Source organism: Tetrao urogallus (assembly GCF_951394365.1).
Source record: "Tetrao urogallus genome assembly, chromosome: 27".
NCBI classification, from domain to species: Eukaryota; Metazoa; Chordata; class Aves; order Galliformes; family Phasianidae; genus Tetrao; species Tetrao urogallus.
This window is the reverse complement of record NC_136840.1, coordinates 2,507,466-2,579,554: the sequence shown is the minus strand read 5'-3', so window position 1 is coordinate 2,579,554 and position 72,089 is coordinate 2,507,466. Positions and strand designations below refer to the sequence as shown.

Sequence of the window (72,089 nt, the reverse complement as noted above, 5' to 3'; positions counted from 1 at the left end):
ATACCAAACTGTGGCTTTATGGCTAGAAGAGTCGCTGTGATAGGCATTGTGAGGCACCTGCTTGAAAACCAGAGTGCTATAGACAATGTTTTTGTTATATGCTTTCTGCAAGGTTACATGTAGGCCTACTATAGTCCTCATGACTTTGATCTGGATGTTATCCTCACCTTCCACATCCTTCTTCTGTTCCTTTGTTTGCTATCTGTATTAATTTTTCTGTTGTGGATTCCTATGGACTTGACTTTGCCTAACAGAGCACTTTGGTTTCGAAGGGAATATTTGGTATTTCACAAGTTTCTCTACAACATCTACATAAAAATTCTTGTGTACTTTTTGTGTGGGAGGTATTACAAGCACAGAGCTGTGAAAGGGTTAATGAGCCCAGGCAAAGTTAACAAGGGATGGGCAATAAATGGCTCCAGCTGTGTATAATTAACTGTAATACTGTGAAGTAAATGACTTTTATTGGCAAGCATGTCATAACTTCATTAAAAGTCATATTTACAGCCCTCTCACATGGAATGAGTACTTGTGTAGTCTGCAATTTAATGAGCACTCATTTTCACCTTGTTCCAATTATCTCCCACCCACCCCTCCCTCTCAGTGTGGAGAACATGAAGATGAAATACAATGGGAGTGTAATTAAGGCTGGCACAGATCCTTTTAGGAAATGTTTTTCTATTCCAGCACAATCACTTCTATTGCTTACTACTAATAATACTTTAAGTGTTTAAAATACATAATTTTCTTTGGTCCCCAAAGCATCATTTAAATAACTGTTATTAAAGAATGTCTCTGTGGGAAAGGTTTCCCAGGCCCAGAACCCCTGGTAGTTGGGCACCTGAGATGCTGCATCTAATGAGGCATGGTGACCTAACCAAGGCAGTGTACACAATAGGAAATTAGTATCACTTAAAAGAGGAAATTTGCAATTTGGTTTAATTACAGCTCTATCTGCGTGTTGTGAGAGCTGGTGGAAAGCCCCTGTGCTAGGCAAAGAAAGGTCCTTTGTTCCTTCCACAGGGGGTTGTTCTGCACAGCCCTGTGCTGCCTCCTGGTACCCCATTGCTGCCTGATGTGCAGCAATATGTGCAGCAATTCACTTCTACATGCAGTGAAAGTTACGTGGGTTGAGATGTTCTTATAGCTGTTGCGTTTCCCTCTTACACCAGGGAGGTACCAATGTTCCCAGTAAAGCAGCTGCTGTGGCAGCAGGTCCAGATCAAAATTCTTTCGTGAGGCTTGCATGGAAGTCAGACATATGGGACCTCAGTGTCTGCTGTGCAGTCTTTCTCCTAGCATTTAAAAGATGATGTGCAACAGGGTATCTCAGCTTAGGATGTGACTCAAGTTCTTGCTTGCCTTAGCAATTTACAGTTCAGTCCCATTTCACAGCTGTGAGCAGAATTGTATTTTCTGGGTCTGATTCTAGCTGTCATCTAGGCCTTTCTAATGGGCTGTACAAGATATAACAAGATTTTTTCCACCTCCAGCCATACTGTGTTGTAGTTCATGACTGAGCTCATACATAACAGCACAGTGCAGTGGAAGCTTGCACAGTTGGCTTCCCTGTGTGCTCTACAACAGCAGAAATTGCAGGACACCTTTGGGTCTCAGGTCTCAAGGCGGATGGTGCTGCCTGTTGTGGTAGCTGAGCAGCTTTGGAAAGAAGGGGATGCATTCCTCTGATGGATATGCTAGCAATTAGTATCCCTTGGGACCTCCTCAGGAGTTCAGAATGAAATAAGGGTTACAGGAGATTAATTATTGGCCGCTGAAGGTGACATGATTAGAAACACATGATAAATGACTTATCTCAGGGCACAGTACAAAAGCAGTGCAAGCCTGTTATTCTTACCAAACACACATGTTAGACTCACCACTAAGAAAATTAATTAGAAGTTAAAGATCAAGGTTCTTTGCAGCTATAAATCAACTGAGAAATTACAATTCATAGTAGCTAAGAATTTGCAGCAGATATTTATGAGTGCCCCTTTTTGCAGAAAAGTCTCAATAGAGGCTTTGCTGTGGTTTCTGTGCTAGCAGTTCTGCTTGGGCTGGCTGCCTGTTTAGCAGGATGCTCCAGTTTGAGTGATGTTACAGTGAGGTGATAAAGCAGTGCTGCTTGTCTGTTTGGGCAGCATTGATGGAATGCCTTATAAAAAATAAAACTACCTTGATGTTGTACTCATTTCCTACCACCTAGGGGGAAGATGAGGGCAATTATTTTTGTAGGAAATGCCTAATAATCAAGCAAACTGGCTATTTGTAGGCTGACAACACTTGATCAACAAAGACTGGAAGAGCATAGTAAAGTAGAGCACCTGGAGGAAGAATAACCTGGTTTGATTACTCTTTTGTCAGGAGCTGAGCTCCTAACCCTCACCTTTTCTCAGGTTACAAGCTATTAGCTGCTAATGTGACTTCTTTCTGGCAGTAACAAAAGGCTGCTCATTATTCTGAGGCAAAAAGATCAGATGAGTCATGTTTGTATTTTAACAGCTGATCTGAATATGCTATAGCTCTTCAAGCTCTGTAAGGATGTGTTGTCTTAAGAGGACTGTCAGTGTAGATTCCCATTTGTGTCAGTGATGCCTGAATGCCTCTAACAAAGCATCCCTGTGCAGAACCAAGTGGTGGCAACCCTCTGATCTGTGAATGTTGTTGTCCAAATAGCAGAGGGACCTTCTTACCCCATGTTGGCAGTGGGTGGCACTGCTAAGAGCAGTGGCAGGGAGCTGTACAGTGGGTGGACAACGTTTGCTCACCAGTGGCTGTGTATCCAGCTGCCAACGTATTTATCAAGTATGATAATAACCCACACTTTTCTAAGGAGTTAAGAATGAAATCTGATTTTGGAAAGATCACTGATGTTTCTCAAGTGGTTTTTGGTCAGGTTATCTTCCAACAGCACAAACACAATGCTGTAAAGAATGAAAGAGTGCAGTTCCAATGTTGTGTCAAGAAGCACCTGCAGCAGCTTCCCAGGGGCTCTTGGCTTGGCAGAACATGCACACCTCTATGCTGTATCCTCAGGAATGTTTTCTCATCCACTTGCTGTCCTAAAGCATGGTATAGTTACTATACAGCCTTGTTTTGCAATTAAGATACCCCCCTGCATACATTACATCATGAATATCATTGATAATTGTATGATACAGTAATTGAAGAGAGCAGTGATTAATCCCTGCAATAAAACCTGTCCTTGGAACAATTGATTTTACTGCCAGAAATGTACAAACATCCTGATGGAAATACTTTCACATAATTATCGTTATTAGTTGAAGCTTGTTGGAGGAGGGAGAAATGAAAAAATCAATTACTTTGGATTTGTCATCACTAGTCTGTTATGATCACTTTAATGCAGAGGCATTGTAACTCAAGGTATGTTTTACCCATTTCATGAGCTGTTAGGGAAGTTTACAGGAGCTGTAGAAGCTGAAGAAGCTGAATGTCATGAGGGAGATTGCTGCTGTTGAGCTGTAGGGTGCTTTTCTTTCTAATGCACCTGTCTTATTGAAAGCAGAGAGGAGTGAAGAGGAGCCTAATTGAGTCCAAAGTTTGTCCAAAACGGAGCTCTAATGATGATTGCATATGAATGGGTTTAAAAGCACTTTCTTGAGGCATTATGAGGGAGCAGTTTTCTGAAGCCCTTTAAGTGTGAATAACCAACGACTCCAGAATATGGGGGAATGGTGGTGGTCAAAATGGTTATCCCTGCATTCACTTATGATTTAGAAGATCAGCAAGAGTGTAAAAAGCAGCTCAGCTCTGCATTCTAATCAGGGAAACAAACTGTAGCAACCAAAGCTCTAGCAGTGCATGAGCTCCAGATCGTAGCAAGAAGCGGTGGTGTGCTGCTGGGGCAGGAATTAAGCTGATAAATCATCAGTGCATATTCTGTAAGAAGGCTTTTAAAGAAAGTCCTGGGAGCAAGAAGCACGCTGGTAGAGAAAAGGATTTTTTCCTTCTAATGGCCACTGGAGGAGGTATTCATTAGGAGCTGTAATCAGAGCTGGGAAGGCTATAGCACAGGAGTGCCTTTGTGAAGCTGATGCTGTGTTGCAGCACAGGATGGATTGCAGCTGAAATAAAGACCTGGCAAATGACCCATTCATCTTTTAGGTAGTGGAGAACAGGAGCTATGTCTGAGTTCTGCTCTTACAAAACGAAGTTTTCCACAGGCTGAAACCAAAGTGAGGTTTCCATCATATTCCCTGCAGAAAACCTTTGTGCATGTGGGGTGTTGAGTTGGGGTTGGGGTGCATTGCTCTGTATGCCTCTGAGCTGCACAGAATCTGATCCACTGAAGCTCCAGATGTGCTCTGGTCTGAACCATACATAAGACCTGTGTGTGTTTGTAGATGTACCTGAGGCTGGTACTGCTTCTTTTCCTGTATGAATCTTGTTAGAAATCCTTTTAACTACAAGAACGTTAAGCTGAAACCAATTATTTACTGAGGTGGTAAAATGAACCCTCTGTCTACTTGGTAACGAGAGCCCACGAGGTGTTAAGGTTGTTATTGGCCCTGTCAGAACTTCTTTCCTGGATGTAAATTATGGCTGGTTTTACAGTGCTGGCAAAGGAGTTTCTGTGGTTAATCAATATTTAGTGGGCAGTGAGCCACTGATAAGGCCAAAGAGTTGAGCAATGAGAAAAGCAATGAACATGAACTCAGTGCCTTGAAGTTCCACTGTCAGCATTAAGATTTAGGATGTTGTAACTGACTTGCAAATACTTCTGATATCTGTAGCATTCGTGTCTGGGGGAACAAAAAAACTCAGTGAGAGCATGATAACAAATTATATGTATATATTTCTGAGCATTGAAATGAGCTGCTGTGGTACTGTTATGGACATTGTTATGGATGATGAAAATTGATGCTCTGTTAAATTACTGGATAGTGGGTTCTTGCACATGGTTAGTCCATCCAAGACTGGGGGATGACTTAATAAGACCTTGGATATTCTTAACAGGAAGCCCTGTCTGGGACTGTCAGCCCCAAGGTTGACAAACTGAAGCTGAGTTGATGACTGTGGGGAGCAGGGTAACAACTCTGATGGTTGAGGATGGGCTGTGTGGCTGCACAGGCATCCTGCACGTCCTCTCCCAGTTGGTTTCCTACGTTTTAAAATCTTCATGACAAAGTTTCATGGCCTGGTATTGATCACAGGTGTCAAAATGCCAAAGTAGGCCAAACTGCACTGTGAAGCACATGCTTTGTGGTCTCCAGGTGACGATTTCCCATGTTGGGCTTTGTGATAGAGCCTAAATGATGGTTTCTACTTTGTAGTATATTAGTAAGTGTCACAACTGAGGCTCCTCTTTTCAGTATGCTGTTGTACTCCTTTGTTGCTGATATTTTCATAGGCTCATCACATCACTGCATACAGTCACCCCAACAAGTCTGTTCAGCTGTAAGTCACCCTAATATCTTGCTTGCTGAACCTGCCGTGGCTGTATGAATATACTGCCCTGAATGATGGATTTGTATTATCATAATGTGCAAAACTGAAATGCTCTTATTAGGGCTTAATGAATGTATCTCAGTTAAAAATAATTAATTCTGCTCTCGGGGATTGATTTGGACCACAGGATCAGTAGCATAGCTAAGGCTGCTACCCTGCGCCCTGAAAATAATTTTCCCAGCAATGAAGATTAATCCCTTTTTATTGTGTTGATGAAATAACAACACGATCATAAAGCATAAGAGAACAAGGGGAACCTGACAAAGTATGTCTTTGATTAATTGCCATAACAGATTGCAAATTGCTGACTGAGGAAATTTTTTCCACTGTTCATTTTTCGGTGTTTAAAACCTCAATGTGAAAGGGGAAGGCAAAGAAGAAACAGCTTTTTAAGTGCCATGAACAGTTCTGGGCACGTGAGCCACTGAGTAAAGCAGTCTGAAGGACAGCTGCTGTTGCCTTGGTTGAAGTTCTGAGGCAAGGATAGAAGGATGGCATGGTGCTTAGCATGGTAAACTGGGGCTTCAGACCTTGCTGCACATCCTACTTGGGTATCCACTACACCTAAACTGTGAGCCGAGGGCTCTGAATGGTATTGAAATGGTTGTTTTCTTTGTCTGTAGTGTGCATGCGGTCATCTTCAAATTGGAAAGGGGCCTTGGTTCACTGGGGAGCTCCTGGCATGCTCAGGGTGATGCTGTGCTGAAGGATGTCGTCAGTACCCAAGTGAGAGAATTTACTGCTGTGTGCTGAAGGTAGCATTGGTTTGTTAAAAACTTTTTGGAAAAAATAGAACCTGGTTTTTAACTCGTTATTCAGTCTGTTCGGTCATCACTGGGAAATTATTGGCAGTCTATAGAAGATGAGACTGAAGCATGGGGAAATGTAGGATTGTAATGAACTTAACAAATTCCAAGCACAGCTTTCCAATGAGCTTTTTCACTTCTGGCTCCAGCAGTGGCTGTGACAGCTCAGAATCTGAGATCACACCTCTGAGTACCACTTCTGAAAGCATTAACGAAAGTGGCTTGTTTAACTTATCAGAGAATCAGTGGTGCAGACAGGTCTAAACCTGGGGTATCTTGACTCTCCCAATTAGTGTGGGTAATTAGGGGAAACAGTGATAGTCATTAATTAAGAGTGAATTGTTGCTCAGTTAGACAGGATGTGGTACGTTTCCAAAAGAACGGTGGATGGGTCCCCAGGAGGGACAGATACTTCAGTACTGATTCCAGCAGCTGTTCCAAATGATGCACCATGGACCTGTAAATTTAGTGGATTTTGTTTTCTTTTCTCATTTTGAAGCTCTTTAAAGTGCTGTCACATTAGAGTTAGCTCAACAATTTAAAATCTTCCCCAGAGAGACTGGTAATTAAAGTACATTTCTCCCTTTCAGTTGCCAATCATACAATTCTAAAGTGGGTCATCACCTGTCTTGTGATACAGAAATCTTCGTGTTCAATAAGCAATGCAATTCATCTCTGGGGGAGAGGAATTAAGATCAAAACCAGTAGACTGAGGTGTCAAAGAAAATGCCTCCTCTTGACTTGGTGGACCTCCAATCTCTAGAAGCAAGCAAATCTGCCATACCATGTAGTGCTTCCGTGAGCTCAATTTGTGCCTCTACAAAATGCAAGGAGATGCGGCCTATTTTGACCAGTGAGAATTGAATTTCAGCATCTCTTTATCTGGATAGAAAGCATACAGATAGTATTGCATCACAGCCAAGCCAACGTGGAGAGCTGCTGAAACTCACCGTGTAGACAAGCATCTTCTAGGTTCCTTGGGAAAGCAATTGAGAATGGAAGAGCCTGCACTAATAACCAGGATAAAGCTGAGTGTCAGTGGTGCTGATGGTGTATATTGATGCACTGCATGGGGGTGGGCTCCAGTTCTTGGGGACTGAGAGCATCTCCCAGCCAAGAGGAAGCTTGTGGTTGCCCTTACTCCCCTCGCCTGTGTGGCAGTAGGAAATGGCTCTGTCAGGAGCACAGATGATGCTTTTCTCTGCCCATTCAGATTACTGTGACAACTCATTCCTTCAGCTCCCTGAAAAGTTGACTTTCTGCTGCTATCTCCTTGGTATAATGAGCTGCCTGTCTGCTGACATCAGAACTCAGGGAGAGAGCAGGCAGAGCTCTGCCATGGCTCAGGCCCCACAGCTTGACATACAGCAAGCTGACAGCAGCTGCAGTATGGCAGCCTGCAGTACCATCTGCTGGCTGACACCACCTCTGCTCTGAGGTTTCATTTTGCTTGATACTGTTAGGAATGCAGACCGTGCTAAATTACTCCCAAACCACAAGAGAGAGAGCTCTTTAGCTATGGAGAAATCAGAACTCTGACATGCTGCTTTTATTGCACTGTGGGATGGAATTGTGTCTAGTCACCAGACCTTGGATGGTGCAAGTTATCAGGTACTGCTTACTTCCTCCAAGTATAAAGCATGCCTGAACGCTTTAATTCCTCCCAATTTTCTTTTTTTGTTTTTGAAACCGCTTCTTTCTTTCACCTTCAGCTCTGGTTACTTTAAATATGCTTGCAGATTGTCTCTATGATGGCTGAAAGTTGTATTAAAACTTGTCCATATGCTACAGATCTCTCATGACCTTCAGCCGGATGAAACGGGTCTCCATTATTAGTGCTACTGTAGCATTGCCTGCTTTTTTAAAACACGAAGACTCCACAAGTATTCAAGCTTCACAAGTCCTGTTGGTGGAGCTCCATAACAACAAAAATGTGATTTTTATGTCCATGGTAAATCTTCCATGGATCCTATTGTGGGGCTGATGTCCATACCATGCAGCAATAGCCTTGTCTGCTGGTGGCAGGTGCTGAGTTGCACTGGAGGTGAGATATCAGCCCTGCAGACAAGGAGCACCAATAGGACCCTTGATGCATGAGGTTCCATGCACGTGATGGTAACTGGGCACTTCTTGAGGTGCTCACAGGCTGAAGCTGCACTGCTTCAGCAGTAAGCACAGAGCTGAGGCTTTTGTGCAACTCAACTTCACGTTTAGATGCACAAAAGGATTTCTGATTTGATTTTTTTTTCTGATAAAAAGACAGTATTCAAATTGCCAGTGCCATCCCAATACTTCCCTGGCACGCCATTAGACATCCTACCATTATTCTTCATTTAAAATATCACTCTTGTTCTGACAAACTGTGTGCTTGGTTTGAATAGCTTCTCAGGTGTCAGGCCGGAGTTGTCAGATAATGATGAAGGCTGCATGTTTTCTCTCCTAAGAAAGCAAGCATAATATTCTTGTGTGGAAAGAGTGGATTGAAGTGGTACTGCACATCACAGGCTTTCCTACACACTGGGATTTCTCCACAGCAAAATCCAGGGAAGACCATCTTGCCTAAATATAAAATTTGCTTTTAAGCAAGATAGTGTTCTTCCCATCTGGATAGATCTCATCTGGGAATGCTTTCAGTTGATTTACCATCTATTTTCTACCTTACTGAGCAAGCAGGTAGTATATTTACAAGGGGCCATAAGAGAAAAATGCACTTTGACTGCTCTATTCCTATCAGGTGCCCATATCAAGCCTTGTCACTCTTCGATAAGAGCAAAATCCTGCTAGGGAAGGAGTTCTGGGTCATGGGATCTCAGTGTGGAAACATGAATCATCTTCCATTCCTATTTCTTACACCCTTCCAAAATGAGCACAGAGGGTGGGGATGGGCCAGGAGGAAATTCTCATGCTACAGAATTGAGCACAGTTGTTTAAATTTGAAAGTTTAGCTTCTCCAGATGCTGGCTGGAGTCATCATAACGTCTCGACGGGCAAATGAGCTGATGTCGTTTGCCAAAGTATGGTCTTCTTTCATTCCCCCCTTGGTAATAATATTTGGATGTCCAAGTTGGTTACCCCAGCATATGGGAAATGGAGGTTGGAGATCTGCTACAAGGCTAAGGAGAAAAGTCAAGGAATGTCATTTCTTGAGATGAGAGAAGTGTTAGCTGTTGTCCCTATGGGGAACCGCACATCATCTGTATGCAAGGGTGAGGCTGTGATTTTCCTTCAGTCACCAGGAAATGCTTCTTATTGCCTTGTATTCCCACAGAAACCCCCAGCGCTGTAAGAGGGACCTTCATGGCTCCCAATTAAGAGCTGTGAGGAGTATCAGTGAGAGGCATGTGAGTTCTGAAGTCCATCCATTAATCAAACACTCCCAGTGTGTGGATCCAAGTAACGTTGTGCTAAAATTGTGGTAGCTTGAAGAATTTTTTTCAAATGTAAAGTCTCTTTGCTTGTTCTCCCTGCTGAATTGCATTTAGAGCAGATGAGCTGATATAGGCAGTAAGAGCTTACTAAGGAAAAACAATTCGGAACAAAAGACAATTTGAAAATCTGCATCGTTTCCTTAATTTTTTGCACATGTCCTATTTGCCGATCCTCAAAGGACAGCAGCTGTGCTGTCTGATCAGTGCTAATCCAAAATTCGTATTTGTCAGGGCTGTTATGTGAGGAGCAATGTGCAGTCCCTCAGGTTGGAGTGAAAGCAAGTCACCTTTCCATTTTGAGCAGCCTCAGAAATACGCACAGCACAAATATGTAGAAGGGATGCAATGATATGGAAACTGTTACTGCAGCCTCCTCCTTAGAAAGCACAATTAGAATGCATACAAGATTGCTTTTGGATTGCTTGGATTAAGCATTGCATTCAAAGGTTTCCTTCAGTTTTCTGCATCTGTGAGTTTTAAACCCCAGTTGTGTGGGGCTTGCAGGTCTCTGCCACGTGCTGAGCTGCATCTGCACAGCCCTCGAGTGCCCCTCATCCTTTGAGTGGGTGCTGCAGTGGTAAAATGTGGTTTCTGGTGATAAGGAAATGGTTAATGTAACTCTAACAGATTATATAGTACTCATCTTGCTGAGTAACCTGAAAGTTAATTAAAAGACCCTCATAGATATAAAGAAATACAGAATTAAAGGCTGTCCCTTTCTGATAAAGTACTGAAATCACTTTAACTCTGTCCTAGGGGGAGATATGCCTGATTTCTTTGCATGCAGAGTCTCTCTCAATATGGAGTCCCAGGATGAGAAAGTGACTCAGATAGTCCTGACAGAAGGCTGGACTCTCTAAACTACCTTAATTATTTTCTAGTCAGAGTTAACCTCAGTTAAAGGAAACTGCTGAGGAAGAGATGACAAGGAAAGTCTGCTATCCACAAGTCTCTTAATCTATAAAACATCTGAGATGTCACTGCAAGCATCTTTGCTTTGCTGGTGTTTTATTTTTTAATGATCAAAACACTTTGTTCTCAAGTCCTTGAGGAATCATTGTGACAGTTCAGGAAAGATCTAGATAGGAGATGTTCATTTTCATTAAGACATGAAGCAAAGGACTGAGGTGCAAACCTGTGTATGAGCCGTAGGAACCTACGCACTGTCATAATGAAGTAATGGTTCTTAATTGTATGTACATGCATAATACAATGTCAGAGGAAAAAAAACAAGTTGTGAATTGCTACAAAGACCTATTCCTGAAATTTACTCACGTGCTTAAACCCTCAATCAAGTTAAAATCTGGTATGTCTGGATTCCTCTTTGGAAAGAACCTAAATGGCTTGCCCAAAATCAGCTGGAAGATTCCTCAAATCCCCATCAGCTCAGCACCCAAAGACAACAGCTGCTGTGCAGAGGGGCACAGCAATCACTTGGGTACCTTGATGAGGATTTTCTTAAATAAATGGTGAGTTCATATGCAGACTCTGGCTGGAAGGAAGGCGAGCACTGCTGGCAGCCCTCCCTGTCCTGTTATCTCAGAGCAGACATGGAATATTGCTGGAAGGGGGAGGAAAATCCTCTCTAGCTGTGCTGTTTAATACCTGGCATTGCTGCTGTTACCTTCATACAATGAAAGCTTAAATCTGATGGCTCAGCTGGTCCTTGCAGCATATGTTCCTCCATAGGTTGGTGATAAACTTCATTCTACAAACTAAGTGAAGACGCCACAGTTTCCATTCTGAACGTTTTCTTGCTTTTCCAGGAGCCTTTTCCAGGTTCTGCTGTATGTATTTTCTGAAAGTGGAGGCTGATCTGTTTGCTGAAACACTCTCAGTGAGAACAGCTGGTCTAGAAACTTCTCGTTGGAGGGAAAGGGGGAAAAAAAAAATAAAATTAATAGGTCTGTTTTTGAGCATTCATGGCAGATCTGTCATCTGTTCCTCAGCCCAAATGACAAGTGAGTTATACAACGGGCTTTGAAAAGTTCAAACCATATTGTACAGCAGATGCTCTGATACTATTATTCAGTAACTCCACACAGATTCCCCATTGTCATATCCTTCCCTTGAGGCAATTTATGACCAGCTCTTCGCAGCATTACGTTATGACTACATTAATCCTAAAGATGCATTAGCCTCACCTTTGGCTTTGCAAATCCTTTCTGAAGTTCAGCTCTCTGCTTCTCCCGCTGCTGCCATGCAGTGCGTTTGTTCAGTGCTGTGTTTTCATGCCTACCTTCAAAGGTGATCAGGCTGGGATATTTAAACACTTTTTCCCCTTAATTCACAACTTTTGGTCTTTCTGCTGTTAGTTTACCCATAAAGCTTACAGCAGTGTCCTCAGGGTAACAATAGTTCTTTTTGTCCTGTGTCATTTTCTAGTCAAAATTAACCTTTTTTTTTTTTCTTTCTTTCTTTTTTTGCACTTCTCAATATAGAAAATACCAGGTAGTGCCCATAATCAGTGTTTCAAATCTGTTAAATCATGAATATTTGGCTAAACGTTCACCCAGGAGTTCCTATTTTTTTGTTCTCCTGACACTTCTGGCTATTTGCTTTTCTTTGGTGACTCCTTTTCCTGCTGCCTTTATCTCATCACAAATGCTGGGATTAATAATTGACCTGAGTTTCCCTACAGGTGTCACATAGGCTGTGACTGCCCCTGAACTGTGCCACCCATTCCTCATTGATTCCCTCTGTACCAACACTTAGAGCTGAAATTTAACACACTGACCTCCAGCTGATCTCCAGAATGATATTATCCTATCCATTTCCTAGCAAATTACAGTTCATTGCAGGAATGCATTAAACTATCAGGTCTTACTTATGGGCTTTTAACTCCAAATGAGCTTTGAGACCAACTAAATCTCCAACGGAGCTGTAGTCTCTCACTGTGTGGAATAAAAGTACGTCTATGCTGTAATGCAAGCATAGGTTTGTGTGTTTGGGGGGTTGGATTTTTTCTGTCTAAATTGCTTTTTGGTTTGGTTTTGGGTCATTATTATTATTATGTTCAAACTGAGGAGCAATAGGTGCAGATTTTTGTATCTAAAGTGGATCTTCTGGGTCCCCACGTTTAGCTTTGGGCTGTTGTTGTATTTTAAAGATGGGTTTTCCGTATCTAAAAGCAGAAATGAAGTTGAGCAGAATGAGGAGCTTTTCCTTCTGGAGAAAAGATGGATGAAGCAGCAGATAATCTTTAACAAAACAGCAAATGCACCTGACAGCAGCCACGTATCCATCCAAGGGATACAATGGCAAGAGTGATGCATTTTAAACATACTCCCAACTGCTCTGTCAGTAACAAATTAGACTTGTCACATTCTCCAAACAGTTTTAGAGAGAACATTAACAATGTTAATGACCTGTGGTCTCAGCAGGAGAAAAAAGTTTGCATCTTGTTCCAGGAAAGCGTGGATGGATTGCAATTGTTCCCTCCCTGAGACTGTTGGTTTTTCAGAGCATAGAATGTAAGCATTTGTTTGGTTTAGAAATTTAGAATAATCAGTGGTCGTTATGGCCTTTAAATGTGTCAGCATATGCATGGCATGAGCCACTTGCTATCAGATTGCAAAAATATAACCAGGTCCCTTCTGAAGATGGCGTGCCAGCAAGAAATCCATGGCACCCAGCTCTGGGTACTGAGATGTGATGAGAATTTGGGGCTTTTAACGTGTGGTTTTTAACTTATAGAACTGAGTCAGACTGTATATATGAGTGTGAAAATGGGGGGAGAAGGAAGGTGTGTTGCTCCCCACTGTTGTGGAATTAAAGCCTGTTTTGCTGCAGGTTTCTGCCAGCTCATTTGGAGGCCATAGATGCGTTCTGGTTTATTTTCCATATCCAAACATTGATCAAGGAAAAAGAAAATATTGCTGAAGCAGAATGCTACGTGAGAGCTTCCATCTTGACAGTACAGTGAGGATCAGAATGGTGTTTTCATGTCGTGTGCTGCCCCGCTGCTCAGCTTCTCCATCTGTTGGAAGGGATTGGTCACAGAGCTGCATCCCATGCAGAGCAACGTGAGTGAGAGGCTCTGATGTACTGGAAGAGCTGCTTTTAAATGTGTTCCCCTTTCAGGTGAATGCTCCTATTTGATGTTTGTAGGGCATTCCTGCTGTTGTGCAAAGGGCTCTACCACGAGTGTATAACCTGCTATGGTGAGACCCTCGTGTAGTCATTGCAATAGTGTCTCACAGTTACAATTCTCCTTGTCATTTTGCTAAGTTTCCAACTCTGAGCCAAAATACAGGACAGAATTTGAGATAATAATGCCCTGTATACCCTTGCAAGTGCTTAAGCCTGTGAAGAAGGGGGAAAAAAACAAAACAAAAAAAGCAGTATTTTGTTTTTCTTCTTCTAACAGCCTTCTTGCGTTACCTTCCTTTGCTCAAGGTCTAATTCAAAGCAGAATACTTGATGAGGAAATATGTTCATTGTCAAGTACAAGAGAGAATACAGAAAACAATCTACCTGTTTCCCCTAATCTCAGTAATTATGCCAATGACCCAGACATGGAACATAGCTGTGAGAGAGAAAGAGAAGCTTGAAGTGAGGAGTTGTTCAGGTTGAAGCCAGCTGGTAATTAATTCTGCAAAGCAAACACTGTAATTACCAAAAAAAAAGAAAAAAAAAAAAGTAATAAAACTTTACCTTACATTAAAGACCATAATAGGTTTTCTAAAAGGATTCTATTAAGTTTAGTGCTGTAGGAATGTGCTATTTATAAATGCAAGCCTTGCAAAATGTCAATAGCTCGGTATATAGCTAGGAAATCAGGCAGCTATATAAAAAATAAACATACTTAAAAACGCATTTAGAAATTATTTCATTGATTAAATTAATTACTCTGTCTTAATAAGGCTTGCTGTGCGTAATCATTCCGATTCACAAAGCTCTGAAAATAAAAGCCATCAACGGAAAATGAGAGCACAAATGAAAGGGAAACGTTTCCACTTCAGAACCAAAACGAGGGGAACTTCTGAGTTCCATGTCAGGGCTGTGGGGCTGCAATGGGAGGATGCTCTCAGGTAAAGCTGCCATCCTGAGCTGTGTTAACCCACGAGTCCTGGCTGTAGCTGTAGCTCACCGTTTCTATTTTGGCTTTAAAGTGTTCTGTTGATAAGAAATGGGGCTATTTCTTTGCTGTGATGTCTGCTCGTGTGACAGCAGCAGGGCTGAGGCTGCAGCACAGCACCTTTATCTCTTGTTCTGCTCGATTGAGGCTTTTGGTCTGGGACTGGTGGGGAGGATGAGATGACAGAGGTGCAGGCAATAAGGAGAGGATGCATCTGAGTTTCAATGTTTCCTCTGTAAGCAGAAGAGAAAATGGAAATTTCTGGTTATTCTGAGTAGCCATTTAAAAAAGAACAAGTAAAGCAGAGAATCTGTGCATTACTGAGTAGAAATGGAGGAAGAAGCACAAGGAAGTTAATTGCAACCTGCCAGGCTTCCTTCCCATGTCCAAATGGAGCACTGTGTAGCTCCTGCTTGAAGGCAGTAACTGTTACAGCTTTACAGTGAGAAAAATGAGTGCGGCCATTCCCAAAGGACAGGAAAGCATCTCAAGGTTTGACAAGCAGTTAGCAATACGGATAGCATCTGTCTGGGTTTTTATCATGATTTTAATTTGCTTTCCATTCACAAGACTCAGTTGCAGGGAAGTGATATTGAAACGCGTGTGAACCATACAGATTTTATTACCAGCTCTGTGGTGCACCTACTGGAGAGAGAAGTTTATGAGAGGAAGAGAACACACACACTGCTTTGTCACCTCCAGTATTTGTGCTCCAGATTGGAAAAAGAAATTGTTTTTTTTTTTTCTAATAATAGAAGAAATCCTCAGCTGGAGGCATGGTGTTGTTTCAGCCCATGTCTGGGTGATGCAGTGCGTGCAGTCAGAGACCTGCCTTGCACTGCATGGTTTGCAGGATTGCTTCCTGACTGTCTTGCAGATGATGTATCAGTGCTGGAGGCCTCATGGGCATAAGGCTCCTTAAAAATAATGCACGGCCTTTTGTCACGGATGCAGAGTTGTGGCATCTTTGGCTCTTGCTGCAGTCCTGGTAGGTAAATGCCATTGAATACCACTGAATTGCAGCAATAAGAAAAGAGAGACACCCTTCCTGCAGGCAAGGTGGGACTGAAAACATACAGAACACAAAGATCTGAGGGTCTGTTGCTCCTATTAGTTCAGTGCAGAGGTTGCCTAAGGCTGCAGAGCACCGTGCCATGATGGGCACCACTGCCTTTTGGGAAAAAGTGCTGCTTCCTCATGGCAGCAGTCCCCAGCCCTCCTTGGAAAACAAGACCTCCTTGACCTTCAGCTGCTTTAATAATAAATCCGGCTGAGCTGATGGGGCAGAACACAAGTCAGAAGGGCAGATGTTCTGATAACCCATCCACGGAGATGGTAACCCCTTCTGAGGGAAGTGGTATAAAGCCAAGAAATGGTAGATATGGAAACTTCCCAGATGTGGCAGCTGTCTGTCCAGATTGGGATAGGAACACACGCAGCAAAGCACTTTGTGAAGAACAGTGTGCAACGTTTTGTTTACTTGCCTGCATACAAACAATTCATGTCCTTCAAAGCGATAGAAGACGGCAGCTGGGAGAAAGAGCCTGCTGCCTCTTACTGACTGCTCCCAGTGTCTGGGGCACCAGTCTCTAAAGGCACCTTCCTCCCTTTCTTCTGAATTATTAGTATTCAGGTGCAACAAGTGCCACGTTACTGAGAAACCATCGCAGAGCAGCTCGATGACATTCAAGCAGATTCTGAAAGGACTTTGTATGAATTTCAAAGGGCTTTGGATCACGTCTGCCACGGACTGCATGAAAAATGCAGCTGGGGTCACCATGTTTACATTTTTTCACGGTGTTTATATTGAAGTATTGCATTGTCACTTTGTTGTTAGTTAAGAGATGGGAGCTGGAGCCTGGGGATGCTCAGGTACTTTTGATTTTGCTGCAGTGTTATCACATTAATTCACTGAGTGATCAGAAGGGGAAAAACACACAGAAATAGTGTGCCAAAGATATTTTAAGCCTCTAATTATGAGATATAGCCCAGGCAATTTAATTCAGTTTTCATTCCTGAGAAGGTTATTTGGCCCGAAATGGGAACAGCTTGGTTCCAGTCTTGCAAATAACCAACTTCATTGTCCATAACTGTGTTTAGCACTCTGAGATCAGAGATCTCCAAATGGTCCATGGTAGGTCTCCATAGGTCCATGGTAGCAGCAGGCTGGTATGGCAACACTCCAACCTCAACATAAGTCTTACTCAAGGGGTAAGAGACTTCTCCTTTACCTTTTTTTTATGGTACAGAGGATGATCTTAAAGATTGACCCCTAATTAGGGCTGTAGAAAAGAAGGCAAATGCAGAGCAATTGAAAGCATTCCCGTTTGTTAGTATAAATCTGTGCTATCAAATTGGGTTTGGGTGCGAGGAGCAGGTGTGGGGTGAGCTGCAACTGGGAAGGGCAGAAAGCTCCTAAAAGACATCAGCTCATGGGCTTCTGCCTGCTTACAGAGCTGCTTTGGAACTGTGGAAAGGAATCCCTTGGCGAGTCTGCATGGGCTGCAGCAGTTTCAGATGTTCTTCTCTACAGAAGCTTTTCTCTTTGTCTCTGCTGGGCTGCTCACGTTATGTATGGCTGTTCGTGTTGTGTGCCTCGTGTACGTTGCAAAATAGCCATGGAAGGAAGCAAGGCGTACAACACTATACAATTCTAAATAATTTTTGTCCGTGATGCATTCAGTGAGCCGTCACACTAAGGAATAATTATGTCCATATACATCTTGTTGGTGTCCCTGCTAACGACTCGTGATGTATTTTGAGAACTGCTGTGAGAAGAAAACAAGCTTTGTGGCTGCATTCTGAGGGGCTGCAGTCACTTCTAACAGCTCAGAGGAGTCACAGCGGTACAGAGCTCAAAGGTCTCCATCTGTGTTTCCTTGTCCCAGCCACAAACCTCTGACTGCAGGATCTCATCAGTATTCCTGCTGTAGGACCCGGTGCCAATATGGTCTTTGTTCCCTGAGCTTAAAAACCAGCCTGTTTTCACTGCTGACAGTTTTATGGAAGCTGCTATAAAGTTTTGCCTGTGCCTCCCTCTGCCTGCACCAATGAATCTACATTTCCCACTACAAAAAGATTGATAGTGGGCTATTTTTATATTCCCAGCCAGATTTATGCATTCTGCAGAATCGTATGAAGCTAACCACATAATAAATGCATGTATCGATGAATGTGCACAAATTTATGCCAACTCTTCCCGAATCTCTCCCTACATGCCACTAATTCTGCAAAAGAGGAGTTTTTGGAAGGGAAATAAGGCATTTTATTTTATTTGTAAGGGGGGGGGGAGGGTGTGAGGTGTGGAAGGGAAAGGTTGGATGTATGCAGAAAGGTGTGAGGAGAAACGTTAAGCTCAATCAGAAGGAATGAGTTCTGGCTGTCAGGCAGTCCCAAATTGGGGTAGTACTGCCCTGAGGGCTCAATGCCAACTGAAAATCCCCTTAGCTCTGACAACGCTGATGCCTTGACAGATCCTATAGATGGAGATCTTCCAAGAGGACAAAATGGATGAAAAAAAATAGGGGGAGAATGACAAAACATTATTATTTTTTTTTAATTTGAGCTTGCTTTCCCATTGCCCGTATTTCTACAGTTGACAGAAACGCAGCGGCAGGAGATGAGAGGTTTTTAAAACAGTCTTTGGAGATGTAGCATTTATACTTAGAAAATAATTATTCTTCAAAGATTCCTGAAAAATAGAGTTTAGGTGTTTAATGATTAAAATCCTGATGTCCTTGAATATAAAAGTTAGATGAAAGAACTGCCAGGGATCTTAATGCAGCTGAAACGCTAAACATAAAGGGAGCTGTAATGATCAAGCCTGAGGTGATTACATTCTCTAATTAGAACACATGTATCATTTAGGCATGTTAATCTTGGTCTGTCTAATGTGCTTTGGTTAGAATAACCTACATCCAGAGCAAACTGCTTTGATCAGAACAGCAGCACATGTAGCACTGCTTGTACCACACCTGCACTGCCTCAGCCCTTAACAGCAGAGGGGTGAGTGATGATGCTGAGCACAGCACTGATGGTTCTGGCTTTGGTTCCTGGGCTCTCTGGCAGTGGATGGCTGTGGGAGGATCTCCAGCCTCTTTGCAGTAAGAGAGAAATACTGTTGGAATTCTTCATCCATCTAAATAGTGGGTTTTACTCCTGGCAGTAACAACCCATGTATTTAATCAGAGAAATGTTGAGATACTTGTTTCCTTTTATCCATAATTTTTCTGGTACTGTAAATAAGGGAACGTTTCAGAGCTTGTAAGTTTTAAATAAAGCTGGCAGCCTCCAAATGTAGGCTAGACAGTTGTAAGGAGAGAAAGAGAGAACACTTCACGGAGAGCTCCATTTAATTTACAGCTGCAACACCACTGAAATTAGCTGCAGTGGATGTGTGGAATGCAATCGTATCTCTTGGTGTCTATTGGTGCCTTGCAGTGAATGCCATAACAAAGAAGCAAGCAGGGATCTGGCTTCCAACTGATTCTAGAAGTAGGTTCCCTTAAAAAAATAAAGCCTTGGGTAATGAGAGGTACTGAAGCACTGTCAGCACTGATTTCTGCAGGGAGAGTTTGATTGCAGAGTGCTTTGTCATCGCTAGAAAAGGGGATTGGGAACTGGGGAGGTTTGGGCAACATGGTTTTGATTCCACTCACCTTCACAATGGCTTGGGGGAGGAAGAGAAATTTGAAGCAAATCCTTTTGCTTCACCTCCATCTTTGCAAAATGGGGTTGTGCAATTTCCCTCTCCCACGTAGGCATGCTGTGCAGAGAACTCTGCAAATAACTGATGTGCTGTGGGACTGCAGAGATAAGGACTGGACCAACAGCAAGGGCCCAATTTATCCCTACACGATCCATTTCAGACTCCTCCCTCACATCCTCCATCCTAATTCCCAGACTGTGGCCCCATGGGGTCTGTTACACCTCAGGGTTGTATTGGAGAAGATCCTGTCCTGCTGTGTCCTTGGTTGCTGCTGAATATGCAGGTGTGGAGGCACTTCTTGCAGAGGGAGAGCGGTGAAGAGCAGTTGATTTGCTTTATGCTGAGAGTAATTCACTACAATACTTGTGTGCGCAGCCACCAGAAAATGGCCGTGGCACAGCAGTGACTCCACCACCAAACACCTTCCTGTGCTCTGGGTTGCTGCATGCAGTGTTTGGCAGCTTGGGGAGCAGAGCCTGGGACTGCTCTGAAAAGCCAGGCATCTCCTGAGGTGCTCTGTGCCCATGGAGCTGGGTGCAGAGTTGGTTTGGAAGATGATCTGAGATTCCTCAGGCTTTCAGCACATGAGTACGACTTCTTGGGGCACCTGCCCTTATGGAGCTGCTTGCTCACAGGCTTTGGGAGCCTTCCTCAGCTGGCATTGCCCCTTTGGCACATGGGCATCTTTTATCCTAACAAATCTACTCACACTGGTTAGAACGTGGCCTTCAAATCAGCATTATTGGGGCAATCAAACCGAATGTGTAAGGCTTTTAAAAAACCTTTATTATCCTCAAGCATCCTTCAGTAATGAATGCCGTGGGCAAGAAAGGTTTGAAGGCCAGTGGTGAGCTGAGCTTTGGGACTGATGGGCTGTGTTTGGAGTCAGTGCTGGGGGAGAATGAGACAGGCCAACGAGGCAAATGTAGCTTGAGACAGGCAGCTGAGAATGCCAACAAAATGCAGAGGCCCCCACAATGCAAACCCTGTGCTATATGATAGGACCCTGGGTCCTGTTGTTTGAAGTTTAAGGCACAGTGACCTTACATGTGGTGGTGTGGAATGCTGTAGCAGAAATAGTATCTGACTGCTTCAGACACCTTGTGTGTACTGACTGAGCTCAGAGACATCATCTGTAAGAGCCTGAGAAAAGCTGATGTCCACACAGCTCTGTGTTTCTGAAGGCCAGGCAGGGCTGCATGCAACACTCTGGGCATTTCAGCCTACAGAATCATCCTCGTCCAGAGAAAATGAGAAATGATTTCACTCATAAAACACTGCTTTCTGTAAATAAAGGGAATTCCTGTGCAGTATTTTCTTTGTGGGTATATTTGATCCCCTGTCACGTGGAGCGTGTGTGTGCATTCGTATTAGGCAGAATAATGGCCTTTCTGAGAAGATATTAGTGGATTATTTCACTCTTGCTGCAGGTGCCATTAAAATGAGAGGCCTTGGCTCTCTCACAGTCAATTTGTCTAATGATAATTAGACGAGCAGGTGATTTCCATTAAAGGGAAGTGACAGACTGTCCATTAGATACAGATACATGTTTATTAAAGTGGAAGCCCAGAGCAAGCACTTGGCTCACTTGCTTCCAAATTTTGGACTAATCTGTTTTATTTTGCACTTGGAAGGCTCAGAGAATAGTGAAATGGGGAACCAAGCAGGGATGAGGACTGCAGTGGGAAGGAGGTTGGGAGAATGCTGGCTGTGATATGTTTCTTTAATTCCTTAGCTTTCCTCAGAAACAGAGAGAGAAAGAGATAACAGAAGGATTTTACCTTTAAGCTCTTTGTTTCTTCCGTGTGTGTATGTCCCTCTGTAGCAGACAGATGAGCAACTTGTTCTGGTCTTCTTAATCCCAGTGTTCTGGGTCTGCTGGTAGCCAGCTGCTTCAGTGGAGATGTAAGCTCTCCACAGTGAACAATTATAGAGGTATCTACCCAAAGGAGACATTTATTTGTAATCCCTGCCAGCTATTGGTTTATGCTCTGAAGCAGCAGGATGTATCTTTATTTTAATCCAGTCTGATGTGCCTGTGGATGTTCTCATTACTCAGAAGTTAAATCCTTTCAGGCTGTGTCTCCCCAGTTTGGTGCCTCTTATCCTTCTTTCCTCTCAGTCAAACTGGTGCACTTTATGATCAAGAACTTCCTTTCACAGATCTAATGTAATAAGCTTACCACCCCCATCCACCCCCTCCCCCCTCACTGGGATAGCAACTCAGGTTCTGGTGTCTGCACATCAAAGAGGATGCTGAGAAATTGGAAGGGTTCATAAAAGAGCCATATAAATGATTCAAAGTCTAGGAAAGATCTTTCTCGTGAAAGATATTAGGAGCTTGATCCACGTAGGCTATAGAAGAGGAAATAAAGAGGGGTTCTATCACAATGAAAACACAAATGCAAGGAAGGTGACTTCTGATAACAGGTGGCTCCTCCAGCAGTAGATAAATAGACAGAGGGATTTGGCTGGAAGATCAGGAGAAGAATTTCCTGGGAAGCTGGAGCCAGCACAAGAGCTGGGGGGAAGGCACACATTTCCAGGGGAAGTTTAAAATGTTAATTAACCATTGGAAGGATTTGTTCTCTTTTAAGAGACCTGTAATGCAGCCTGATGGAGGGCATTACTTGATTCTACTTTTATTCTACTGATCAGAGACGAAGCAAAGTGATATGTCACTGTGAATGCTGCCCTTGGAGAGCGGCTGAGCACTGTGCAGACTCGTTGCAGTGGTGTTCATGGCTTAAATCACAGGCTTCTATGTCTGTAAAACCTGAAATCGGGTTCCTGCCAGCCAGCTTAATTCTTTTATGGCCTTAATTTTTCTCCCACAGTTTTCCTACCTGCAGTTATTGACAGCACTGGCATATAACCCTTGGGGAGGCAGGGCTGCAAATGCTTGCATTCAGAGAGCACTCTGAATTCCAGGTGATTTTGGCATCAATAACGAGCAACATGTGACATCTCCTGGTGAATTTCCATAACTTATCTCTAAACGTTTGCATCAGTGCAGCACAAACAACAGCTTAGTCAGATTAAGGAAAATAAGTCTGCTCAGTGTTGTGAGCTCCCTTTCCTGGCTTATGCACCTCGCTGCAGACAGGGCAGTGTGTCAGTGCATGCTAATAAATCGCTTCCTTCCTGCAGCTCTGAGCTCCTGCTGAGTGGCTGTGATTTGTTGGTCTGTTTCTGCTCTGGGGACAGCTGGACTGAGAAATCAGCCGGGAGTTGTGGGCAGCACCACAAAATGGGCAGAGGCTGCCATCTGCAGTCAGAGTTGCCCTACAGCAGCAAGGGAAGGAATTGGAATCCTTCCTGTCCTTGACTTGAGGCATCCTGGAGTCTTAGATGAGGAACTGATTGCAACTGTGTGGGGTTGGGCTCTGTGAAAACAGGGATGCTGACTGTCAGCTGTCAGGCTGTCCCCAGGACCACCCTCTCCATTCAAAACACCCCACTGGCTAAAATCATTCATAGACTCCTCTGATGCTCAGCATGGGAGGAAAGGAAAGAGGAGGGCAGTCATTCAGCATTACTGTATTTATTAAAGGCTACAATAATACGTTCTTTGCCTCCCAACCAGCTATTTGCTGGGCTGTTATTTCACCATTCTTTTGCAATTTATTATTATTATTATTATTTTTTCTGGGCACATATTTTTCCCCCAATTCAGGCAAAATCACCACTTCCGTACTCAGCTGTCCTGATTGCATGAAGAAGAGTCTGATTGCATTATTCATCTGCAGTTCTCCTGAGACTTTAAAGCTCTTGGCTAGACCAAAAGCTTTTGAGGACATTCTGTTTCAACAGAAGTAGGGAAGGTACTGCATGAACTGCTCACACCACAGCACTGTGGGTGGGATATCAAGGCCTCGTGGGGCAGGATGAGCCCTGGATTTTACAGAACACTTTCAGTGGAGGGCTTGCTGTGCTGCTCTGCTTTGTCTTTTCCTTTGTCCAAGGGTGCAGTGATGCTGGGAAGCAAATAGTTTTTATGTATGGCTTTGCAAAGGTGGCTGGACTCCAAGGGAATGCTGCCATCTGTGGATATGAGAGCACATCCACCCCAGGGTGATTGTGTGCACAGTCTGGGAAACTCTGACCTATCTTGTTGAAATTGTTCTGATTAATAAGTTTATTAAACCAAAAGAAGGAAGAAAGGGGGCCATCTAATTAAAGACGGTAGGGAAAGGATCAGACTGTCCTTCATCACCAACAACTGGGCGGCAACCAGCAGGACAGCAAGCTAAATGCATCCTTTGTCTGACTTCTGTGGGCAATCTCGTGTTTATTCACTGTTTTTATCAAAGCTCTCATTATGACATCTACTCTTTCAGTGCCAGGGCATCTTGCTTGTATTTATTTTTGAACAGCATCCGGACTCTATCCAAAAGTGGAATGGAAATTCCCAGGAGAGAGCTGCAGTATGTCTGTGTTGCAGCTCGTGAAAGGAAGCGTGAAGTGGGGTCTGAATGGATGAGTCTTGAGTGCCATGTGTGAGACTTCACAGGTCTGGATAAGCAACTTATGTTTATACAGCGAGTCTGTGCGAGAGCCAGCTCTGTAAACTGAGAGATTCCAGAGAGAAAAAGTACCTTGGTAATATCACTGCACAGACACGGTTCTAAATGGGAACCACCATTCAGAAGCTCCCATGGTGGCTGTGGCCATTCCCAGACCTCAACCTGAGCACTGGGGTCACTGCAGCATCACAAGAGTAGTTTGTGTTCTAGAAGATCAGGACCAGAACATAACATGGCAGAATCTGACCTCACCTGTGCACTGCGCTTTCAGTTGGCTTTTATTTCTCCATCTCTTTTTGTTTTCCTCGGAGGCCTGTTTACCATTCTGGCTTTCAGGTCAATTCGATGCATTTATAGATTCATCCTTAAGCAAATCTGGAGAAAAAAAGTGAAGGTAAAGCTGTCTTGGCTTATTTCATATGCTGTGTGTTGATGTGAGAATTCAAGAGTTGCCTTTGGAACTGAAGGTGTACTGGCTTGGAAGAGCTTTACCTCGTGTCTTAGTGCACTGGACATGGCATATTGAGTTGGGTTTGGGAAAACCCAAATGTACTGCTTTTATTTTCAAGAAGATTACTTGCACAGGTTGGTGCCTTTGTGTATTACTCTTGTTCTCCTAATAAGAGGAGGGGGCAAGATGGTTTTTTACCAGTGTAGCTATTGCTAGTTGCAGAAACACACACAGAGAAAGCTCAGCTCCTGAATGTGCAGATAAACACAGGTGCACACAGCACTAGAATGCTCGCCTTTTAATCATGATCACAATTACCTGCATTTGCATACGACTTCCATTTCTTAAACACACAAGTTTATTACACGCAAATGCACAGGAGGAATACGTACATGGTCAAGTAATTTCTCAGCAGCATGCTTTCCCACTCTGTATACTGGAAGTACTGTGAAAATTGCTGTTTTTCAGTACTTTGGGATAGGTGCTTTCACAAGTTCTGCACCAAGTGGACAAGGATGGGGTTAAGCATGCTGAAAAAAAAAACCCCACCACCAGATCTTTTGTCCCAGTCCTCCCTCTGTGTGCTATGAAGCTTTAAGGTGTTAATAGCTCTGGAGGGTAACACCAGGATGTTCGCATCCAGGTCATTTATTTACCAGGTTACAGTGCCATTTGTAGGACTGAAGAGCTTTTTTCTTTGTGTGTCACTTCAAGCTGCCTCCAACAACTGTCACAGCCCATTTCTCTCCATCATTTCCAAGGGAGGACTCGATGTTCTCATCAGCTCACCCAGGTTGTATGGGCTGAAGATAAAGGGAACACCTGTGCTGCTGGCAAGCAGTAAGCAGCTCTGTGTGCCAAAAAGTTAAATTAACCTGACTCTCTGTTGTTCTCTTGGCTGCTGGAGCAGAGGTGGGGTTTAGCTTTTAAGTCTCAGCTCTTTGCAGACTCTGCTGACTGGGAAACTGAGAAGGGCCAGTGAAGCATTTCCCACGAGCAATGTTTTTACTGGTGCATGTTTACAGGTTTTCTGTCATTGAATAATCTTAGTTATGTGTTATGGTTATCAGTAACTGTATCTGTGAGAAGACAGAGTTGTACTCAGAACCGAAACTGATCAGAATTAGCTGAAGCTATGCAAGAAAAAAAGCAGTCAAAACTACATAGATGGGTTCACTGCTGGCATAAGATGGGAAGGGGTGGGGAGAGTAGTGGAGAGGCATTATTATCCTCTTCCTTTCAGGCTCAGGTTATGAAGCAATCACTTCAAACTGATGAAAATTGACATTCATTCATGCAACTCATAAAATGATGGTGCAACTCATAAAATGATGGTGCAACTGTGGTGGGAAGATCACAGCGATTGCCTGCACAGCTTGCCCTCTGTGAAGTCTGGGAGGAGATGGCATTCTGGTGTGCTTAGCTGAAGGGAGACGCGCTCCTCTTGCCTTCTTTCCTTCTTTCTTTCACTTCGGATTTGTTGGTGGCTGGCTGTGTTTTTTTTAGCTGACTTAGGAAACATTGTCTGGCATGGCCAAGGATAACGATGGTTGTTTCTCTGTTAGAACAAAGACATCTGGTGGTCACACAAAGGGAAACAAAGATCAGTCTACTACTTAAGAATCTTCTCTACACAGATGCAGATGATGCTGTCAGCCCAAACCTCCATAGGACGTGTATTGGTGAGTAGAGCAATTAGCACAGGGCTCCTCTTCCAAGTCACTGAGGGATGTGTGCCCTTCTGAACTTGCAGTTCACTTGGTCTGGTTCAAACTTCTTCCACTTACAAACGTATTTGGTCTGGAAGATGACTCAGAAAGTCCTCCTAAGAAGACCATGTATGTCCCAGTTTGGTGAATGAGTCACACGTGTGGATTCCCTGGCATTTCACAGGGACAACCAGGCCACTGGAATTGCATGGGAAGCTTTAGTTCAGCTGCACACAGCCCTCAGCAGCAGCAAATCAATGTGATAACGTGGGTTTGTGTTGGTTGAGATCTTGGTTCGTCCTTCCTGGAGTTATTGTAGAGAGCAGGTAATTGAATTGTGTTCCTTCTGCCTTTCTGTAAGTCACAGACAGGCAATAAAAGGGGTGTTTTAGATGGAATCTGTATTGCTACCAGAATAAGCCTCATAACATCCTTTTTAATACGTGTGTTTTCAGATGATACTGGTGTTTCTGCTGAACATTGGCACGCTTGTCATTTATTTTATTGATCTTACTGAGTAAGTACATCACTGATGTTTATCCCAAAAGCTCATTTAAACAAATGGTAGAAAACCCACGCTGGTGTGTTTTCTTAAAGCTGTTTTTTGGCCACAGGTACTAGATAGTGGAGCCCAAGGGTGCTGTTATGTGACAGCGTGTATCTTTCTGTCACAGCTGTTCAGGTGTTGGTATATGTAGTTTTTTGTCTGTGCCTTCAAGCCTGGGTTTTCAGAAGAGCTGTGAGACAGGTGACTGAGTCCTACAGATGGAAACGGGCTTTGAAAATGGTCCCAAACCCATTTTGAAACAGAGATTTTCAAAATATTCAAAGCCCAGCTGTTCCTATTGCAATATTTAGAGAATGCTAAGCTTTTAATAAAGCTCATCAAGCTCTACCCAAGCCTCGTTTGAACATGCAGCCATCTATGTTTGGTATCCAAATGGGAATGGAGCTCTTCCCTAAAGTCTAGATTTCTGTAAACAATTTGATGGGAGTGAAATGACAAATCTGTCTAAGAAAGCACATCGTTTCTTCTACCGGTCTTCACCTAAATGCATACATCTTATAGAACGTGCTTAGGGGTAAAAAGATATTAATGTGTAAAACCCTTTGATCGATTTAATCTGCCAGAGCATTGTTCTCAGTGCTTTGCTTGGGTGGGAGAAATAAAATGGAATCATAAAATGACATAAATAAAGTATAAAAGCTGTGGAGCACTCTGAGCTGAATTCAATCAGCAGGGGTAAACCTGAGAAACAGAATTATACATCAAGAGCAATCCAATATTGTGCTTAGTCCCAAGGCATTATAAATCTGACGAACAGCTAGGAATGGCTTCAGAAGGGAAAGAGTTTATTTTTTAAGGAATAAACAGGCACTTAATCCGTTCACATGGAATTCTTTCCACGAATAGCATTGCAGCTGTAGGTGAGAGTAGGCGTCCACCTGGGCTCTGACCTATGGGACTGATTTCCTTAATTGTGTTTCTGCTTTTCAAATCTTCCCTGCATGGAGGAGGAAGAGGGGTCTCAAAGGGCTCGATTGAAGCATGTAGCTGATTGCCTTCCTGGGGCAGGCAGTGTCATTGAGTGCACTTAGTCCAATATCCCTTGCTGGACCAGGTAGTGCTGGTGGGTCTTCATCCCTTCAGCTTTCCACTGCCAAGTTTTGCCCCTGATGCCAGCCTACACCAACTACATGCTCTATGAACCTCTCTGCAAGGTCACTGGGCTGGCCTAGACGTTTAAATGGGCAGTATGAGCTAAACTGATAGATTGCTGGAAACCCTTTGGTGCTTCAGCTGCTCCCTTGGCAGATAGAACTCCGTGTTCAGCGGTGGTTGGGTGAGAAATCACTGCAGGAGCTCCCAGTTTTGCTGACTAAGTGGAATAGAAACAAGTAAAGCAGTCCATGTGAGAAAGGTGAAAGGGTTTTCCTGGAGAATAGGAGTGTTTTTTTTTTTGTTTAAACGCTTGTATGAATATGTGAAATCCAAACTTTGCAGTGAATTTGCACGGCAGATAAATAACACAGTTTGAACATGCTCACTAATGCTGACAAAAAACCCGCTCCTACCATTCTATAACTCAGTGAGGAAGTGGGAATTTAGATTACACAAAATTGTGAATGTGATTGAATTCTGCTTTGGTCAGTACTTCATAATCAAAACATGAACTCAAACCAAATATTGCTGTATACCCAACGCACTGTTTTCTCTTTTCACCCTTCGTTCCACTGGCTGTGACATTGGCTTTCCCCTCAGAGCGGAGCAATTCCATTTCTCCTTTCCAGGCAGAATCATTTACGTGGATAAATTCTTCAATGCTTTCTTCGTCTTTTACTTTGGATTACGGGTAAGTGCACTGCATGGGAAAGGTGAGTTACAAACTGTTTTTGGGAGCAGTTTACCTGTATGGACAGAGATGCTCTGTAATGTAACGTTGGATTGTTTTAGCTTAATTCAGAGCCACTCTGTTGTTTTTTTTTCCACCTTTTCTTGTAATTATGTTCTCCCCTTGGAATCTGGTTATTTCCAGCATTTCTGCAGCATCTCCCAGCTCACACATTAGCCAGGTCTGTGTCCATGTCTTTAGAGCACTGAATCCATTGGTCAGGCCTCTCTTCAGCCTCTCTTGGATAAACCATGTTGTGTACCATGTTCAGATGCCATTAGTTACATCGATGCAGAATACATTTTGATTGTAGCTTTGGACATTAGAATTTTTAGCCAAGTCACCAGAAAATGGGATTTTCTCTCTTCTAGCTGAGGGTGTGGTGTTGACTTGTCCTGAGCTTTCATGATCCATTATTACTGATGCAGCAGTATACAGAGAAAGGCAGCTTAGAAGAAGAGATGAAAGGGGCAGATGAGAAAGGGAAAGAAAGCACTGTTATACCCATCGTTGTGCTCTCAGGGCTCCAGCCCTGAAGCAAAACAGGAGTATCAAGTTGGTGTCCACAGAAGGCAAAGTTAGACAGGAGGAAGCACACAGCAAAAATGGATTTCTGCCTCAGAGATCTCCTTTTTTGCTCTGATGAAACCAAAGATCACACACAGAACTGATGCTCTTTGATTTGATTCATCTTCAGTTTGTGGCGGCTGATGACAAACTGAGGTTCTGGCTTGAGCTGAATTCTCTTGTGGATTTCTTCACCATCCCTCCAGTGTTTGTTTCTGCTCTCTTAAGGAAGAATTGCTTTGGTAAGTTAAGACTTGGAGATCCCACTTTCCTTCCTTGTTCTGCATCCTACACAGAGACTCCTTTCAAATCTGGTTTGACCTAGGGAGTTTTAACTGCCCATCTCTTCTTTCATTGTTCCAAACTGTTCCTTGGAAGCAAAATTATGCCTTATTGCTTTAAAAAAAGCCTTTAATTTTGTGGGACTTCTGAATTACCAAACTCTGCCTCTATTCTGTCTGTGTGGCTTTGAGAGTCTCAGCAATCTCTGTGCCTGACTAAGAGGATGAGGAGCCACCCAGAGGGGATGTAACTGTGGCTCCCTGATTTCTATGAATGGTTTTCTTGCATGCTTTGGGCCAGTAGTCCAGTGGTCCTCTATGTCTCCTAAGCCTTCAGGTTACAGCTCAGACAAACCACATTTCTTAATTTTTCTCATAATTCAAAGCGCCTTCGAGGACATAAATGGAAACCCAGTGTTACAAAGGCTCTGAATACAGAGCAACGTTATCCCCTCTTTGCTAGGTTTGAAGAATTGTTGAGCGTACCTGAAGATGTGGAGATGCTCCACGTGTGGAGATGGGTTTATTTTTTTCTCCTGGACTTTCCTGCTTTTCTGCAGGTCTGCGTTTTTTGAGAGCACTGAGGTTGTTGGACCTTCCCCGCATACTGCAGATCCTCAGGATCACCAAGGATGAGTGAGTTAAAGCCCTGCTGGGTACCCTCCAAAGCCCTTCCTCCTCCCTGATGTCTGTGGTTTAGCTGGGTTGGGTAACAAAGGGGGAGAGCGTTGCATATGGGGGAAAAGCTGCCCATCAGTAATCTTACACTGGAAATAACAAAAAATCTTTATAACCATGGGCTCAGTGAAATTCTTGGAGGGAGGATGAAGATAAGGGGAAGTCATGAATCAAGACATCTTAAAGGCTTTGAAGGCAGACAACTGTGAAAAATGGTATTGCCTGCTGTGTTGCCGGTGATAGAAAGGGCCTTGGATGGAGGGAGACTTTTTCTGACTCTAAACCCTTCCTGTACAGTTACTGTTACTAGAGAATACTTCATTGTGCAGTGCTGTAGGAAGCTTTAACCATTGCCAGCGCTGTGTTACACGTTTAACATCCTGGGCTTTCTGTCTTCCCATCTCCAGTTACTCCATCAAGCTCTCCAAGCTCTTCGCTGTGTTTATCAGCACGTGGCTCACAGCTGCAGGATTTATTCACCTGGTTTGTACCATCAGCTATATGTCCTTCCTTGTCACCTTAAATCAGTATGGCCATGCAAGCTCTGGCTTTCTGTTTTCTCTAATGAATGCAGCGTTCTCTTTGGAGAGAGAGAGAGAGAGAACAAATTTGTGTACAACAAAGCATAACTTATGCCAGCAGAGTTTACTTGCATATGTTGCCAGATTTGGTGGCACTGATGCAGCACCACTCCCGTCTGTGGGAATGGATCACTCTGCAATAATAAAAAAAAACAGTGCAGTTTTTTAATCAAATAGTTTTAGATGGGAGATGGACTTGAACCAAAACCACTCTAAACTTCTTTCTTCTCTTTTCTCTGCCCTGGACAGGTAGAAAACAACGGAGATCCTTGGGTCCAGCCTGTAAATTCCCAGCCCATCACTTACTTCAGGTGCATGTACCTCATCATGGTGACAATGTCCACCGTTGGTTATGGTGATATTGTGGTTCAAACAGCCTTGGGTCGAGCCTTCATTTTTTTCTTCATTATTGGTGGCTTGGTGAGAAACCTATTTTTCTTTTCTGAAAATGGCAGCTGGGGGCAGGGAATGAACAGGGCTGTCAGCAAAGCTTTGAGGGGTTCCAGGTACAGATTAGGCATCAATGAGCAAAAACAGCTTGAACATTGAGTCCTTACTGGCATGGCTATAGAGTAATTTCCTAAGAGCTGGCAGGGCTTCTGGTACACTTTTCTTCCTGGCTAGAGCCAAAATACTGGGCAAGATGAATCCAAGTCTATCACCAGCATAAATCCATTGTCACTGAGATATACATCCCTGCCAGCGACTTTTAGGAATCCAAAGTAAATTTGTAGCTGTTGTTCCACGTAATATAATTCTCTTGAATTAATTTATCACGATTAGGAGATACAGAATTGGCTCTGAGGAAGGTGGTATTTCTTGATGCCTTAGGTCCTGTTTGCAAATTTCATTCCTGAAGTTTTGGAAATTGTTCAAAGCCGTAAAAGCTACAAATCCTCCTATGAAGTGATGAGTGGGAAAAAGTAAGTATGGTGACTCCTTGGAAAATAAAAACCAGCCCTCTTTCTAGGTTGGGAACCAGCTCATAAGAAATTCCTATAGTAGCTTAAATCAAATCCTGGAACTTACTCTCCATCGTTCTTTACCTCAAATGTGTCCAAATAAACCTCCTAAGTAGAGTTCATTAGTGTGGGTTTGGCTTTCAAAGGAAGAGAATATGTGGGTGAAATGGCAGCTTCACTTAGAGATTGAGGAGATCTATCTCCTTGGTGATTATTAGCAATTAGTGATAGGGGTTTTGTGTGTTTGTTTTTGTTGTTGTTTTTCCTTCACCGCTCACAGAACCAGAAAATTAGGAACAGTTTTTAGATCTCACGCCGTTCCTTTTATGACTTTTCACTCATCAAATCTCCACCATTCACCACTTCTTAACGCAGTTCTCCTTTCCAAAATAACTCCTGAAGTCTGTAACCACAATGGGTGAAATTATCTTCAAGCCAAAGATACAAACCCTGTTTCTGCTTCATCGATGTGTTTAATATACCACAAGCAGATTGTGTCATACAGTGTCAGATATGCTACAACCACTGCTGTTTTCCAAGCGTCAAATCTTCCTTGGTTCTTCCTGTAGCTATATTGTTGTCTGTGGTAATGTCACTCTGAAGAGCGTTACTACTTTCCTGCAAGACTTTTTGCTTCAGGACAAAGGGAACGTTTGCACAGAAATCCTTTTTCTGGGAGAGTAAGTATTTGTGTTTCTTTGAGTTATTCCTCTTTGACTTCCTGATCTGTCAGGGGAAAGGTGGGAGGTCTGACATGAAGGGAAGGCAACGTTGTGTAGTTGATTGCCTGATGATCAAAATAAATTAGAACAGCAACAAAAAAACCTAGAAAGGATGGCCAATAATAAAGACTAATGATTAGAGTCTAAAGCTGAGCAAACGCAGGCTGGAAACAAGGCGTGCATTTGCAGAAGCGAAGTGATTAATAATTACTGAAATAAATCATTAGAGAATGGGGGGATTTTCTAACCCATCTTTAAACCAAGGCTGGATGCCTTCCTATGGGATCTGCTTCGTTGCTGAGATCAATGCAAAATGTGAGTTTTACAATACATCATAGAAGAGAATGTTACCAAAGTTCCCGGGTGAAATAGAGTTTGTATACACAGGGTAGGAAAATAACACTCGAGTTGGAGAGAAAGTTGAAGATCAGCAGTTCCATTTGAGCACAGAATGCAGAGTGAAGCCCTGGGAAGTGTCATTTCCTGACTCTGTGCAGTAACAGTGAGCCGTACAATTACAGTTGCATGGAATGACACTCATGAAAAATTAATGGCAATAGCAGAAGACAGAAAAAAAAAAAAAGAAAAAAAAAGGAAAAAAAAAAAATCCAGGAAACATTTTCACGATTGTTAAGTTTTATAAAAGCTTGTTTTCATTAAAATCTAAACTGTGCGCTTTGGCTGAGCTGCCAAAATCCCTGTAGCTCTCTTTTAAACAGTAAGTAGTTACGGCAAATGGCTTCTCTGAGAAATGGAGAAGTGCAGAGCATATAATTATGAGAGATTGATGGATTTTTTTCTTTCTTTCTTGTTGTTGTTTGTACCGAATAGGTCTCTTCCCAGTCTTGAGCTGGAAGCTGTGTTCAAATGCTATTCACCCCACACCTCTTTCTTTTATGGCTCTGCGCTGAACTCTGAAGATCTGAAAAGAGTTCGGGTAACAACCTCTGTATCTTTTGCCCTTTCTTGTAGATGTGTCAGTCTTGTCAAAATCTTGTCCCTTATGAAAGGATGCATCAGCTGCTTTTACCCAGCTCATGTTGTGATTTACACTTCAAGCAGCTCCATTTACTGTAGTGGTACCTTTTGCATACCAATATAGCACTCCTGGGAACTGAAGATGTGAGAGCATAACAGACTTTTCAGACTAGAAGTATTTCAAGTGTTGAACCATGAAAAATAAAGGCAAAGCCAAACCGATCAACTGGTTTTAAAACAGATATTTTTTGGGCAGCAGCATTTCTGGAAATAAGACCTAAATTATTGCAGTAGCTCTTAGTTACCTCTTCTTGCAAGTGTGCATCGTGTTTGAGTTGCGTTCATGAACATCCAGGGAAGAGGCCTCATGTTCTGAGATGTTGAAGAGGCAGTAAAATATTCCAATAGAAGCGAGAGGAATGGAGTTGGCATAAAGAAAAAAACAACGAAGCCAACAAAAAAATCCCCCCACTAGCTTTAATTTTACTGTGGTTTCTGGTGGTTAGTAACCTGAAATTCAGTGGTGGATCTCCATCCGGTTCCCAGAAGACCATAAGAACTCTACCATAACTGGAACTATTTTTTTGTTACCAGTTTCGCCATAGATCCCAAATATTAATTAGATGGGAGAGCCAGGTTTCTTCTGACCTGCCCAAATATTGACCCTTGGAAGAGCTTTGGTTGGACTTTGCTGGGGAAGAACACAGCTCTGCTGCCTGGCTTTTGTAACCTCTTCTAGGAAGATGTTAGCCCAAGAAACCGTAAATTTCATCTGTTCCAGCACTTTGAAAATACAAACATGCATTACACCCTGTACGTTTGACTGGAGCTGTGTCACTGCTGAAACATTCTGGCGTGTGTACAGCTCCAAAGTAATAGGATCATGATGACCTTCTGCAAGTCTTTAACTAAAGACACATGCCACTATTAGAGATTGCTGTTCTTCATATGGGATTAAACCCTGATTTAACTTTTCTCCTGTGGGATACAGATGGAGTCTGCAAATGCTTGTCTCATTCTAGCAGATGTTTGCGCTCCAGAACCCTATACTGAAGACATTTCCAATATCATGAGGTAGGATGAGATACTCCAGTGCTTTCATTCTCTGTCTGATTGATATTAACAGTGACACGGATAGTGCAGCTGGCAGCAGAGCATATTTGTCCCATCAAGTTTCTTTTTTTTTCTGTCAGGAGAACTCTGAAAGCCAACTGACTGCTTTCTGCTATGATTTTATCAGATGCTTTGAAGGGCTAAGACAGGTAGCAGCTGTGCAGTCTTGCACAGAATATAATATTACTAAATATAGTGTAATTATTTCCTTCGCTATCCTGAATATCAGCAGTCAAGGAGTCTCTCTGTTTTACTCTGGAAATAGTTATGCTCTGCTGTCAGGTCTCATAGCCTAAGCATTTTTGTAGCAGTCAGACTTGAAATGAGTTCTTGTAGTACTACTGGATTTTGTGAATATGATGGCTAATATTGTAGTAGTATTCTCCCCCCAAAATCAGTCCAGAAGTCCAAGTTCCAAACTGGATCATCTTTACTTTCCATTTGTAGGGCATCTACAGAAGTAGAGGTTCAGGTCGGGAAGTCCAACTCCTTTAGCAGGACTTGAAAAATGAGGGGTCGTAGCCAGAAGGAAGCATATTAATCTAAAGTTATATCTTTCATACAGAGTGCTGTCAATCAAGAATCACTACCCCAAAACAAGAGTCATTTTACAGATAATCCAGTCCCGTAACAAGGTATGGCCATGGTCTGTCTCAGTAGGGTGTTACAGTTGTAATCCTGGCTTTTATGGAATCAAAGGCTCTTATTTGGAGAAGGCAGAGATATTGTGCAATGCCTCTTACTCATACAGCCACTACCTAGCTGGAATATCTTTCAACACTGTTAAAAATAAACAGCAACCATTTCTTTGTTGTTTTTGTCAAAGCTGCCAGTAAACGTGCGGTTCAACATTTAAAGGAAAGACAAAACCAAAAGAACCTCGAAATCAGAAGTCTGCTTTAGACTTGGTGCGTTCCATTGTCAAAAAATGCAATGGCAAATGCAAAAAAAAGACAAGGATGACCATTGTACAGGAACATTGGCCTTGCCCATTGCTGGGCTGATCTGTAATTGCTCTCCTACACTGAAACAGGTATACCTGCCAAACATACCCAATTGGGACTGGAGCACAGGAGACAGCATCATCTGCTTTGCTGAGCTGAAGTTGGGATTCATGGCACAGAGCTGCCTGGTTCCTGGTTTGTCCACTCTCCTGACCAGTTTGTTCATCGGGAAAGAGAATACAGAGGTAAATCCTTTGACATGATTAAGACAAGCAGAAAAACATACAAACGTGACTGCTGGGCATGAAATTGCCCAAACAGCCCTCAAGGCTGCCAGTCCTGCAGTGGAAATGCTTTTGCTATCACCTAGTGGCTGTGTGTGATACTTCAATCTTCAGAACAAAGCATTAAATTGGACTGTTATTCCTGTATTCAGGGGCTTTTCATATGCAGAATTTATTTGAGCAAAGCATATGAATATCGGGTGGAATAAATATAGAAGTTTTTTCTTGGTCTGCTGTTTGTAGTCAAAGTGCTGTTTGATAGATGTGCTGTTTCTCAGGTCCAAATGCTTCCCTGGGTCACAGCAAAGTTAGCTAAGCTGTTATTTGAAGTTTTTAGGGCGTACTGTGAAAGCTCAGCCAACTTCTGTCGTGATGCTTTTCTCAATTAAAAAGTCCATCACATAATTTTTGTTTGGAAAGCAAAAACTCTTAACAGCCTATTAAGTTTTATGCAGAAGGCATTCACGTGCCAAGAGAATGGCGTGTACTGTGAAGTAATGAGTGGTGGTGTAGAAGCCAAAGGAGCTGTCAGTAGCAGGATGTTCCCTTGATATAAACAAACCTTCCTCAGTCACACTGCTACCTTGAGGAGCAAGCAAAAAGGCGCAGAATAGGCCTTCACTGCTCATCAAATCATTGCAGCTCTCCTGCAGTTATAGCTGGTACACATAAGACCCAAATAACTGCAAAATAAAGCCTCACTTTCCTCAAACAATGCATTCCCAGTACTTCGCAGTCATAAAATGACCGTGATACTTTGATTGCAGTATTGACGCCTGTTCTTCAATGATAATAAGAGGGAATGGTTTTAAACTGAGACATGGGGAGGTTTGGGTTGAGTATTAGGAGGAAGTTTTTCACACAGAGGGTGGTGAGGCACTGGAACAGGTTGCCCAAGGAGGTTGTGGATGCTCCATCCCTGGAGGCATTCAAGGCCAGGCTGGATGTGGCTCTGGGCAGCCTGGGCTGCTGGTTGGCGACCCTGCAGATAGCAGGGGATTGGAACTGGGTGAGCACTGTGGTCCTTTTCAACCCAGGCTTTTCTATGATTGTATGAATACGAATTGGAAGTGTCCAGCAGAATTAAGACCTTCCCTGATCTGTTGTATATGAACTCCAATATTGTTTCTGACAATGTACAGCAGATGTCTTTCTGCTGCCAGTAACCGAGGGCCTTTGATGTGATATCATGTGGTATTGGAGCAATGTCCCAGTGTTAGGTTACACATCCTACTTGCTTTGCCTTGGATAAATACATCATCTTTATGATCGATTCTTTCAGACAAAGAGAAAACATCTGAAGGACAAGATGCTTCTGGGAGACAAAGACTACAAAGTCATGGCTCTTCAGCTCTCCAATGACTTTGCAGACATGACTTTTATAGAGGTTTGTCGGTATGTGGTACAGATGTGGACATTTTTCTGTTATTTCCTTCCAGATGTACCTTTCTGGCTGATAGCGTGGCTGACTTGCTCTCTTTCTCCAGGTTGTGCTTTGTAAAACTGAACCTTATCCTCTTGGGGATTGAGCTCAAGTTTGGCAGTCAAGGAGAGAGGTAACTGGGGGAATTCTCTCTTAGTAAAAAGTCAATATTCCAAAACTGATGCTTTCCAAAGAACTCAGATTTGCTCCCAGGTCTGCACAGACTTTATGCACCTCTTCATTTCCTGTGCACACTAATTGTTATATGGGGTAAGGATGTGATTCCTGGTTGCTTACATGCCAGGGTGAATTTCACCACATTTTGCCTCCTTTCTTCTCACTGATAATCAAACAAGAGATGGAGGATTCTCACCTTCTGTTCCACACACAGTCAGCATAACCATCATAGATCTCCCTTTGATTTGGAGCAAATCAAGCATATTTATTTTCATGGATAATAGAAACGCCTTCTCATGGTTTTTGTTCTTCTTTTTTTAACACATGAGTTTTAGCTCCTAAATGCTATCAAGCATTGTCATAAAGGGATAATTTGTCAATGCTGGCAGCAGAGCTTTTGCTGTCTGAAGCTGATCTGGTCCCAGGCCAGATAACACTCTCCGTCTGTTCTAATGATGAAATACAAGACATCCTAATGGGGGAGCTGGAACTAGTTCAGAAAGGGGAGTAAATGAGTGCCATAGATCTTTACAAAGCTTGAGAAATCATCCAGAAAATGCAGACTATTGAGTGCAATTATTACTCTTTCCACTTTTATGAAGGAAATGGCTGTAGAATAGAAACTCTGAAAACAAAGGAGTTGTAGGGACTGCTGTGAGAAATAGATTGAGACTCCTCTGCAAGTGGTGAATGAACCCTATGCTGAGAGCAGACAGTGCATGTTGGAAGTGCTCAGCGCTAATGGAAAACAGGCCATAGCTCCATCTAATGTATCTTGAGCTCATATGTTGCCTGGATGAAAATAGAATGATGGAAAGAGAAAGCAAGAGGGGAAAAAGAAACTCACATGGGTCCTAAGAGTTATAACAAAGGGAATTAAAATAAAAGTTAAGGTGGGAGGGGGCTGCTATGATCATCCAGGCTGAATTCCCACAGCAGAGGTGGTTAATGGCAGGCAAACCATCATTACTCTTTGTATGGTTTCTCCACACAGTGCCATCCTGATCAATCCATCTCCACAGATAAAGCTTCACCGGAATACAATGGGCTTTTTTATTGCTCATTCTCTTGCAGAAGTCAAAAGGTAAGGTGCTTTATTACTGTTTTGTGAAGAAAAACTTCTGGAACGAAAAAATAGTTTCGGGAGCATTGATTATCTGATCAGTAAAGCATAATTCATTCCTTCCTGATTCACTTCTGTTTTCCAGGGCACATTTCTATTGCAGAGTTTGCCACGGTGACATCCAGGATCCAGAGCAGATTGAGAAATGTCAGTGTGGAAGCAAACGTCACTCAAAAACTTTCTCAGGTACGTTGGTTAAGTCCATTTCTGACTTTAAAAAGAGCCAAATCAATATCTGTTAATTGTATATTTATTAACTACTTATCACAGTTAATGAGGATACTAAGAATAAGAACAGGTTGGAACAGCCCTTATCTGGTAAAACAAGGATCTTTCTGGTTACACTAATAAATCTTACAGTAGATCTTTAAAGGCTTCTTTGTGCTTTGCTTTAGGAGTCAAAGCTTCTTGGCTAAAAAAGAACAGGACAAAATACACCGGTGAGGATTTTCACCCTAATTATTAACAGGTTTATCACAGTATGCAGGTTTTTAACTGCAGAGACCAAAGCAAACATCTCATCAGTATATATAGTCAAAGCAAAAGGCACAGCTGGATGAAACAAGAGCTCTGTGCCCAGTTTGTGATAGTTTTTTGGTCAAGGAGGTGCATCTACGTCCTGGCCATCGTGACAATAGGGAACCTGAAATGTGAAGTCAGAAAAACGTTGTGGGGTTTGTGTAAGGAATGTGGCAGCATCTGATGGCGTTTGCTCTGCAGACTGAGAGAACAGATTAATCTGAACCAAAGCAGAGCATCGTGTGCTTTCATCACCTCAAACTCCACCTTCAGGGAATTCCTGGGCTTTGCTACGGTTCGGGTTTCTGCTGAAGTAGAAAATGTGCCCTCTGATTTATGTTTAACTGCAGCAATGCGAGGCACGAAAGGCCAAATTGCACATCTATGACCACTTGTGAATTTTTCCCCTCCGTGGAGATGGCGCTTTGGTTTAAGGAGTTGAGAAGGAGCTTAAACATGAGCGCACACGGACTTCTGCTCGTTTCTAACACTTGCAAGTAATTTAAACAGCAGATGGCAGCCAAGCCCCATTACAAAACATGCCTCCGAGCTGCAGATGGCAGAGATGAAGGCGGAACTCATTCACGCAGCGAGCGCAAACATACTGACACCTGGAGGACTCCGTGTAGTAATGTCATGTAGGAAGGGAAGCTGGAGCCCATTTTCAGTCCCACACACTTATCAGCTTAGATGCAGCTGGGGTCCCTGAAAGCCATCTACCTCCCAGAAAAGAGATTTCTTTAAGTGTAGAAGACATCTTCATGAAAGTCAGTGTCAAAGGAGTAGAAATGCATCGGTGCTGTGGGAACTCTCTCCACCTGGGTGGTTTTATTCTGCTTTCCTAGGCAAGCTCAGGTTTTAAAAGGACAAGATTGCATTTTAGGATGCGTATTAGTAAAGAGCAGTTGTTTGCAAACCTGCAGTTCTGCACCAGATATGCAGTAGAGAGGATGGCTGGCTGAGCTGGATCAGGACTTTTGCCAGCCAAAAGACCTTGCCATCAGTTTTCTCCAGGATTCCAGATGGATTGGAGCTTAACTGCAGACACTTTGATTGATTCCTCCCTTCTCAATATAACCCAGTTGAAGCAGTACTTCGTGTCCTGGATGCCTCCAGGCTCACTGTGGGAGAATGGAATTAATGGAGGTTAGATGCAGGAGACCCCCAGCTAGTGCAGGTGAGGATGCTTCCAATGCCTGCAGTGGAAACAGGGAGGTGAAGCTGGTGAAGATAAAGTTCACTGTCGTGAATAAGAAGCTAATACAGGAGCCTGAGATTGTGAACTTTAGTTAAAGGAGCAACCGTATTGCTATTTTAACTAGTGTGAATGGCTAATTTGAGGGCTGTAGGTTAAAACAAAATGAAATATCTTGTTTTGGGAGACATTTACGTATTGCTGCCCATGTAAGACAGGCTGTTAAGGATCTCTATTCTGTGACTTGTCTTATGATACTTTAATGAAGCTTGACCTAGCAGGATTGATCGGGTGTCACAGGGCATCCTTGGAGAGCTCCCTCTCTGCCCTTCCAGCTCCCACCTCATTGAACACAGGGCTGTAGAAGGAGCTATCCTGTTACCAAGGCCAAATGCACCTGTGTTCAGCACACCTGTGCAGAACAATTACAGCTTAAGGCTGACAAATTGCCTATTCAGAGACGTCCCCTTGTCTGCCAGGGTATGTTTAGAATCACTAGCAGCTCCATCTGGGTTAGTGTGCTTTGGCAATAGCTGCAATGAACAAGGAAGCTGATGGTATGAGAGGATTCACCTGTCAGTTGGTGAGATAAAGATCTCTGTGTCTGAAAGTTCTTGCAGTCCACCCTTTCCTTCCCCACCTGAATGCATTGGACATGTTTGGACACATGTGACACGAAAAGCTTTGTGCCTTCTGTCAAATGCTGATAAGAGGAGGAATGCAGATTAGCAACAAAGATACAGGCCAGGGGAGTGCAAGGAATAGCTTTTTGTGTTCTGAGCCTGCTGCATCGCTGTGGAAAGCAGGAGGTGCAGGTAGGGGCTTAAAAACCTCCGAGGGTGCTGCTGTACATCTTCGAGTCACTGCCTAATGTTCTAATGCTGGTCTTAATGGCCCGTGACCTCAGATTATGGCCCAGAAAGGACTTGATCAAATGTCAGAGAAAAGATGTTCCAGCTGTTAAATTGCTGCTCTAGGATTTGGGAAGCCCAAGCTCATTTTCTTGATCTGTTTCCTCAGATTCAATCTGGGACTGCAGGCCACCCACCTTACTGAAGTTTGGTTTCCTGTTGGGAAAGGGTTGCAGCTGTAACAGCTTCAACTCTCAGAGACAACATGAGGATAGACTAATTAATAATTTCAAGCCAGGACAGTACAGCGGTGAGGATGAACTCTGCCTACATTCTGGCTAATTTTTCCTTTGTAGAGAACTGAGCTTCACAAAGAAAAGGAGCCACTTTGGAATGAGATGCTGCAGTAAGGATGCTCTCACCACGTTTAAGACCATTCAACACATATAGATAGAAATACTGTTTTGTAGCACTGCTGTATTTCTGACCACTTGTGTGAATAACCAATTCAAAGCTCCTTTGCCCAGCATTTCTGAGGCCAGGTCAGAAGCTTCAAATGGTATAATGACCATTTGCAGACACAGTCTAAGTACAACCAAGGGCTGTCCAGAAGGAACCCAACTTTGTTTCATTGCCTTTGTTCCAGAGAAACTGAAATCCTATGGAGAATTGCTTGTTTTGGATGGAGAGCCTGCAACGTCAAGGTCCCTAAGTGTCCTTCCACCTCAGAGATTTGTTGATGGGTAAGAAATGTAAAGCTGTGTGAGTGCTGAGCAGGCATTTCCTGAACTTACTCATTGAGAATCTGTGTGGGAAACAGGAACAGCCTGTTTCCTAGTTCTTCTGCTATTGTTAGTGGATGGTTTATGGCTTCTCCCTATCCTGATTAATTGATCAGTCTAGAAAGCACAACTGTTTCTATGCATCCAAATCCTCAGCTCTAACACTCTCCTGGAGGGTCAAAGCCTATAAGCATACATGAGATACAGTGAACTTGTGATACCAATTTGAGGTACAATGGAAAAGTGAAAGGAGGGGTTGGTACACCTCAACAAAGTGCTTACTGCACTCTAGTTGGAAGCAAAATAACAGCAGAGGAATCATGAACACGTTTATTCTGCTGCTTTTCAGAGAGCAGGGTGAAGACAAGAGTAATTGGATGCAGGACTGTGAATAGCCAACACTGAGTTATGCTTGTTCTTCAGATGCTTAATTGCGTTGTGCTGTTGGGAGCAACATGGAAGAGTAACAACCTCTGGTTTGCTCTAAAGCCAATTGGTGATCCAGGAGAAATCCCACCCAACAGCCTTGTTCTCTAACATCAGCAGTGCATGCTAGGAGTCCCTTCTATGCCATCTGAATGCTTCCTGGCTGGAGGAATCTGATTTCCCAGCAGGTTTCACAGAGCAGTGTCAGTGTAGTCATCTTCTGTCTGAGCCGAGGTGTGAATTGCAATGTTTTAGCTACAGTGTACTTAGTTTGCTGAGCAGTCCCACTTGACTTGCATTGGAACTCCTCATAACCTGAGCTGCTATATTCAGCATAAGGAAGAGTATCATGGTCTGAAACTGAGCTGTCAGTGACAGCAAGCTGTTACGCTTTTCCTACATCCACTAGAGAAGGTGACAGGACATATTGGCAAATAGCATCATGCTAGAATTTGCAGTGAGTAGACAGGAGCCTAGCAGGGGAAGAGGTGCACAAACCAGTATTTCTTACCTCATTTCTGCTTGTGAGCAATTTGCAGTCACTGTAGAACTGAAGAGGTTTAATAAATAGTATCTCCCCTCCCTGCGAAATCCCATCTTGTGCTTCAGCAGCAAAGGCAAATGTCAGTATGGCAAGGATTGTAAGGCGTCCTCTGGAGAGCTTTGCATCTTAGCAGCTGTCCCCAGCACATACATGCTATCAGGACAATAAAACGTTGCTCAGTGCTGCTGTCCTACAACCAATTAGGTCAGCTGTAAATATTGGGACTGCATGGTAAATACATACACACATACTAGCAGATTGTGCTGACTTGTTAAATATAAACGGAAGCATAATTAGATTTATAACATGGCCCTCCCCCTCCTCATGCCCAATAACATAATTTACCAAAGGGAGAGAGAAGAACAAACCCTCACAACCTGCTGAAATGCCATTATTAACATGCGCATGAAAAGTCAATTATGCCAGAGGGAGGTATTTAAGTGAAGTGAGTTTCCGTACTCTGGGATTACACCTTGGGGATTATGCAGCTCTTATTTATTTATTTTCCCAGAGATTGCTGCTGCGGCTGCTTAGCAGTGAGGAACAGAATTGTTACTAAGAGATATCCTGAAATCCCCTAAAGAAATGGCCAAATGTGCAGATAAATAATTGTTCCCATCCCCATCAAGATATTCTCCCTCATCACCGTATCAAAACGACGCCACATCCTCCCCAGTCAGGGCTGGGATGTTTTCTGCTGTTTAGTTTTAAGTGACGCCAGGGAATGGTCTTCCAGCGCTTCCCTGGGGAAGGGATTTTACCACACTGTTATTAGTTGCAGTATTTATTATTTGTATTACAGCAGTGCCTTGAGGCTTCCACTGGAGCCCTGTTGGGCTGGATGTTGGATGCGTACACCATTAAAAGGATTTCAGCCTTAAACAGTGGTGAAGGGAAGGAGGGAAGGGTGAAGTGAGGTCTCAAAAGTCAGAGAGGAAAACTCAGTGCAAAATACAGCTGCTGGGAGCCGACCCTTCATAACATTACAGCTCTCAAATCTATCCCAAGTCATTTTTTATTATTATTATTAAAACCTGATCTAGAATCGGATGCAGTTGCCCATTTTCAGATTAAGCCGAGCTTTTCCACCCGGGCTGTTCTGCTAATAGCAAAGCTAACACTGACCTTCCTTATCCAAATTAGGATGGCTGGGACAGCGGCCAAGGGGAGCTCCAAGTTCAAATCTCTGCTCTGTTTGATTTAGAATGGCAAACCACAGCGTGATGCAGAGAGGATGGGGGGCTTGAACACAAGTCCCTGAGACGTCAGGGTGCAGCCAGGGGATTGCTGTGTGCAGCAGGCAGTGCTATCAGAAGGACTTTGGACATCCCTTCGTGGGCCCACTTGAAAATACTTTTCTGTTGGGATATTTAGCCTGCTAAATACTTCATTTCTGTTCAGAAAATCGGAATGTTGCATCTGAGGTCGAGCAGGGTTTACGTATGAGCAGATCAATGAAAAGTTTAATCAAACCGTAATTCAGGGAAATGCGGTGAAGCGCAGTGAGAAAGAATTGGACCTGGCCTGTTATCAGACTCAAAGCCCATTTCATCGGTGTCTCGGTGATATTTCTGGTGTTGTAGGCTGTTATAATGACAGATATCTCCCCCAGCCCTATGCACCCCATGTCCATACACTCTTCTTTTTCTTTCTCATTGGAAATCATCAGATCGGGGAAAGAACGTCATTAAGAGAATATTAAGTCATAAACCAGTACTGAACACAGTGGCAACAATAACCAAGAAAAACAAACAAAAAACCACAAACCAAGAGGATTAGGACTGGATGAGCTACAAAGTTCATCCAGAAGGAACGCATGAAGACCTCCCCAGGCTCCTTCCATGCTTATGGGGCATCGATGCACTTTGCTTTACTACTCGTGGCTTCTCCGCAGCCTTGCCTAAGGCATGGCAAGTTGAATGGTGTGTGTTCTGCTGAATTGTTGACTCTCGTTTTTCATTCCTGTTCAGTTTCTGGTGAGGCATAAAAGGGTGTTTGTGAGCAAGGGCTCCGCGTGTGCAACTCTGCAGCATCTCCTTCCCTTTTGTCTCAGTGTAAAAGCGCTTCAGCCAGGAGAAGGATTAATAAAAACTGAATTAGATTAAAGGGGAGCCCAGGCTAAAGAAACAAGTTTTAGCTCTGTCTTAATTGTAATTTATCTACTGCCAGGATAATTGCTAATAAATACCTGCTGAGTTGCCAAGCCTATGTTAGGGCTTGTCAGTGCCAAATAAATCTTTAAGACTTAAGATCCCACTCTGACGCTGCCCATCACTCCCCAAACCAAAGGCAGCTCAAAACAAAGCAGTAATGCTGAGTGCTCCAGCTCAGCTAATCTGGCAGAATGCATCACAGCCTTTATAAATGTGTGAGAAGGGCTGTGCAGGAGCTCCCAAAAAGGTCATTGGTATTTTTGGAGCGATAAATCACAGAGGGAAAGATTTGCATTACGGCTGTATAAAATCCAGGGCCGGATTAGAGAGAGAATACTTTACAGTAATATTTCTCTCCTGACTTGTTTTATTAGCTTCCTTTAAACATGTTACATTATTGCTTATAGAATTTCATTTACTTGGATTGGCAGCTTGATAAATATGTCTATTGGCGATGATTTGGATTGCTCTGGGCATTAATATTATTAAAACCTGTCACAAGGAAATGTCTGAAAGATGACTTACTGTAAAGATTACAGCATGAAATAAATCATACAATGGTATTTGTTACCGTTTATGGCCTCTTGGAGCCGAGTCAATCCCTTTTTATGTTGCATTATTTTTCAAGTTTTTATAGCCTTACATTATATATCGCTGTCAGAAATGAACAGATGGGGTGTCAAACACGAGCCTTCTGAATAATTCCCACCCTCGGGTTATTTGTATGAAGGACAAGTGTAAAACTGTGTTCTCAAGAAAAAGGAGCTCGATAGAGGTGGAGGAAGTGTTGTTACAGTGAGCGAGATCCCTTTGTCAGCAGGCACATTGTGCTTTTGCTCACTACCTGGTATTTACACAGCGGGGTGGGGGCTCGTGGAAAATGTAGCAGTCAGTTGGGATAGCAAAGAAACCTCACGTTAGATGAGGTTTCACGTTCTTTTGGATTGACTTCTATTGCTAGGATGGGGAAAGACGTGGAGGGGGTGTTTCGGTGATGGCCAAATCTCAGAGGGTTGATAGGAATGTGGAGAGATGTGGATGCATCTCAAAGGCTTCAGGGGTGGAATGTTATAAAGAATCCCTCCTGAACGGCGCCGGTGGCGTTTCTGCAGTTTGGGATGAATAGGGAATGATCCTTCGGGCTCTGGAAGGTCAAAGTGGGAGCTCCTCCAGGGAGAGGAGGAGATTTTGTATTCTGCTTTCTGTTGTGCAAGGCTCGTGTGTTTGCTGCGTGTTTTTGGGGAGTCCCTGTTGGAGTCAGGAGGCCAGATTGGATGAAGCGATAGATGTGATGAACTGATAAATGCACCTGCAGTGAATGAGGTGTCTCTGGATTAGGAAATTCAGGTAGGGACATCGTCCATGCATGCCTTCCCCCAAGCTTTCTCTTTTTAAATCCCCAACCCTCAAATCTCACACAGGTACACAATGTAAATCAGCATTATTTTTGGAACGCGACTCTTTTCGGTCTGTGTGAATCTTTAGACACCCAAATAAATGGAGATGGCTCTGGCGGTGCAGCCTGGCTGCATCTTGCTCGTGGAACAATAACATCTTTCTCTTTTTTTGCTGAAACTCACAGCTCAAGGATCAGCGTGATGGATCAGATATTTTAGCAGAGGTCTGATGGAGCAAAGCTACTTCTGCGGTGTGCAGCATGTGCCCTGACTTGCTTTGTGCAGACAGAAGCTCTCTTCCCCTCTGTTCACATTCTTTATTGTTTCTCTCAGCCTTACCATTATAGACCTTAATCTTTGCAACTTCTACTTCTCCATGCATTCCTCAGTTTCTTCCGTATTTCACATGAAATCACCTCTTTTCTCTCTTCCCCAGGCTCTTATCCCACATCTATCATCGGGCTTACACAAGAATTTTAGGGGCTCACATTCACCATGCAGAGTACAGTTGTGCTGCCCGTGGTAACTGGAGTTGCACCCACCTGTATGCACTGATCTGATTCCACGTTATACAATAGCATAATCACTTAAAGAATTTGCATGACTGATAGCCTGCGCTCTGAGTGCATAAGGAGAAGTTTCATAATTAGCTTTCCCTGTGAACTTGTGCAGACCAGTCTATTTATAATTTGGTCAGCTCCTGATTTTTAATGAGGTGCTGAGAGTGACTGAAGCCTCTGGCAGCATGCGTTTTGTATTTTAATTACCCACAGTAATTCTGACAATTACGTTGATGCCATAAATCACGTCATAATGACCCATAAGAAAAAAAAAAGAAGCCATATTTAATGATTGGATGGGGATTTGAATTAAGCAGGTATGCAATAGCTTAATAAGGAGCCAAAAGCTCCTTGGAGGTAAAGTCTTCCAAATCTTGTTGAGCTGTGGCTCCAGCAGGTGAGGAAACTTGGTGCAAAGTTTCTTTCACAGGCCAAGTCTTGATTTTCTCAGCAGAGGATTGCATTTCATGGGATTAAATCCATCCTTGTGTGCCTAACCAGAAATGGACTTCTATGTGATATGGCTGTGGTTGCTAACCGGCCCTTCTGCTCAACAGGGGTTGCTTGTCCTTGGCAGTAATTGTAAGCCAGACGTCATGCAGCAGTGATGGTATTGTTTTTTAATCAGGGAGCTTGAGTTTTGGAAGGGATAACACACAGTACAGCTCATGTTTTCTGTTCTGATGGATAGATTTGCAAGCATGTCCATGGCTATCTGAGGTGCAAGCTCTTCTATGTCACATGTGATGCACTGCACCCTTCTTAGCACCGAGGAAGGCAACAGTAAGCAATGGTCAGCATCACGTTGCTGTGGTAGCATTTCTCCTTTGCTATTTCCTGAGCAGTCCCTCTTACACAGACCTGCAGTGCCAATGCTGACAGCTCTGGGTCGGCCCTCTGAGGAGCAGCACACATTTCCCAGCTCAGCCCTGGCGTGCTGTCCTGCATGGCCCTGTGTTCCAATAGGTCCTGGCTCTCTGCTTGTGACCCTTAGTGAATATCACTCCTATTATCTAAGATCTCAACCACGCCAACTTCTGCTCTTGAGATTATTTTGCTCTTAATAATGTCACAATAAGTGGGTGGAAGTAGCTAATGGCTCTAAGCCACAAATGATCCCAAATGTTCTCAGTCTCCACTCTCCTGTAAACCTTGACAGATTGGGAGTGCTTAGTAAAATATTGTAACACTCAACACGCATTTACAAGGCAGCGATCTGTCCCATGACGGCTTCCAGATGTGTAGTGTGTGCAATTTCATAATTCAAGAACAGATTCTATTGCCCTCTGCAGATCCCCCATCAGGCTGTTCATAAACGCTGCTCGTAATTAAATTAACCCACTAACTAGCCATGCAAATTTTGATAAGCGGTGACCAAAAAAAAAAAAAAGAAATAAAAAGAGGGAACTGTTGAGATGCTCTCAAAAAATGACAAGGTTGTCTTCAGAGATTAGTTATCATTAGGAGAAGATATAGATTTTTTTTCCCTTCCCGTTTGCCAAATTCCACTTTGTCCCTTCATATGTGACAACTGCTTTAAGGCTTTAATCTGATAATTAGGAGCTGAATTTTGCCTGCCTTCCTCGAGCTGCCTGCTGTCCTACTCTCTGCTCAGCCTTTCTGGAATCGAAGTAAGCTGCTGTTCTGTGTGTGGGTAGCAGAATCAGGCTTCGGTTTTAAAACCCAGCTCGTGCCCAGCCTGAGGAGCAGTGAAGGAACAACGCATGCATGTGCTGGAGCTGATGAGAGGCTGTGCAACCTCGGGGGGAGCCTCAGTAAAGATTTCATCAGGGATGCTATGAATAATGGGCTGTTGTTTTCTGTCAGAAATGATGGCTCAGAGCTCTGACACGTGAGGTCTGCTTGCAGAAGCTGTAACCAGCTCTCCTACAATAACTGTGCTTATATTAAAAAAGAGCTGGAGTTATGACACCTGGCTTACATCGATGGCTGAACAGTGGATCCTTTAATAGTGGAGTGTTGGCCAGGGGGTAGGTGGGGTGGAAGTTGGGTGTGGAAGAGGAGGCTGGACACCAAAAGCAGAAGGCATCTTCTGGAGTGAAGCAGCCCCACTGGTCTGTCTGTGTAGCCATGCAGGGCATTCTGAGTTCCTCTTGCACTGCCAGCTCCTCGTTTCTTTTTGAGGCTCCATCCCTCAGAGCTGTCTGAGGATCCTGGCTGCATGTGAGAATGCAGCATAGGGCAGTGCCTGTTAGACTGGGACTCAGCTTTTCCCTGTGTGTTTTAAGTGCCAGTGTTGCTCTAAGCTGTTTTCTCAGCTCAGCTTAGTTTGCCTTTGTCATTCGTGCCTACAGCCCTAAACCTAAGGGGGGAACCTCTAAGAGCTGCTATGGTATAAATGATAACTACTGCCTATTGTACTGCAGTGAGTTCTGTACAACCATGCTGACTTCACTGGGATTACATGTGCACTGCTTAGGGGCGGATTTGGTTCAGTGGATGTAATTAAAAAAAATTAACTACTCATTTTTAAGATCGGTTTTACTTGTTGCCTGATATTTTTTAATTATTGGATGGAATGCTCTAAATTACAACACTTTGCAGTGACACATAATACCTCTGCGTTATTAATTAATTAAGCCTCACAGTTCCTTGTGAGGTAGGGAGAACACTTTGATGCGTTGCGATCTGAGTGATATAATCCATGGTGATGAATAAGCTGAGCCCAGATAAGCACTGTATTCTCATAGTGCAGGCCTGGGAGTGAGAAAGGGGCTTTGCAGCAGCCCCACAGGCAATGGCAATTTCCATTGCATGTGTGTGAAACTCTGCTCCTCCCTAAAGGAGGCTAAGATACGTGCAGATCTGGGAGCAATAGCACTGACATGGCAAGGCACAGCATCCTCTGAATGGCACTCTTTGCTTTCTAGACTCAAGGAGAGCAAGCATGGATAGCTGTGCACTCAACACACTCAATTTGTGACCCAGATAACCTAATAGCTGCAGTAAGAAACTCATGCAGCTCAGCCAGAGACTATTTCTGTCTCTGTAGAGTACCACACCGTATCAGTTCTCGTGCCCCCATCCTCAAGCTCCTTGGAGTCCAATGCAGAATGACTTATGAGTGTCTCAGGAAAATCAGATTTCTGGAAGGATCATGTAATCTGTGGAGTTTGTGACAGGAAAAACCCCAAACTAAAGAATGGTTTGTTAAATGAGAGTGTGCTTGGCCTTGCCAAGGGGGGTGCTGCTATGATAAAGCAGGTCTCCTGCTTTCTTCTCCTCTTTCCCCTGCCTTGGGGATCCACGAGGTGTTTCTTCCCGGGTGTATATATTTCCTATAATATTAAAAGGAGAAGTTGTCATTTCTGACAAGTTGTGTGTATAGATGATGTCTTTATTATGATAGAGATATATACACTGATTGATTGGTGAACGTGAATCAAGTAAAGAGAGCTTGTGAGAAGAGTCTTCAGCTTGCCAAAATGCCATTTAATCAGTGGCCTAAAGATGAATTATCTGAGGAGGAGACGTGTGGTGAATGGATGTCCCTTAGTTCAAGAGCTGGGGAATAGGCAGAAACCACCAGGAAGCTCCAGCCTGATCTTTCAGAGTCTGATGTGGAATAGAAAAGTCAATGGCTGTGCTGAAATAATTGACTTTAACTGCTTATCCTGAGCATTGGTTAATTGTGCAGCCGTGGCATCATGGTACAGCCTGCAAACTCCACAATGCCATGTGCAAAAATGGGTAAAAACTCAGGTTCCTGCTGCTTTGCTGAGAAGTTTTAAGCTGAGTTCCTATGTAAATCGGTTGGTTCAGAGCACAGCTCGATCTGCCTTGCAAGCCTTGCAGTGAATGGCACCTTCCTCTAGCAAAGCCCCCCTCCTCTCTGTTAATCTCAATACTGCATTGACAAGATAAGGATGAATTGGACAAGAAAAACAATGTCAGGACCAAACACTTGCCTGGCCATACAGCTCCACTAAGGCTGTTGTGTTCAGTGTATGCTGTAATCCTAGATGGCAAGTTTCTTTCATTGTTGCTATTTCAGTTCCAGAGTGATTAAATAAGCTTTGTTCCTAAGACAACTGCTCAGGGCTCCTCTACCTACAGTGAAGGTGGAGAGTGCTGAGCAAACAGGTCTCTTCCATCAGCAGAAGAAGATTCTGCAATATGGGCCTTATTTAAAGTTGCTGAAGATGAGGGAAAAATTCCTGCTAACTTCTTGCTCCTGAGACCACATTTATGTTTCAATGAATGTCCCCACTGAAGAACTCATTATTTAAAATATTTTTAGGAACCAAGCTCAAACAGCCATGAACATCACGACTATTTCAATGATTGTATTAAAAACTTGTTACGGTATGTTTTTCACCTTGTTTGACCCACTGAACCGATATAGGAATTCCTCCACCACGTAGCCCCTGTGAATCACACATCCTCACTTTTCCTTGCCATTTAAGGGATCTAAACACTGCAATATCAATGAGGAGGGCATCTCAGCAGCAGCTGGAGATGTGATCTCAGCTTGGAGGTTGTTCTGTAGCTCAGAAGCTGCTTTCTCTGTTTCAGAGCCCTGCATGCTCAGGAGGAGGAGGAGAGCCACAGAGTTTCCTTGTATCTAACAGGAAGGTTCCATCAGTGTGATGCTGTTCCTCTGCACGAAGCTCTTCTGGTAGGTGTCCAGTGGTGGCCTTTAGTATTTCACACATTCCTCCTTATCCTCCAAGGAATAAACTTAGGCTCCAAAGTGCTCATCTGAGCAGAGAGCACAGCACTTCCTGGTTTACTGTTGTTTAAATGCATTCCTTGAGCTGACCCTGCTCTGAAGGAGAGACGCTGAGACCACAAACCCTTGTTGCAGTTAAAGTGTCTTGACCAGAGACTGATGGGAGCTGAATCTCATTCCATGGACATATTTGCTTTAATTTAAGTGGTAACCTGGGAACAGAGAAGGATCTCCAAGGTAACAAGGGATCGGTAATGCCTCCTGTGTTCATCTAAAGCTTGGTAGGCATCCAATCTCTGGAGAGCATTTCAGCAGATGTGCAAAGGAAGGTCCCATTGATACCTGTTTTGTTTTTTAACAAAACGTTTGAAACATTGCACGTTTGTGTCCCTTGCCCTATTGATCTGGGTACCTTTAATATTGTTTGGCTTATTTATTTCATGTGCCTAATCCGTAAAAGAACAAATCCTATCTAGAAATGGCAGGTTGTGCTCAGAGCTGCCAGAGAGCTGAGAGTAGGCAACCAAATCTTGCAATGAGGTGATCAAAGATTTCATCAAAAATACAGAATGTTCAAGCTGTTCTGCCAGCTGGGAGACTTGTAGCAGGCTGGAATTCATGCTGCTTGAAATGCTGCAGCTTCCTTCCAAGCAAATAAAAGGACCCTATTGCCCAGCAACCACCAAAATAGGATTAGTCATTACAAATGGGCAAATATCCCAATAGGACTGGGAGCTCAGCTCTGAGAATGGGAGGGTAATGTTTTGAAAAGATCTTACAGGCAGGCTTACACGAGGAAAAGGCTTACAACTGCCATGTGCCTCTTTGGTATTGTACTGGTTCTGTGTAGCTATGCTAGGCTGTGCAAAAGGCTCTTTATGAGGTTTAAGAATGTCCACAAAGAAAATAAGTGTGTAATAGCTCTTGCACTTCATGCAGTAATGGAAAATTAGATCATATACCTTACAGAAGTTCCTACAGAACATCCATGCAGAACACAGGGCATCTAAACACATAAAAATACGATTTTCTTTGACTTCTACTTAAAGTATGCATTCTTAAATCACTTCAGTGTTTTTAGTGAATTTGCATCTTCACTTCTTCTGCATAGATGCTTAAGAACTGATGGAATTTTACGGTCATTTTCCTGACCCCAGCTTGGTAGGAAGGCCTACATCCTCCCATAGTGTCTTCGGAATGCCTCACCTCACCCTGCTGCTCATTCACTAATCTGACTGCTCCTGTTGATCTTGCAATTGTGTATTTCCTCTGCAGAGTTCAGCAGTAATAGTTTTTCCAATTGTTCCTATAAAATAAGCCATAAAATAGATTGTGTTTTTAATTGTTCAGCTTCATTCAGTAGACTAATCGTTGGTCTTCAGGCATGTTACATTAAATACAGCTAAAGGTTTCATTATTCAATTTAAACTAATCTAATTAGTTAGAGACAATCATTTAATTTGGTTATGATTCTAATCTCTCATCAGGAAACTTCTCCCTGACAAAAAAAAAAAACAAAAACCCTTGTTTGTCTTTGGAATAAAACTGCCATAGGAATGAAAGTTGTGGGAATGGATCCTGCAGCTCCTGGTTGGTGGATGTGGCTGTCAGTGCTGTGCCTGTGACAGACCTGGCTTTGGGGATCCATCCCACCTACCAACCACGAGACAGCAGCCATACATACCAAGCAATACTTCCTCCCCACTACTGCATTAATTAGTTAATTTGAGAAATGTGAACAGATAGGCAGGGAAAAAACACCAGGACAAAGGAGTCAGTAAGCACCTGGAATTGATATCCACTGTTGTTGCTGTGTTATGTGATTTTGATGCCTTATATCAACCAGTTTGTTGTAGGATACCTTTGGAATCCAAATACTTAAGGACAAACACTTTGTTTGGTAAATATGCTGGATGTTGTGTTGAGGGACATGGTTTAGTGGGAGCTATTGGGAATAGGTGAACGGTTGGACTGGATGATCTTTTAGGTCTTTTCCAACCTTGGTGATTCTATGATTCTATGATTCTATGATTCTCATTCTACTTGTAGATGTTACAAGGCAAAGAGGTATTTTAAATCTGATGATCCTATCAGCTGCTCTATCAGAATTCTGTTTCCAATTCAGAGCTGCAAGAACCAAGCAGTGCTGTACCTGCAGGATCACATCTTGGTCTGCGTCTTTGGTGATGCAAACTCACCACTGATTGGGCTGCAGGACTTTGTGATGCCCTTACGAGCGACAAATTTCCTTTACCATGAGCTGAAAGACATTATTCTCCTTGGGCCACTGGAGTACCTGCAAAGAGAATGGAAATTTATTCAGAATTTCCCAAAGCTGTGGTTATTCTCGGTGAGAATTTTTTGTTTCTCCCTCCCCCTCCCTTTTCTGTAGCTCTCCCGTGCACTTCTGAAGGTGTTTTAAAAGCGTTTGTCAACAGGAGGGCTGATCCAAAAGTAATGCCTCCTATTTTATCACGCTTGTCCATGATGCCAGAGGCAGATGGTGGTGGTTTCACGCTGTGGTTACCCCTGAGAAGATAATTGTGATTGGAAATGGGGAATTAATTGTCCGATGAATTGCAAATTTGGAACCATGAATTTTCTTCTCTGACCAAAGCTGCTTGCATCTGAAGACGCTTCCAAAATGCCATTGTGCCAGCTGGGTTTGAAATAAATACATTTGTTCACCTTTCACTTTCAATGGTCCTTAATGTTCAGCTTTCTCAGATTTCTCCTTATCCCTATTTGGTTTGATCAGGGTAGTGCTCTCTCCTGTGCGGATCTGAAGGCAGTGAATGTCCAGGATTGCGCTGCTTGTGTCATTCTGTCTTCAAGCACTCCTATCTCAAACAATCCTTCCTTGGTTGACACGGAAAGCATCCTAGCCACTCTCAACGTCCGATCCATGGAGGTTAAGCTCAGTTCATCCTCAGTGGGTAAGCGTGCTTCCCTTGGCCTGTGAGCTGATGAGGGGAAAGGAGGGAGGGGTGAAAGCATCACTTGTCACTACTCTGACCCACAGCCCATCTATCCTGACTAATGTCAGTGAATACGGCCAGAAATCCATTTCAACTTGGCTGGCTGGACAGCCTAGTCCAATTTCTGCAGCTACAGATTCGCAAAGGAGAGGTACAGCAGCACTGCTCCTGGAAATAGGCCAGTTCCTCCCAAAAGCTCTGAGTGAAACTTCAAGGTTTCCAGTGAAGAGACGATTGTGGGAGGCTAAATGGCAACAAGAGTTGGTAACTGCTGTATTACTTGGAAAAGCAGTTGTGAGTGGAGTCCCTATCCATCCTTCCAAAGGAGAAAAACAACACCTTTCCCTGGGGGCTTGAGAAGGTGGGCTCTGTTCTCAGCACGAAACTGCGATGGAAGCAAAAACAGCTTCAGCTCAGCAGAATATTTATTGTGTCTCTTCCTTCCTTTATTTGGCAAAAGAGCTAAGATTTGTCCTCCTCCCGAGAACATGGAAGTATTAATTAACTGAAGACGGGCTGAGAAATGGATGGCTCTCTTAAGTGTTTCCCATATACTTTATTATCTTTCTAGGCTTTTAAAGCAATGGCTGTGCCAAAGAAAATATTACAGTGAGGCAGAGACAGGGTGTTTTAATAATAACTAGGCAAAATAACATCAACATACAGCATGTACTGTCAGAATAGGAGAATAATGATTTAGAAGAGATATTTGAGTAAGGGGTAATTGTTAATTACTTTTAACTAATGTATTTATTGCTACATGTATATAAAGATATATGGAACTCATTATTGATTGTGTACAGAGAGGAAGTAAATAATATGTTCTTAAATATATAATTTATATGTCTCTGTAATGACAGATAAATACTGTACCTACTGCATCTTTATATGTATATATGGAAAAGAGGGAGACTCGAAGCAGAAAGGCCCCTTCGTCCTATCAGCCACAGTTCTACCACCCTCCAGCATTTTTATTTTTACTTTTTTGCCTAATGATTCAAAATCACAGTACATTGTGTGCAGAGCTCTGAACTACAATGCGTACATGGAAAATAGAGATGTGAGCATCTGTTCATCAAAGCCTTCCCAAGCTGCCTTGCAGAGTTCCTATTTTGTGCAAAGAGCACAGAAGACAACTGCAGATAGGAAAGAGCCGACAGATAGAGAACAGCAAGGAAATTTGCCAGGCTGGGTAACTGTCAAGTTAGCTTGGAAACAGTGAGAACAGCAAGTAGCAGTAACAGAGCCAGGCGGTGCCTGTGCTGATCTGAACTCGGTGTCAGTTCACCTCCTGCAGTAGTTAAAGGCAGCAACCTGTAGCAGTGAAATCTGCATTTCAGAGCTCAGGTGCTTTGGTAAACGTCGCAGCAAACATGGTCTCACTTTGGACGCTGTAACAAATCACAAATCAATTGCATTTCCTGTGGTTTTAGATTTCAGGGTGAGCAACCAACCCAGGCCCGTTCTGTGCATTACTTGTCCCATGGGGTGGAGAATTAGGCAGCTCTTAGGGAACCAGACCCACGCTGTGGTAAACATTACTTACGCTCACAAGAACGAGCGTTCCCTGAGGTCGTGCTGATGCCAAGGACTTCTAGTCTTTCCCATGGAAAATTTTAGGTTTTCCAGTAATGCTGTAATTATCACCCTGTCATGTCACCACACAAACAGGTTGGCAAACCTAGGTACCGAACTAAATAATCTGTGGCATAATCTAAACATGTAATGGTAATTAAATCTGACAACTTAATAAGCTACTGAAATTCAAACGTACAGAAGTAATCTGCAATTAAGTAATCTTTTGTAATAGCACCCTGCCAGTCTGTAGGATTTCAGGTGGAGCGCTGTGTACTGTTCCATAGGAAAAATATTGACATAAGGAAAAGGTATCCAGGCAGTGATCAGACATACTCAAATCAACCGGTGCAGTGCATGGAGAGGTGCAGCGCAGGCAATGATTCACTTCAGGCATTCAGTTGTGTGTATTCAGAGACGCCTTGTTGGGCTTGGGGAGGGCTTGTTCTGCTGCTTCGAGGTGTGGTGACTCCTGCCATCTCTTGCAAGGTGTTTGTGGGTCCATCTCCTGACCTCAGGGATGGATGATTGGAACAACGGTTGATCTCCAATATTCACTTGCTCCTCGGAGGGGTTAAGGAGTCATTACAAACTGCCTGAATCTCAACGAGGTTCATCTCTTGCAAAATGGAGTTCAGATTTCATCCTTTTGGCTGTGATAAAACCACATGTGCTGCATGTGGCGTTCCTGACCCTCAGTTACCCCAATACTGTGCTGGGCAGCAAAGGAAAAGCTCAGGTATAACAGAAAGGGAAACAAGATGGTATACAATCAAAAAAAAAGAGAAGATTTTGGGTTGGGGTTGCTTCTACAAGTCAGTTGTCCGGAAGACTTGGGAGTAATAAGGACGTATGCTTATAGGAACTTCTGGATTTTTCTTTTTCTTGACTGTCAGGTCTTCAAAACTCATGGCCTATGCCTTTGGCCTTCATCTGTCTCATCCAGTTACACACAGCATCCTTGAAGGGGAAGGATAAAACAAAACCCCCTCCCTCTATGCGTAACTTATTGGGTACTTGGGGGCAAACAGCACTGGAACCCATCACTGCTGCACCATAGAGGGTAATTATATTCCAGTAACGATGTCAATAAGCAGCTCCCAGGAGAGCTTTTATTTTTCTCGTCCTTTGAAGCCTTGAATGAATAAAGTAAGCCTTGGAAAAGCAAGCCAAGTCAAGACACTTTCTAAATATAGGAAATGCTTTGGGTTTTTTGCATGACAATGACATTATTTTTAGGCATAGGCAAAAGATTTCCTACATTTGTCAGTCTGAACTATTGTGTCTTGGTTTCATTTTTATCCCCTCCCCCTTTCTGCTTGCACTGACTTCCCTCTCTCCTCATGTTGTTATTGACTGTTTCTACAGATGCTGTTTTCAGAGCAAGAGCATTGGGGAATCAATCAGAGCCACGTTATAAAAGGATCCCCATCACTACAGAGCTGAGTAAGTTATTCTTTAGGAAAGAATTTCACAGCAGCAATATGCGTGCTGCATTATTTATTTAGCCCAGGCCTTTTTAGAATTCAGAGGCAGAAAGCAACATGCACTACATGTCCAAGGAACATTAAAAGGTTTGACTTAGATGTTAATTCACTGCCTTTGAAGGAGTCAGGATGGTTTATCGGGAGAATAAATAAAACAAAGTGTTACAAAGGTCTCAGTGTGAAGCAAAACACCGAAGCATCCATTTAGGATGAAGATAATGTCCTTGTTCTGTTCTGCTAGACTGGATCTCAGGAGATCTGTGTTCTCGTCACGTGGCCCACATTCATCCCACCTTTGGGTACAGACTTCACTATGATAAATCAATCAGAAGCGTGCTTTCCTGCTGTCCCTTTATTTTCAGCAAAGAAAGAGACACCACCAAAAGCAGCTGTGCTCAGAGACTTGTCCTTTGGCCATGCTTCCCTCTCTGCGGTGATTTAAAGAAAGATCTCATGTCCAGTTTTCATCTCCCAACAAAATGAGGCAAACCAAGGCCTGATTCTCTACATTTCAACCCTCCCCTTTCTGAAACACTGCAGTGGTTTTCTCCTCTTCTCTGGATTCTAGTGGTGGCTGTTGCAGGCTTTCCTCCATTGGCCTCTCTAACCTGTGTTTATAACTGGAGCAGCCATGGAGCTCTTCCATCACTGCTCTTGGCTGGTTTTTTATCTTTGCTTTTGTCTCCTGATGGTTACAAACTAGATTCGTTAATTAGGAACACGAGCACTAATTAATTGATTAGTAATGCAGCAGTCAGTGTCACACCAGAGTGGTGATGCTGGGCTGGTGCTCCCCAATGACGTGGATGTTTTGCTCCATTCAGAATGCTGACACAAGAACATCACATCAGCACAGCATGCTGCTGGGTGTCATAGCTGGATTCTCAGCATTGCACTCAGGTTTGGCTTCTCTTTCTTCCTTCTTTGGAGCAATGCTTGTATGTGGGCAATACACGTCTGCAGGGTGGGGATGGGACCAATGCACTCCTGCCACCACAAAGCAGCAAACAACTGCAGCGGGCTGCTCAGCCCTTAGACTGAAACTCTCCAGCAGAAACCGATAAGATAAAGCTTTCTTCAGAGTCTTTCAGAACTGTTGGATTCCCCGGAGTGATATTTGGATGCTCTCTCTAGTGCTGCGGTTTCAGCTTTTATTTCCGTTGTGTCCAAAAGCTTCAGAAATGTTTTGAGCTGGCTCCTGAGGCCCAGGGAGAAAGTATTGTGCAGTCACACTAATGTCTGCAGACAGCCATCGCTCCAATGTGATTTCCCTCCAGGATGTGGTGTGTCATGGAGGGGAAAACATCTGTGATGTGTTGACATAACTTGGATTTTAGTCATGTCAGCAATTTGACGCAATCATGAGTCGAGCCTGGTCCCTCAGTACATGGAGGGCTGCCCCACTTGTGGTCTTCAACAGCATGGCAACACATTCAGAGTTACAAGGATGGGCTAAGAAGGAAAATAACCCCCAGATTCTTTACCATTCAGGTGACACAGCCCTGGAATAGGCTGCCCAGATTGGTGCTGGAGTCTCCTTCTCTGGAGATGCTCAAACCCACCTGGATGCTTTCCTCTGCAACCTGCTGTGAGGAGTTCACTTTAGTGGGGTTGGACTGTGGTACCTGCAGAGGTCCCTTCCAACCCCTACAGATCTGTGATGCTCCAATTTAAAACCTGGCAGCACAAAAGCAAGGCCAGTTAAATGGCAGCTGCACGTGGAGGTGTCTGCTGGTCCAGATCCCTCACATTGAGCACATTTCAACATGTTGGTCATCTTCTGAACTGGAGTGAATCCCTGGACTCCCAGGGCTACTATAAGCAGGCACTTACCTGAGCAGCACATCCTAAAAACCCACACCATAAAGGGCTGGAGATACACAGGATAAACAGCAGCCATCTGCAAGCAAACAGGGATCCTGTGAGTGTGTGAAGGAGAAGGGACAGTGTGGAAAATAGAGCTGGACCCCTATTGCAGGACTGGTGCTGCAGGCTGGCTTGGGGAGCCACACTGATTAATTCCAGAGCAGTGCCAGCTCCTAAAAGCCAGGGTGGGTGAAATATCTGTATTGAGAGCACACGGCTGAAGGATGGCACCGACACTGCAAGACAACAGGAGGCATTAATAGCGTGGTGATTCTGGCTAGCTTTAGTCATCTTTAAAAATGATACACTCAAATGCATTCCGGCCCAAGGGGACATCGTAGAAATCAATCATTACTTGCATGGAGTTCCTTGTTCTCTCTATTTTTTAATGGGAAGACATGGGTTCTTGATCTCAATTCTTTTCAGCCCTCCTGTCTCTCTCTAACTGTGCTGCTGTCATTCATCAGAGCTCAATGGCTGTGCTGGAGTGCCAGGACAAACCCAGCACGTCCAGGAGCACTTTTGCCAGGGCACACTTTAACAGTTCCCTGAGAACAGAAGGCGAGCTGAAAAGGAATCACTTTCTGACTGGGGGGGAATTCTGCAGGACTACCTCAGGCAGCAAGAATAGGGATCCTCACTTTGTCAGCCTTGTAATAGAAGGACAGCCATGTAAGGAACTCTAACCCCAGTTTAAGCCAATAAAGTCATTTCATTCCTGTTAGGTCAGGAAAACGAGCGGAAGAAATCAGATTATTCCTTTTTTTTTTTTCTTTCAAAACAGGTGAATTAATTTTGGCCTCCTATCTTTAAGCACTTGCTTGGGAGATCAATTTGAGGCTTCTGTGTCTTTTGTGTCCCATTGCACCATCAGTCAGCACCACTATTTTGTTCCTCCTTCCTAATGCAGCACACTGTTCCTAGTGCTGGCCTCAGAATGGCAAGCTCCGTATATTAGCTTTCTTTTCTGATCCTAGATGGCTTCTTTCCGTTGCTGAGATGTCTCCCGTTTCTTCTTTGCTTATCCAACAGAGTTTTCACCAAATGCCCACTTCATTAATCAGTCTCCCAGCAGCAGTTCTGACATCCCAGAGGAAGATCTGCTTTCCCCCACCGCTGCCCCTGCAGGAGCTATTTTCTCAGATAGCTTCTTGAATTCTCTTTTGTCTATGGTAAGTAGATGTATCTCCTCCTGTCACGTTTAGTGGCATTGGAGTGTTAACAAAGTGATTATCAGCCAGGGTAAACCCACTTAATCTACCCTTAACAATGGTCAAGGCCACACGTGTCAGAAAGGCACGAGACTCAGTGCCCTCAGAATTAAACATGTCTATTCCTGTTTAAGCAATTTGCTAATCATGGAATCCTGGAATGGTTTGAGCTGGGAGGGACATTTACAGACCAGCCAGCTCCAACCTCCTGCCAACTGACTGCTCTGTGGGCCTCTGGTTTCCTGGGGTAGCAGGTCCCATAGAATGAAAGGCAACTTTGGGCTCCAGGAGACACACCTGAGTGATGCTGTGAGCAGCAGCTGCTCTCCCTGGTTTTCATACACTCATGCTAGTATTTGAAGGAACTTTCAGAGTGCTTTAATAGCTTTTCATAACTTTCTCTCTCCTCTTGCCTGATTTATTTACATTTTGATTGATAACATGAACTTACTAACAGTCCCCCAAAGGGAAGTGCAGCCACTGATGCTGGAATTGCATTCAGCACCAGCTGGCCTTGTGGTGCAGGCTCTGGCAATGATGCTCATTGCTGAGAAGATTATGGGAATTCTGAATACCTGGGACACATAGAATGGAGTCCTACAGGTCTGGCACATGGGTGAACTAGGGAACAGGCAGCTTTCACTACCTCCACTTTATCACAGCACCATGGGCACGAACAGAAAATGCAGTTCTTCTCATCTGTCTGACTGTCACCCAGGCAGAAATTCACTCTGAGTTTGGATGGAAAATCTTTTCCAACTCAACTGAACTTTTTACTTGGGACTTTTTAACCCAGTGGCTCTTTTCTGAAAAGTTCCACCTATTTGGACCATTGCTGACTCACAAGACCAGGTTTTAAAGGAAGCATTCATGTTGATTCTCCTTAAAATACCTGGTAATGTCTTTTTAGAGGCATTTGCATTAAGAGAATTGGGTACATCTCACAAAAAAAAAAAACAAAAACAAAAGCAAAACAGACCAGGAGGACTGCAGTGATTCCATCTTGATGGTGTGATCACTATAAATTGCTGTCAAAGCTGAGTGCTATAGTTTGTGGTGACACTTAGATGTAGTTAAGCCAGGATTTTGGCAGCAAAACTGAAGTTCAGCTCACAAGCTGGTGTTTCTAAATTGCCATCTCTTTTTTTCCCCAAAGCCCCTTTCTTTCTCCTCCCCATGCTGGAGCTGAGTTCCACGTGCATCGCTCTCAGTTCTTGTCCAAGGGGATAGTGCTTGGGTGGCAGTTTTGCAGAAATTGAATAAATACAAAACAAAGCTATCAAAGGGATAAGCAGTCCAAAATAAGCATGTCAAGTCCAGTTATGGTTTTCTCAGAAGGTGTTAGGGAAAGTATTATATTGCTGCTACTCCCTGATATGTCAGTCATCCAGATAGTAATTAATGGCTGCTTGTGTCAAGTGAAAAAGTAACTTGAGACTTAGCATGACCTGTCTTAAAGGATAAAATTTCACTCCAGCATAGATTCCAAGTCTGTCCAAGAACGATCAGCACTTGGCTCTGCTTTAGAGCACTGGAGCACCTTATGTTAGATTCAGTCAGTCTGTAAATCCATAGAATCATCATAGAATGGCCTGGGTTGGAAAGGACCACAATGATCATTTAGTTTCAACCCCTCTACCATGGGCAGGGCTGCCAACCAGCAGCCCAGGCTGCCCAGAGCCACATCCAGCCTGGCTTTGAATGCCTGCAGGGATGGGGCATCTACAGCCTCCTTGGGCAACTTGTTCCAGTGCCTCACCACCCTCTGTGTGAAAAACTTCCTCCTGATATCTAACCTAAACCTCCCCTGTCTCAGTTTGAAACCATTCCCCCTTGTCCTATCACTATCTACCCTTGTAAACAGCCATTCCCCCTCCTGTCTATACTCTCCCTTCAAGTATTGGAAGGCTATGAGGTCTCCTGGAGCCTTCTCTTCTCCAAGCTAAACAAGCCCATTTCCCTCAACCTTTCCTCATAGGAGAAAAAATCCAGGGAAGAAGGAGAGAAATACGCTGCTGTTGAGCAGTTGCTGTGGGTTCCTGAGCTGTACAGGACTGGTTCTAAAAGCTTGGTGGCAACACAAAGTGAGTGGGATTACACAGCTGCTTGGCGGTGGGAGATGGATTCTGGCACAGCCTTTGTGTGCAGGTCCATCCCTAGGAAGTGTCCTTATCTCGTGTTGTACCCAGACAACAGCTGGGAAAGAACTCCTCATGGGCACGCCATGGAAATGCTGCTGCTTTAAAGCCAGAGCCATTGTGAACACAGTATGCTGCATCCCGGTGTGTACGCACACCTCTGTCGTCGTTCCCTGCCTTTCAAACCCCTGCCGTGTAACTCAGCCAAGAAAGTACAGAATGAGGGTGACATGCAAATCCTATTAATTCATCCACGTATGGAAATGCAATCCTTTTGATGTCAAAAAGTACAGCAATGATATGTTAAAGAGCTCAGCACGCTTCTGTTAAATATGTAAAGTGCAGATTCCCCTGAAGCTGTATCACTCCTGGATAACCCTGGACTATAGCTCCTTACTTTAAAAGGCTGGGAATTACTCTAACAGCATTATACCTTTTTGCCCGACAATATGGTCAGAAGTTCTTAAGAGGATTTGAGCTGAGCTTGGATTTAATAGCAGCGTTCCTTCTCTGCACCTTGTTTAGTTTCTTTGCTCAGGTGAGCACAGGCGACAGGTTCCACAAAGTGGCTCTACGTAGGAAATGAGATTTTTTTTTGAGAAAGGGTGGGAAATGGGTTATTTGATGCACTGCAGGCAGAGGGAACACGTATAGATCAAATAATTAAAAAAAAAGATGCTGGTTCGTGTTTTTGTCTTCAAATCTTTGCATCAGAAAACTTTATACGTAATTAAAGACGAAGCCAAGTGTACAAAAAAACCTCTCTGAAGTGTCTGATCACGTTCTCGGTGGTAAAATCTGTTTGTCTTTGAGCAGTCAGGGCATACCCTTTAGTCTTTACATTTTCCTTGTTTCTTCCTCTGCAGACCTACTACAACCATCACATCCTGGCTTTGCTGCAGGCTTTGGTGACAAGCAGGACGAGCCCAGCATTGGAGCAGCTGGGAGAAGAGGACAGCAGACTGAGCAGAAGTCTGGGCAACGTGGTCCAAAATCCCTACCAAGTCAGGTGCAAGCTGGCACTCCTGCCACTGTCTGAAAGGTGGTTGTCAGGGATCCTGGTGAGTCATGGCATGGATTTGGGCTGCAGGGATCAAGCTTTCATCCTCACTGCTTCCAGAACAAAAAGGCTGGTTGTCATTACCTGAAGCTTTGTTTCATGCAGCTGAAGATCGTTGTGTAGCTCAAGCCATATTTTAAGGAGACTGAAGACATCAGATGGCTTTATATTAGATTCTAACCTTTTGGGGGGGATCAATCATTTTGTTTTCTGTCTTTCTTACCAAACACAATGAGACTAAAAGTAGTGAACAGGGAGGGCAGTTGGCTCAGTGTCAGCGCTGCGCTGAGTTGTCCAGTTTGGTCCCTTTGAGGCAAGAGTGGTTTTGCTTCTTTCATTGCAGGAGGATTCCTTTGGAGACATCTACTGCAAAGCTTTAGACACATTTGGAATACTCTGCTTTGGCCTCTACCGGCTGATGGAGGATCCCAATCCGTACAAGAACAGGCAAGTACACTTCATTTTAAGTTGTACTGTAAGTCAAAGGATGCCAGTCCTGACTTTGAAGTTTGGCATCTGTGGAAGGCAATCCGAATTCCTTATTTATGTCTTGAGTTCAGACATCCTTGAAGGCAACTAAGGCCATCTGGGGCAAACTGGTGAGTAATCTGAACACGGTTCTCCAGTTATTTCTGGAGATCCAGTGCTTATTGGTACTTTCATGAGGTTCTCTGAAGTTCATTTGAAGTGTGATTTATCTTTTCTTCATTAGAGAGCTGCTGGAGCATGAAGTTATAACACTGCTGAGGGCAGAGAGAACTGCCTCATCTGAGCCCATCTGCTCCAAATCTTTCCATTTCAAGGTTCCCATGATTGCTTGATCTCCAGATCTCAGACAGACACTCTGTTTTGATTTAGAGATTTTGAGCAACCAAAAAATCTATCACACATTTTGCCAGCTGTTTCAGAGACTCGCGAGTTTCGTTTTTAATAAGTTGGCCACTCCTAGGTGCAAAGGGAGGTACAATAAAACTCTGCGTGTTGTCTCAGCGTTCCAAAGAACTCTGCAGATGCACTCATTATCCATACAAAGAGCCCTGCAGCATTCTTCCTGTCCCAGACTCACTGCAAAGGCTTCACCAAGCAGTCTGAATCTCACATACCAATGCTTTCCCAGGTTTGTGATTGCTCGGCCTGCCAGTGATTTGAAGATGCTACCCACAGATCTGCTTTTCTCCCTCGTTCCATTCAACATTGCAACTGAAGACCTGTAAGAATTGAAGAGTTGGTTACAAAGCAAGAAAAGAGATACCACAGACACCTCCATGCATTGAGAGACTGCAAAATGCCCTTCAGATAAAGAGCTGTAGAAGCAATTGAGATCCCACAGTCAATTGTCAGTGCTCTTACTTCTTAGTGGGCAGCAGGTAGTTGAGATTTGGCCAATCACATAAGATTAGCATTGAAAACAGTGCCATGAAGCTCTTCAGCAGTGCCTATCAGAAAGTAAAGCATCTGCAAAGGGCAAAAACTTGAGTTTCTGCTGGGTGTAGAACAGATCCATCTGTATTCGAACGCGATACTCCACCAAGTTCAGAGACTCTGCTGAACAGCTCAGTTCAAAGACTCCAGCACTCTGAAGTGCACTTTTCTTGCACACAGAACTGAAGATGTTGGATTGATGGGCATTTAAAAACAAAACAAACAACCCCAAATAATCCCCCATTTACTTATGCCATAAATCAGATCCTGCCCTTGTGTTATATTCAGTGGAGGGAAGCAGGAGAATGGTGGTGTTTTTTTTTTTTCTTTTCCACTCTCTCTTTCCCCTAACACTAATTAGGTTTGAAAGACTGCAGCTTGAGTCCAGATACCACATGCTGAGAAGAAAGGAACCCAAACAGCTGATGCAGAGTTCAGACTAAACTAACTGCAAGCTCCCCAGGGACATCACAAGGTAAACCTGATAGTCTCTGTCATTTACAATCATTATCAGGCAGCTGAGTCTCTGTAATTTTACTAGGGAGCCAATTAACAGATCCCTGAAGCTCAAGAGTATGGTCTTGGTCTTTTTTTTTTTCTTTTTTCTGTTTTAAACAGGAAAAAGGGGAAAATAAGCCTTTGTTGCAAATAAATACTTCAGAAGTTTTCCCACCCGTGGGAATGGTTGGGTCTGGATTTGGGCTTTTCCCCTTGAGGAATAAAATAAAGCTCTGCAGTTAAGTGTTAAACACCAATCTGCAAATGGGCTGTATGACCCTGGGTGAGTTATTCAACTCCCCGTATCCTATTGCTGCCCACTGAACGCAGGGAAAATAATGACATACTTGTTAATTTAGGTAATTAAGAGCTTCAAGGGAGGGGCTGCCTCTTGTGATTTGTTTAGCCGAGCGTAAACGGGTGCTGATTTAGGACAGGACATTTAGGAACTCCATGCAAACAGTGTGAGTAACAAACAAGGAAAAGAGCTTGGACCAAAGCTCCAGATGGAAATAAATCCTGGGGAAGTCTGGGGTTTGGATTCAGTCTGAGACTTAATGTGTTGGACTCATCTTTCCTGGAAGAAAGTAATCATGCAATCTATCTTGAACTGTAAGTAGGAATCAGTGAGCCACGCTTAGAGCAAACAAAATACCATGGAAATGCTTTCCCATTGCCAGCCCTGTGCAGCCCTGAGACTGAGCCAGGACAGCTGATTTCTTGGTAGGAGGTTTTTTTGGCCTAAAGTCGCCCGCTGTACATACAAACAGATAAGATTTTGTGCACTGGGATCTGCTCACCCTCTGGCAGATCAAGGTTTTGATAACAGCATCCTCGATCCATTCCCTCTCATGCAATATTTTAAGAGACAGAGACTGTTAAAAGGTGGAAAGAAGAGCCTGGGGAGGCTTTACAGCCCTTGGTCCTATTGTAAGCTTCAGGAAGAGCTGAGATCTGACTACAGAGGAAATCTTATACTGACACTGCAAGCTTTCTGTATTGTCATCACCTGAACCCTTCTTTATTTGCAGCTGTAATTCAGACTGAGCACAGAGGTAACACCTTTTCCTATTGCTCTGTTGTCTTTAAATGTCTACACATGCATGCCTGGGCCTCTGTACTGGTTTTAAGCAGCTCTTGTGTAATGTTAATGCATTTTTACTAAGAAAACTCCCAGAAGAAGGAAAAAAACCAAAAGAATTGGTTTACCCAGAACTTTCCCAAATGGGTGAGAAACTCAACTTTGTAGCCAGCAAACTCTTCTATCTGAATTCATGTGCTTTCCCTAGAAATCATATGCAAATGTTGTAACAGAAATTCAGGACCTGCTGGGTCCAACTTTAAGGCACCAAACGTTGGTAATGCTGCTGTGTTACTCAGAGCTATGGGTGGTGTAAAGCTGTCAGAGCAGGGGGAATGTAGCAGGGGGCCTATATTCAGTTGCAGAGCTTTTCCTGTACATCAGATTTCTGGTGGTTTAACCCACGACTGCTGGAGCGTGTGGTGCCAGGCTAAGATGGAGCAGAGGGAAATGACAAGGTGATGGAGGGACCTCTTTCACTTTGCTTATCCCACCGTTTTGTTTAGTTGCTACCTCTGAGCAAGCAGTTCTGCTTCTCGTAGAAGAAAGGGGAGAGAAATCCTAAGGAAGGTAAAAGCATTAATGGGTCAAGGCCTCTTTTGCATAATTCTGTTATCACCAGGAGATTCTGCACTAATCATGTTAGGCATGTGCTCTGGAGCATCAAAGTGACTCGTCTTACCTTTTTGATGTTAGACAGGTTTAAGTGCTTTGTACAGATGAGGCACCTCAGACAGCTGATCAAGAAAGCCTGTGCTGTTCAAGCAAAGCAAAGGCCTGTTTTCTGCTCCTGCTGCTTTCTTTTTTTAATGTCAACAATGCCACATTCTTCCAGCAAGGAATAATCTCTGTTGTCACAAACTGTGAAAAGCAAAGGTGTAGGAGAGAATGTGTGTCGGGGTGCATGCAAACACGCTTTCTGAAGGTGCCACCTTTGATTCTTCAACAGCAGGATCTTGCATATTTGTTGGGTCATACATTTATATAGCTGTAGTAGAGAGAAGTTCAGCTCCTGCAGTGAAAACCATGGCGTGATACACAAAGCTGCTGCAGGATCTCTGCACCAATGTTTGCTCATCTGCACCCTTCCTGAGCAGGAAAACCTCCCTGTGCATAGGGATTGATATTCGTAGGTTTTGGTTTTTAGCAATATCGACAGTTTCCAGTTGAGTTCTGAAAATCTGGGGTTAGAAGCAATTAAAAGTGGTGCCTGACCTCGTGAGCTCAGGTGATGCATACAAATTACCAGGGAAGCAGTTGAGAAACATACAGCAGATCTGTGGCATAAACAAAGACAGAACCCAGGTCTCCTCATTGTCAGGGCATGCACACATAAGCTTTGCACTTGCCCTTAAGGAGATGAATATGAATGTCCTTTCCTGCAGCCAGCTCCAATCCAGCATGGTGAGCAGTGAGGGCTCTGCAGGGCAGAGGTGATGATAGACACGAAGTCAATGAGCTCTGAGGAGAATCCAGAGTCTATAAATGTGGGATAGGGCAGGGTGGCCATTGATGAAAACAAGAGGTGGCTGCAGACAGGGGGTGTCATTACTCTCTAAGCAGTGATGGGGACTGCCCATGGAGATGAACTGCTTCCCATCTGGGTGATGTTCTGTCTGCTGCCACAATGGGACATGGAGATGTCCTGGGAGGAAGGGCACAACAACAGGAACTCGGCTTTGAGAGCACATGAGCTGGTATCGTATCTGAGATACAATCTGACTCTACTGCAATAACTCCAAACAAGGCAGTCACTCTGAATCAGTAATTGGCAGTGGGTTCTTCAGCTGCTCCCACCAAAGGAAGGGCTCTGTTCTGCTTTGCCATCCATCTCCATGAGCTTACTCTCTTGACCTGCCACCAAAGTACCATAAAACTGTGGTCTCATCCCCCATCTCCCCATCAGCCTCTTACAGGGATTGCAGCAGTTGAGCTGCTGATTGCTTCCGCACATGCAGCAGGAGGCCGTGCAGAGTGAATTAGGTGAGCTAACCATATTAAGCAATCTGGAAGTGCATCATTAATGCTTCTGACACTTTTCTGTGGTACACATGTGCCAACTAATAAGCATTAATGGCTGAAGTTATTCATTTTCCAAGAAACACGTGGCTGGAGTAATGGCAGCGCCGAAGCAGCCTGCTGGTCTCACTGTGTCCATTTTCAGGTGCTTTTTCCAAGCTTTCCTAGCCAGGTACACAGAGGGCATCTTCTATCTAAATAAATATTATTTTTTTCTCTACAGAATGTTTCTAAATGTTGAGATTTGAGTTTTCCTCTTGTCTTTCCAGAATAAGCCCAGACCTTCTCAAAGGAAGCTTAAAAGGAGACAGGAGACCAAGCCCTGACTTGGTCTCATCCCTCTATAAGGTATCAATCAGAGCAGCAGGCATCTCTCCATTTCTCTCAGTCTGTTCTGCTCTGCTGAACACTTCTGCTGAGCGCTCTCCTGCATGGCAGAAGTGGTCCCAGCCATTCTGGTGCTCTTTTAGGAATGCTGAGGGCCCATGCATGGCAGAGATGAGCATTTTGCCTCCACCAGTGCAGTTCATCCTCTGTTCTCACTTCTCCCTGCAACTCCACAAAGAAGCAGAAGTCCTGAATGCCAGACTGACGCATCAATCATAATTCCTGAGCTGCCAGCAGTCATGTAACTGCTTAAAGACCTCAACAGCCCTCTGGCACTTAAAGAAAAAAATCATCTAATTAATCACAGGTGAAACAGCTTGGACCTGCTCCAAGAGCCCCTGAATTTACTGCCAAGCTTTGATGCTAATTTTCCTTCTAAGTAACCCCCTAAAGAAATTTACGATTAGGTAATTAAAGTGATGAATAAAGAGATACTTAGAAGAAGGAGGGAAATGAAAAAGAAGAAGGGAAAAGTCAAAAGCCTTAAATCTCCTCCCCTCCTCAAAGAGCAGCGTTAGTCATTTTTGCACACACGTTGTCTCTGGAAATTGGGTTGGATTCCCACAGGAGGATTGGGAAATATTCCTTAAAGTAATGTTTGCATAACCGAATAAAGCAGAAGGAACTCCAAAACAGATTGTGGTGACAATGTGGCTGAGGAGGAAAAGAATTTGTGGCTTCTGCCTGAGGATCTCACACCTCACAGCTCCAGTCTGGAACTGCCACTCGATTTTCCCACCCATCTACCTGAGGTCTGATCATTGATAGGCAAATTCATCAGCAAATGCACTGTTACCCAATTAATAACCTGAGAGCATCTGAACAACTTTTGAAATCCAGCCATTATGGTCCTTTTCAACCCAGGCCGTTCTATTTTAAGGTCCTCTCGAGTTCTTCCATTTGTTTGGAGAAGGAACAGGAGCAGCCCTGCAGTTGTGCTTTACCTTCAGTCAAATGGACTGTGCTCAAAACTTCTTCCCAGCACTGCTCAGCTCAACCTTCCCTTGTCCAGAACCTCCCATCACATCACCCATCCCCTGCCTGGCACCAAGGGAAGAACTGCTCAGTGATGTTCGAGGGGAGCAGGGAGGATAAAAAATGAGAAGATGGCAGATTAGATCTCAAGTGACAGAAATGAGAAATAAAAGCCATTAGAGCCCATTTGCAACGTGGCCTCATCGAGTCAAGTTTCAAGGTGTTTTTCCAGATAATTAATAGCCTGACAGCAGTTTTTGTACAGGCATCTGATACATGAAATAACACTCGTGTATACAGAGGGGAAAGTGGAGTCCTCTCATTTATTTACTTGAAGAGGTTTGAAATGCAGCAAGCCAGCCAGCTGGGTTACAGACAAAATAAACATTCTCTGTTATAATTGTGGCATCCTCAGACACATGTCTCTATAATAATGCAGCACTATGAAAGGAGCTCTCACAAGACTCTGTTTGCTGTAGGCACAGTCTGAGCTGTGTTTGGAGAGGCCCTGCCCAAGCCTTAGTGTTCTTTGGTGTGGAGTGCATTGCACTGAGGCACTTCAGTCCTGAGGAGATCTGTCTTGTCTCAGTCCTGCTCATCTGAACTCTCTCAGTGTGATATCCGGGTGAAAGGGAGGCCACAAAGAGAGGGAGAGAATGAGATTTGGGTGTGTGGGAAAGAAAAGATGAAGAATTCCCAAAGTTCTCCATCAGAGCCGCACGCCTGTTAGGAGGAAGTGCCAGGTGGATGGCTTTGAACTTCACAGGGCTTTGTAACACTGAGTTGTCAAATATGAGTAATTGCAGCTTTCTTCACTAGCAACGGGTGCCACAGACACTGACTGACAGAGCCCACAGTGCCCATGGGCCAAACAGACGTTGGGCTGAAAGAGAAAAGCACTTCAAACGTCATTAGATGCTGATGTCTGCTTGTCTGTGTCTGTTGCTTTCTATTAAGCTTCCAGTTTTTACTTCCTCATCTCACATTGCAAAGTAGTTCTGCTCATGAGAATTGCTGGGCAGAAATAACAGTCTTGATCTATGTTGCATAATAAGTTTTAGAGGTAATCAAGCCAATTTTCTTTCTGAAGCCAGAAAAGTAGAGGCCAACTTTGCACGTTTCTGCTCCTTTCCAAACTGTCTGTAGCAAACTTGGCAAAGTTGGCAAAAAAGAACTTTGCAGGTTGGAGTAATTGCATTATTGGATCTCCTGCAACAAGGTGACAGCCACCACCTGCATGGGTAGGTCTGGAGAGTGACACAGATAGATATCCTAGCTGAGATACTGAGATGAAATTAAAACAGAGGTAGCGAAGCCTCTCTCCTGCTAGCCTTCCTTTGCTTTCATGGTCTCACAATTCATAATGTAACCATATTGCAGTTTATATGCTGGCAGCTTCTGGGTGCTCTTTGAGCTTCTGACTGCGGAAGACAGGAATGAACTTCAGACACTTGTTGGCTTTCTAGCAAAGCGGTATCCCTGCCAGGAGACAGATGAGACAGCCTGAAAATCCACTCCTGTATTAGGGTCGATTACCTCCAGTGGTTCCACATCACCTACCGTGCAATTGTGCGTGTGTAGTTCCTGCTTTGGTTTTGGTAAACCTTGTGGGTGCACAAGTGTTTCCAAAAGACAAGTTGTGTGTCATTGTTGAGGAAAGCAATGCTTTGGCAGAGAGCAAGGCTGAGGACAGCAGTTGCCTGCTGGCTCTTCCTTTCACACCATTACAAGTGCTGCATAACTCCTAGGAAGTGCTGAGACGCATTCGTAACTCCTCGCTCAGCACTTCTTGACTTCTCAGACTTCACACGTAGACTGTGAGCTGCCTGGGGAGCCAACAGGTTCTATAGCATCGTACCTTCTTGATCC

The 72,089-nt window shown here is 43.6% G+C and overlaps 1 protein-coding gene across 1 annotated transcript; it reads left to right on the top strand.

The window, feature by feature from the left end:
• Window positions 1-24,249: 24,249 nt before the first annotated feature.
• KCNU1 (potassium calcium-activated channel subfamily U member 1) lies at window positions 24,250-65,052 on the top strand (the record flags this gene model as incomplete). The annotated part of the gene is given in 27 exon segments (XM_079547428.1): window positions 24,250-24,411; window positions 26,034-26,150; window positions 26,633-26,694; window positions 28,441-28,531; window positions 29,268-29,379; window positions 29,979-30,054; window positions 30,504-30,582; window positions 30,933-31,097; window positions 31,509-31,600; window positions 32,209-32,319; window positions 33,193-33,298; window positions 34,331-34,413; window positions 35,018-35,087; window positions 35,486-35,641; window positions 36,963-37,075; window positions 37,168-37,236; window positions 38,275-38,364; window positions 38,489-38,589; window positions 41,615-41,711; window positions 51,367-51,469; window positions 53,649-53,873; window positions 54,282-54,459; window positions 57,445-57,522; window positions 60,462-60,601; window positions 63,645-63,839; window positions 64,182-64,285; window positions 64,956-65,052. Coding segments are annotated over 27 exon segments (3,072 nt in total).
• Window positions 65,053-72,089: the final 7,037 nt, after the last annotated feature.